General features: G+C 45.9%; 3 protein-coding genes across 9 annotated transcripts; all 3 read right to left on the minus strand.

Moving 5' to 3' along the window:
- Positions 1-2,741: 2,741 nt before the first annotated feature.
- SPAG6 (sperm associated antigen 6) lies at positions 2,742-37,993 on the minus strand. Of its 4 annotated transcripts, XM_085227277.1 has the most exons (11): positions 37,836-37,993; positions 37,638-37,733; positions 27,998-28,164; positions 24,603-24,786; positions 17,796-18,001; positions 16,712-16,885; positions 14,635-14,787; positions 11,844-12,035; positions 10,560-10,676; positions 7,820-7,960; positions 2,742-5,667 (listed from the first exon to the last, which is right to left on the minus strand). In XM_085227277.1, exons 1-11 carry the CDS (start codon positions 37,858-37,860, stop codon positions 5,602-5,604), a joined length of 1,521 nt encoding a protein of 506 aa, XP_085083403.1. In that variant the 5' UTR covers positions 37,861-37,993; the 3' UTR covers positions 2,742-5,601. The 4 variants fall into 4 exon arrangements, with proteins under 4 accessions (XP_085083403.1, XP_085083402.1, XP_085083401.1 ...); XM_085227274.1 differs by lacking the exons at positions 2,742-5,667; positions 7,820-7,960 and adding an exon at positions 8,116-8,744; XM_085227276.1 differs by lacking the exon at positions 11,844-12,035 and having other exon boundaries at positions 2,742-7,960.
- Positions 37,994-43,088: 5,095 nt separating this feature from the next.
- Positions 43,089-52,505, minus strand: BMI1 (BMI1 proto-oncogene, polycomb ring finger). Of its 3 annotated transcripts, none has more exons than XM_085227280.1 (10): positions 52,051-52,505; positions 47,792-47,925; positions 47,442-47,538; positions 46,745-46,800; positions 46,587-46,637; positions 46,215-46,323; positions 46,080-46,125; positions 45,473-45,571; positions 45,100-45,180; positions 43,089-45,027 (listed from the first exon to the last, which is right to left on the minus strand). In XM_085227280.1, the coding sequence occupies exons 2-10, from the start codon at positions 47,901-47,903 to the stop codon at positions 44,698-44,700; spliced, it is 981 nt and encodes a 326-aa protein (XP_085083406.1). In that variant the 5' UTR covers positions 47,904-47,925; positions 52,051-52,505; the 3' UTR covers positions 43,089-44,697. The 3 variants fall into 3 exon arrangements, with proteins under 3 accessions (XP_085083406.1, XP_085083407.1, XP_085083405.1); XM_085227281.1 differs by lacking the exon at positions 52,051-52,505 and adding an exon at positions 48,872-51,045; XM_085227279.1 differs by lacking the exon at positions 52,051-52,505 and adding an exon at positions 48,262-48,417.
- Positions 52,506-53,411: 906 nt separating this feature from the next.
- On the minus strand, positions 53,412-56,569 carry COMMD3 (COMM domain containing 3). 2 transcript variants are annotated; one of them, XM_085227282.1, is made up of 9 exons: positions 56,385-56,569; positions 55,534-55,645; positions 55,358-55,421; positions 55,213-55,247; positions 54,870-54,930; positions 54,736-54,792; positions 54,587-54,646; positions 53,776-53,854; positions 53,412-53,677 (listed from the first exon to the last, which is right to left on the minus strand). In XM_085227282.1, exons 1-9 carry the CDS (start codon positions 56,512-56,514, stop codon positions 53,523-53,525), a joined length of 753 nt encoding a protein of 250 aa, XP_085083408.1. In that variant the 5' UTR covers positions 56,515-56,569; the 3' UTR covers positions 53,412-53,522. The 2 variants fall into 2 exon arrangements, with proteins under 2 accessions (XP_085083408.1, XP_085083409.1); XM_085227283.1 differs by lacking the exon at positions 53,776-53,854 and having other exon boundaries at positions 56,385-56,567.
- Between the last annotated feature and the right edge of the window lie 13,781 nt (positions 56,570-70,350).

Below are 70,350 nucleotides of genomic sequence, written 5' to 3' on the forward strand. Positions count from 1 at the left end.
GATGTTCTTTCCAAATTTTATACATTGCTTGAGTCATAAAAAATAACAACCCAGCTTCCCTCAACTCTGTAAACTCCCTTCCCTCTTTGTTCATATTCACTCTAGTATATCCATCATTTTTGACCCTCTACCGATTTCCGTTGCTGGGGCTCATTTTCTGTGACTTGAGAACCTGAAATTATACTATATATCTTTGTAGCTCATTGAACTTACCAGCATTTATTTTAATTTAGTAAGGAAACATTTGGCTGGGTGTGACCAAATAAATACTGTGTCTAAAGCAACACAAATATACTTTGCACAAGGCTATAAACCTGTCTCGGAGCTCTAATGATATTGCAAGTCAATGAAGCTTCAGTGTTCTCATTAACATGATTCCATCAGACCTCTATGCTGCATATTATTAATTTTTAACAATAGATGGTAATATAATTATAGCACTGTGGGGCAACAAAAGCTGAATCCTGGTAATAGTCCAACGTTTTAGATTGATAATGGCTTTAACACTGACCTAATATTTAAAGGTGAACATGCACAGCGGACATCAGACCTAATTATAAACAAGACAACAGGGAAAAAACACATCACTAGGCTGTAGCTACGGAGACGAAACTTTCCACAGGGAGCAAAAGGCACAGATCTTGTCATGGGGTCAGGAGGAGTTTTATCACCTATTTTGTCACAAAAATAATCAAGAGCTTTGATTTAGAGAAAGATATTAGCACAATTTTTCCCTACCTTTAGTTGACTGTGATAAAAGGAGCAAAGTACCTATCCTTTAACTCAATTTGGGGGTAGGAATTAGCATTAGAAACGAGCATATCTTTATGGAGAAAAAGTAAGCCATCAAAATCTCTTTTGAAATCCATTAGGATGATGCCATTAGTACACTCACACTGTTCCTCTCTGCATCCTGCTGATGCATCACAGGGAACACAACCAGTTTCTACAACAGACAGCAGATGTGATGGTTCTCAGCACTGCACTGAGCACTCAGCTCACCTCGTGGCCGGACCTCTGAGCAGGAGGGAACGTGAACACCTTAGAAATGTTCAACTTCTGTAAGAGCAACTTCTTGTGAAAGCCAACACAGCACAGTTTTTTGCTTTAAAAGGCATTCTACTCACCAAAATATGCTTTGGAATTGCTTGTATTTTCTAAATCAGTCTTTTGTGCAGTATCTAGAAATACAGTACAGCAGTAATAACGTAATTAGTATTTTCACTAGCTAAATTATAGAGCTGACTGCAGAACATAGCATAGTAATATCAATATTAACAGTTCAGCATTATACAAAATGGCATCAATAGTTTTAGTACAGTCATGAGAGACATTGTAATTTCCTCCTCTAAGATTCCTTCAGTTTGTGTCAGGTGAGGAAACTCACAGAATCCACTGATTTTTAGTTCGACTCAAACTCTACAATTAGCATCTCAAAAGTATCTTAGGTAAATTTTTGAAGGTTCTTGAACAATATAATTAATATTGTGTTCAGAAAGGAATATGGCATTTAAGTCCTGCTGCACCAACCTCTTATGTGAACGCAGTATTTCCAGCACTTATGCAAATTAACACGGTTACACTCCACAGCTGAAGACGATGCACAGGGAGATGTAATACTTATCTAGGACCATAAAAGCAGTCTTCTGTCAGTTCAAGAAGTGGAAGTGCAAGCTTTGCAGTCTAGTGTTACTCTGTATTTCCTTTCTACCCTGGTCACATACTGAGATCTAAAATTCTAGCAACCAAAATACTGGACTCTGAGCAGCTAATAAGGAAGACACTGGGGCAAGCATATTTTCAGACTTCTCACAGTAAGTGACTGCAGCCAGCCACCTCCGCATGCCCAGAAATCAGGGAACTCCAGCTTACACCAGAAGATGTGGACAACCCCCCGGCATCCTCCATGCCTAAAGCTCCCTTTTGGCCAAGCTTGTTCACAACCCACAACACCAAATCAAGAATTCTGAGAATATTCACATACACCATCAGCTTCCTTAATTACAGTAACTTTATGCTTTACTTTGTAAAAGGAGATTCACTTGTTCTTTCACCAGTTCCGTTCAGCTCCTTCAGCATTTTGTTCATTTGTTTGTTAAGATGCAGCTCTACAGCAGATTGACCACTTCAGATGAGACAAAGCAATGGCTCAGTAAATCCCTCTGGAAATGCAGAACATATTACGTGCTTAACAGTTGAACTCCTTGAATTTCCCCTTTGCAGATCCTCTTGGTTTCCAGTCATTCAGATAAAGAATGGAGCTTTTGTAGGCCAGTTAATCCACCCACTGAATGAAATATAGTCAAGTTTTACACATCCACATGTTCTTTTGAGGCCCTAGTTTACATCTGTAGATGTAATAATAGATGTAGTAATGTAGACAAAAATCATAGCTTGGGCCCCCAGAGAAGACCTTTAAAGACTGAGGTTCAAAAGTCCCCATGCTGCAGTCAAAGCAACTGGCAAAATGATTTAAGGGCTGTCTCTGCTTACATTTACTTCTGCCAAAGCACTAGCTTAATTTTCTTTGTGTCTTAATAAGCTACCTCTGCCAGAGAGACTCTTACTTAAAATCTTTGTGTGTCTCTAAGCTCAGAAGGAGAAATTTAGGCACTGCTGAGTGGTATGCTGAGACAAACGCCCAGAGGTGGTGTCAGGCTCAGCTGCAAAATGACTCTGTTCTTCATTTTCTTTAACATCTCAGTCACAGACTAGCATGAAAACAGCATTTACACAACAAATTAAAATGCAAATCTACATTTTATTCTATGAAATTGAGACGAATGGTACACACTTGAAGCTTGCCAGAGTAGCAATTACACACATTAATATAGTTTTAGATGATGACTTAAGACAAACAAGAGGATAGAACAGAAACATTATACATCAGAGCCTGTGAAACACTCCAAGAAAAAAAAGCAACTCTTGCTCTAGTAAAGAAAACCTAAACCACAAATTAGTGATAATTCTGTACGAAAGGCCTCGATCTGCCTTATGCAGATGTGTACTGCCTGGGAAGCCTCCAGCCCCAGGGTGTACTACCATGCAGGGAAACAGCCTGCCAGCAAAGGAGAGCTGATGGCTTCTCCAAAGAGGGATCTTGGCTCAGCCAGGGCCTAATGGGATGTGGCATCATCAAGGAGGGAGACCTGCAACGAGAGGCCTTATAGCTCCTCTGGCCTAGGACAGAACTGCATAACTGGCATAAAGAGGGATTTATGCTAGGTCTGATTGAGACTGTGCACTGCAAAATCAGATTGCTTTGAAGGTTTGCCTTTTGCAATCATTTCCATTGTCAGGAATCAGAAAAAAATGTGAGAAGACTGTGGACAAAGGGTTTAGGCACTGAAATTTAACCCAGTGGAATCATTATGGTGTAACGTTTGTCAGGGAACTGAAGCCTCTATGCTCTTCCCACACAAAACACACCCATTAGCATCGTGTGCTGTGCACGCACACCCAAACATGCGATGCAGCTATGGGTACACATCTGAATGCCTACCCAACCTCCCAGCTGCACTGCATTCAGCTTTCTGCAGTATTTCTCCCCTGCTAGGGAAAACAAAGCCTTCAGATCCTTCAGGACTCTCTGGAAGTCCTTGCATGACATTTTCTTTCAAAGAATTTTTAAGATTTGATTTTTAAATATCCATAATGCATTTAAGAAAATTCATTGAGTATTACAACAATCTTCTTAATGTACCTAATGATTTTTTTCCCACCAGTATTGTAACATTATTAATGTCAAAATATAAATACCAAAAAGGAAAAGGTTAGTCAGTTCCAAAGCTGTTCATTCTAGTGCAGGCTAAAGCAAGAACCCAGCTGGTGTGGTTTATGTATCAGCAGTCGTGACACCAACAGTTTCCATCTCAGTTATGCTCCATACAGCCAGCTATTGAGCAGCCACTGCTTCTCCTCAAACTAGTCCGAGAGCACCAACTGCCTCGCACCACGAGCACAGCCCTCTGTAGAAGTAAACCTTAGCAGAAGATAGTCCACCAATGTTTTTGTGAACCAATGAAAAATATGCCGACAAGAACATAGTAATTTGGAATTTGGCAAGGAAAACTCACTCTAAATCATTTCCAACTGCATTAAGACTTAGCTCCTGTTTTACAAGTAACAGAAGATGCTATCCTTGTTTTATAAACCCATTCAGCTAATATGTTTAAGAAAGTAGACAAATTTCTTCTGCAGGGGTTTTTATGTATTGGATTCCCTTGCAGCTGCCAGAATTTCGACATCCCATCCCAGAAACACTGCATATTACTCTCTGGGAAAGAAAAAGAAAAGAAGAAAAGCAAACAAATAAGGAAAAAAAAAAAAAAAAAAAAAAAACCTGCTGCGTACTTAGAAGAGGAAAATGGCTAGAAGAACAAAAAATGATGAATCACAATTACCTATTACTTGCTGAATCCTGTAGGGTTTGTATGCTGTTCCATGTTTCTGTTGCTACAGTACACCAGCAGAGTAAGTAGAATGTAGAAAGTTTTTTTACTCTACGTAAGAAGGCAAAAGTATTTTCAGGATGTTGTATACAAAAAAGCTCATACCTCCAATAATTTCCATGCCGACATAATTTGCAAGTTCAAGACTAAGTTCCAAATGTGTTTCAACCCAATTCTGCAGCAACTTCATCTCTTGAAGAGAAATTACTGAGCAGTCTTAAGTCTCACCACTCAATTCAGTGGAACTCAACTATCCTCAGTTTTCCCCTGGATGTGCTCAAAACTTTGCTAACAGCGTTCCTGAAGCCAAACAATTTTCCTCTCTTCCTGAGAGGCCCAGGTACTGCCAACCCAAATGGGGCAGAACCTCACAGAGTCCTTTCTCTCCTTTTGTATCTGTGGGAAGTCTGAGTTCACTCTATCCTTTCCGATAGGAACAATGACACACACACACACTAAACAATGTATTGCTGCTTCCCTCCATAGCAAATCTTGCCTGTATTAGAAGAAATTTTGCAGATGTACTATTTAGCATGCCAGGATCACGACACTATTATAGCATGCAGAATACAGCCCTTTTATCATCATCAGATCTGATTATTTCTCTATTTAGCAGCTACTAATGTGTCTTGGGATGCAAAAATCACATCACTTTCCAAAAGGTAGTGGTGAGGAAAAAAAAACCTCAGCATAGAATGAATTCTATACTTAGAAAAGGCAGAGGGGACATCTTTTTCCTCCCCCTCATCAAGCTTGGGAAGCTCTAAACAATATGCAAAGACAAAAGGGGGAAAATTGATAAAGTGCTGAGAAGGATAAAATTTGAATGAGATAATAACAAGCCTTTCTTGTGGAAGGAAAAGGAAATGACTGATTCTAAAAAAGCTTCTGTGATAAATCAACACCCTTGCATGAAATTCCACTGATATATGCTGCAGCGTCTGATCATAAAGTTAGAGAAAAACAAATAGGAACAAAAACTTAGCAACATTTTTATAAAGAACAAAACACAGCTTGCTGGAAATACTGAGGTCTTGCTGTGGTTCAAACAGCAGAAGATTTCAAAACCTAACAAGAGTTTCAGCAGCTGTATTTGTATTACAGCCATAAAAGCGTAAACGTGAAATACAGCTCTAATAAAAATTGAAGTTTATAAAACTGGTTGGTAATTTTCCACCCGTTCCAGAAGCATCTCAGAATATCCAGGGAATAATACCTGAAAGAGAAACATATTGTTTGTGCATTAGACTACAAAGCATGTTCTGTGCTAAGTAATGAAACTATTCATATTTCTATCGATCAGGAAAAAGTCCTGGCATTAAATAGTTATTCTCTGACAGTGCTGTAAGAGCTTGCTTTTCAACTTACGGTATCATTTATACTTGGAAGTCAGGTTTTCAAAAAATGTTTGGCTTCTTTTAGGGCATATAGGCAAGTGACTAGTTTTTGGACAGGTTCAGCAGCCATAAGCATTGCCGTTTCTGGGAAGTGCGGATGCTAACTTTTGTTGAAATGATGGCCTTTAATAAAATGGCATGAGTTTACACAGAACCGTAGGCTAACAGAGAACAATAGTCTACTGCTGTTTGTGAAACATAACCGTACACACCAAAGCTAATGTGAAGTCTACATCACTTCAAGAGGCATTATGGAATAACAACAACAAAAAAAATCACAATGACTTTCTGTCTGTTACAGAGGTTCTCCAGTAAGTTCTCATGAAAGTAGAATGCTTTCATGAGTGCCATTACTGTCCTGCTGTCACTCAGTTTTCCACAATGGGCCAACTACATGCCTCCAGTATGCAAGCATCATCAAAGCTGCATTTAGTTTTTGTTTTCCAGGTTAAGAGTATGTGAAAATTATTACTGTGTTACTCTACAAACATAAATCACGGTACATTTCTTGTTTTGCAGACATGTTAAATTGCCACCTCTGAACCCTGGAAGCTTTAACTATAAGGACAAGGGAACGTTTCCATGCACTATGCCTAAAATGTACTCAAGTAAAAAAACTCCAACACATTCAAATTAAACAAAGATCCATTTATCTTGCTGACTTCCTAGATGATTCTGTACAATGAAACTTTTTAAAATTTTAAAAGAACTCAAATTAGTTCTCCAACTGTACAGGTAACTTGTCAATGTGCTATTATCATATATGGACTGCAAACAGCTTGAAATAATAGGGCTCCAAAACAACCCCAGAGCTGATGTCTATTGTAGCAGCTGTGGCTTGGGCAGCAGAAACCGCCATCCATTAGCAATAAGATGCACGCAAGAGATGCTGGAAAGGCCCTTTTCTTTGTTATGTCCCAGTCTACACGAGTAATTTTGTTTCATTTACACAAAAATAAAATAGTTGGACAAGGAAACATTGATTATATCCAGAGACATATAAACATCCTCTTTCCCTCTGAAGTATCAGTAGCTGTAGAATAATGTTCCTTTATGATTTCACTTTTACCCGTTTGATAGCTACTGGCTTTTCTTCGTGGATACAAACAGGGCTCCATTTTGCATGACTGTAGCTGCTATTAGCTAAAGATCTCCTTTGCTATAATTAAAATTGATGATGCAGATTTTCAGAGCCTGTAGAGGGAGTGCATGAGTACAACATCCTTTTGATGTGTTGATGGAGTGAAGGACTGGTGAATGGATATTTAGAATCTAGGAGGGCATTTACCTCCTTATTACAATTTAGGATAGTGACATTTTGACTGTAAGCTATTTAATAGTGTTTCTGTATTCATTAAGGGCAAAGTTCAACTTGGTGCAGACAGCTGGTGTATGGTCCTTTTATATTTCACTTAAGCCTCATGATGAGGCTGGGGGAGGAAGGGCAGCTGCGGACAGAGCAACTGTAGGAGAGCCTCTGGACCCTCTGTACATCAGAGAAAGTTTCAAAGGAGCATCTGAATATTCTAGTATTCAGCCAGGCTCTTAGGGAAGTTAAGGGTGTAAGCAAAAATTCACCGATATCTGAGAAACCAAACATAAGTTACTAAGATAAACTAAACTTGCCGTAGGTATTTGTATCTCTGAGTGACTGTGCTGAAGCCTCAGAGTTTGGCTGGGTAGTGCAGGACTAACTCTTCCCCATTTCCTGCAACAGCCTCATTATTTGGGCTTTGTTTACAGACAAAGAAACCTAATCCAAAACCAATCAGAAAATAGAAAGTGTTCAGAAGTATATCTCTAACATTTGTGCATACCACTGGGGCATTTAACCAAATGTTAGACTGTTCTATTGAAAACTAAAATCATGTGGGAGTTCAATTAATATTTTAAATCCTCATTTTGTGCTGCTTCTATTAAGAACATTTCACGTTATATATGTACTATTTTTTTTTATTTTCCCTACCTTACTATTTCCTCTGGATAGCAGTTGTTAATAGTGTTGATATACTCCTGAAGAAGTGACCCAGGTTCTGCTTTTATTTCTTGAACCTTTTTAAGCCCACCAGTTGTTACAAAGAGACGACGTGCTTTACTGTCATGTGGTAACACCTACACAGAGAAGTATATTAAAAATATGTACTCTATTAAAGCAACCTCTGTGCTACTAGCCTCAAATATTGCTAACTTGTTTTAATTCAGGGGACAGATAAAACGGAGCACATTAGAGATACAACATCTGTAACGACTTCTGTATCTTAACACGGTTATACAGCAAGTATCATAAACCAGCCCTTTATTGTTAAAGCATAATTTAACATGTACTTTAATACATAACAGATAAAAATAGCGAATTGAACATTTATCGTTACATAAATAATATTTCTTGAATTATCCCTACAGAGACAAGATGATTGTGGAGATTAAACAGATAATAAAAACAGAACACTAACATGGAATAATAACAGCATTTGTTCCACTTAAACCAAGTTATTCGGGTCTTTTATGTCAATTCCCACAGTTTAATTGTAGAGCAGAATTTTATATCATTATAATGATCTAGTATAGATTATTGCGTGAAGACAATACTGAGAATTGTTGCAAGTGAACAATGCAGCCTCGAAGCATTACATGCTACTATTAAATTCCTGGATATTAAAATCCTACAACACACTGTGTAGCCATGGAAGCCTTTTTACACACACATACACACACAAAGCAAAAATGTGAAGTTTCTGCAGCCAAAGGGGATGAGAAGCAGAAACGATCAGACAATACATTCTGCACTCCCTGAGTAATGCCAATATGCAGCTCTGTCCAGAGGACGAAAGAGAGGGAGGTGGGGGCTGGGCCAGGCGACGGAGAGCGACAGCATGTAGTCTGCTGGCCCACAGGCCTGCAGGAATAAAAATAAAAATTATTTTAAAAATAAATTTAAAAAAAAAGGATAATCCAAGATGTTAATGTCAGCAAAACTAGATAGGTTTAAAGCCAACTCTGAGAGCTACATACTATGGGGGCAAAAGCTTTTTGTAAGCCTTCACTAATGGGACAAATCAAGCCATAAATTTGATTGTGTGTCAGTGTAAAACACGAGCCTTGAAGGAGGAAGGGATTGCCTAAAAGACAAAGAAAATAAGGATGAGATTTCTGGCAGGCATGCAGGCAAACAGCCTTCACTCCTCTGGTCCCTCTAAGCTGCAAAAATCTGCAAAAGACTGGTAAGGAAAACACAAGGCTGCATAGACACTTCTCCCTACTTGTTCCATACAAATGTTGGGAACAACTGGGAACTCCGAAGTGACTGTTTCCACATTCCTCCTACAAGAACTGCCAAGGAAGAACTAGCAAGGAGACAGGATCTGGCCCTTTCCCTCTGCCTTCTGCCTCCACACTGTGGTTCCCAGGCTGGATAAGACAGCAGAAAAGTCTCTTGGAAGAAGCTCTAAAGATAGACTAACCTCAGAGACCCAGTCTTTCCATCTTCCAGTCCAAACTGAGACAGCACAGAATTGCAAAGACCATAGAAAGGGCGATACTAAAATGACACAGTCCAGCACCAAAAACAAATAGCATCCCATCCTGAAGCACAGCTTGGAATACTGTGCTATAAATAAGCAAACAGAGACAATGCATCTCAGGTTTAAAAATAGGAAATTCCTAAGTTGTGGTATAGGAGAGAAAAAAGCTTTTAGTGCAAAGGACTTAATTTTAAATGTATACTTTAGAAGAACAAATGCTAGACAAGTACAGTTTGTTTAATACAATGCAGAAGAAAAATTAAACAAAACATCAGCTGATATGAAGGGTACAAAACTGCTTCAACAGCAAACAACATTCAAATGTATAACTGGGTAACCAATTACTACGCACTCAACTCTTTAACAGTTCCAAGTCAGCACACAGAAGCAAAGGTACTGGATTCTGACTAAATCTCCAGCACACACTACAAACAATGGCACTTCCAGATCTTTGATAAAAGGAACTGATTGCTAATCAGAAGTGTTTTGCTTGGTCATTTTCAAAAAGAACACCTCACCAAGAGAATCTGGTACCCCCTGCTAATAGATTACATTGCACGGTATTGCACAAAAGAAAGGTCTACCGTTAAACAAGGCTTTCAATTGCTGGTGATCAAAACAGACACTGGAATTCTGATTATATTGCATTATATTGCAAATGTAATATTTTGATATTGCAATGAAATATTTTGATTGCATTTTGATCAAACTGCATTTCTCTTTGCACATTGTACTTAATAATGTAATTAACAGTAAGCAACTGCAATTTTTAATGGAGATGAGAATGGTGAGGTCTTCATACTCTAATGTAAAACACCCAACTTAAGCCACTCCTGGACAGACAGCTTGCAGTTCGTCTAAAACAGATGTAACTGGGACTTACATAATACTTTGGCTCAGTGAAAATATTTGCATGTGAGTTAGTATTTTGCTTCATTTCAAGAGGCAAAGAAGAAAAAAACCACCTTGCTTGCAATTAACTGTTTTCCCACTGTCTTAGGATGAACTATAGAAGGTTCCAGTTAAACCATATCCATCTTTAACAGGCAACAAAGCTCCAAACTGCTTCTACAGGGGAAGCTTGAGGGTCCTGAGACAACAAATAAGACCTTTATAGATGCTTCTTATTTAGAATGATAACTCTCTTGATAAATGGAAAGTGATTACTCATCAAGCAGAGCCTTTCTTACCTTGCTAAACTGCCCAACAATGTGTTTCATAATGTTGGGAGGGGCATCGTGCAGCAATGGTTCAAGTGCTGGAAGATAAGTGCATTTCTGAAGGATGTTCTTTAAGGCTCTTTTAGTCTATTGAAATGCAAAATAAAATTTCTACAGTGAGACATCAATGAAAACAAGAATTCATGAAACATATCTCTGAAGTCTAAGCAAAAAAAGCAAATGGATCAGAATTCTCAAAGTGCATCTTTTAAATAAAAAATATTATGTCCATCAAGTCACTTAATGAAGAATCAATTTTCTACTTAGATTTATTAAGCTTCAAAACCTATGGTGCCTCATATTATTATTAAGTTATCTACGGTCAAAGTAATGGCAATTTTACTTTGGCTACAATGGAAGCAAGAGTAGACCCTTTAAGTAAATTGAAGTACTTCAACGTAATAAGAAAGCTAAATCAAAATACAGTTTAAAAGATTGTATTTTACAACTGGCTTATTGGGAGAGCCTGCTGGTGTGGGGTAGCAAAATGCATTACCATCCAGGCAGAAAGGAACAGGAACAGTGAGACAGACTCAGTGCTGGCTACAAGAAGCAGTAATGACCTCACTGGGTCAGATTCTAGGTACAGCTAATTTTGTCTTGATATTTTTGTGAGCACTGAAAACAGCAATACAGAAGTTGTCATCGTATCTTACAGACCTGAGATTTGTTGTACTTTGGTGGACTGTAAAGAGGCACAGTACAACCTGGAAGAACATATCCTGTCATATTATACTATTCAGTCAGTTCATTTACTGTCACCCAAAACTACCCTTTATCAAAGTCCAGCTTTACTAGCTCCAATGGAATTAAGGCCCTAAACAGGAACAGTCACGTTTTCAAGAGAAGAGTACTTTGAGTACTCGTTACAGTTTTATTACAATAATAAAAATGTAAGCAAATCTACTATGAGCTCTATAACACTTCATACAAGAGCCCATACTTGAGAAAAAAAGGTAGACAATTAGTCACTTGTAGGAAATAACAGTATTTGTGAGTACACACAACTCTGATCTAAAGTAGGAAGAAAATGAAAGATTACACTGCTGTGGTTGTATCATATGATTGGGTATGCACCATACACATACCCATTAGGGCCAATCAGTCCTAATAAACGATACACAGCCTTCAGGCACAGGAAATCCATAACTTATTGAATATCAGTAAAAACACATACCATGTATGGTTTTTAAGCACTTAGATATGTCGGTTACATTGAATATCTCATACTGCATATACTTCGAATATACTTGCTTTCAGCTGAAGATCTTCTGAACTGCGTGTGTCCATATACAAAGAAAGCAGTGTGGCTAGCACATTTGTTACTGCTACAGCACGTGCATGCTCAGGAGTATGTCTGCCAATCTGTCCCAAGGCCCACGCAGCTGCTGCCTTAATATGATCTTCTTGTTCTTCTAACAAACAGGTACACAGTGGTGGTATTCCCTGTAGCAGTAACCAAAAGCACTGCCTTTAAACTGATACAGACTGTTAGAAAATGTTTCTCTATTAACACTCTTCCTATAATATAAGCTATAAGAGAATGATTGCCATTTGTTGTCACATCTTTACATCATCATGACTAGCAAGAATTTTGAATAAATCTTTACAAATTTAGTTAAACAATGAGAGAGACAGATTCAATATTGTGTCCATTTAAGCTAACAGACTTTAAGGGACAAAAAGGAATGCATCACACAATTCAGGCGATACTAAGACTAAAGTCTGCTTGAGTTGAGCAGTTCATGTTTGATGCATCCAATATCTTCCAAAAAAGGTTTCAGTGCTTGATGTGAAGAATACCTCACTCACTTCTAGCAGTTACTGAAGTTCTTGTGGAAAAGGGGTCACAATCTTTATCCTTTCTCCACAGATTATGGAGCTGTTCAGTAGCCAGTATTTTATGTCCAGGATGCTTCAACAGATATCACCACTTCACATTACTTTAGGTGGGGCAAGGCTACTAAATCTCTAACTAGAAGTACTTTTTCTTCCATCCTCTGGATCATCTATGGCCTCTTCTGCACTCCCTTTGTTTTTTTTCAAGATTCTTCTCAAATACAGACAATGGAAAAATATGCACTTGCAATACAGATAGAATCACAACTTTTGTTCCATCAGTGTTCCACCTTCTACTTCTTAATATTGCAAAGGACTCGAGTGTCTCTTTCCTCACAGTGTTGCAGCAGAAGACCACACTGAAGTGTTTGTCTGTATGACCCACAAAGTCACTTTTTGATATTCATTTTTTCTAGCACTTAGTACAGCCATATGGAGCTATAACATATTAGGTGTATAGCTTGCAAATGGTCCCAGTTTACCAAGCGTTACCTTTCGCATTATGCATCTCTCAAAAAAGCTTAGTTTCCCCTGAAGGAATATTCTTAAACGGGATTCAGGTTTATTCAGGCTTCTTCTGTGGATCATTTGTTGAAATATTTCATTTCAGATGTTTGCACAGATCCCTACAAAGCCTTACTGCACTCTCATTCAGTTACAGTAGCAATCATTACTTTTCAAAAATTTAACACATAGGTGCTTCCTCTTGAACATAAGCCTGGATTCATCATGATTAAGAATTTAAAAGCAGAAGCATACTAGGCATCCTTTACAGGGGTGAGACATGGGCACACCTACAGAAGGTGGATCTCCACAAAGAGCAAGCCAAAAGACCATTTCTTCTGTCTTCAAATGCAGAAGAGAATTTTTTGATCACACCCACCCTCTCTGTGCACATATGGATGTTAAGTTGTACAATTTTCATTTTTTAACTTGCATTTCTATCAGAAAACACTTCCGTTCCTCAGTTTTTATTGCTTAGTTGTCTCTATTCATATGGTAAATTTTAAACCATAGAATGATTTGGCTTGGAAGGAATATTAAAGATAATCTAGCTCCAGTTCCCTATCATGGGCAGGTACACTTGCTCAAAGCCCTACCCAACCGGGCCTTGAACACCTCCAGGGATGGAGCATCCACAGCTGTGCCAGCACCTCACCACTCTCTGAGAAAATAATTTCTTCCAAATATCAAATCTAGATCTACTCTCTTTTAATTTAAAATCATTTCCACTTGTTTTATCACTGCACTCCTTGATAAAGATTCCCTCTCCAGCTTTCCTGTAGAATCCCTTTAGGTACTAGAAGGCTGCAATGAGATCTGCCCGAGCAATTCCAGCTCCCTCAGCCCGCCTTCACTGGAGAGGTGCTCCTGCCCTCTCAGCATCCTCATTGTCTCCTCTGAAGCCACTGTAACAGGTCTGTATATTCCTCATGCTAAAGGCTCCACAGTTGAACACATTACTGTCACTGGGGTCTCATCAGAGTGGGAGAATCACCTTCCTCAACCTGCCTGCATGAAAATGGACCAACAGTGCCCAGTGAAATTACTTCCTCCTGTCATTAGCATCATTCACATTAGAATATTACGTCAGGCACTAATTTCACCTATTGCACATATTGCAAATATCCCTACTACATCATCCTTCTATCCCAATGCCCAGCAGAACTTATCTAAACCTGAAAACGTATAGTTTATCTCATTTGAAATATGACTTGCACAATCAAATCAAACTATGCTACATTTCAGAAACTGAAGTCTTTGCAACTCTGAAGATTTTGGTTGCAAGACTATTCTAACAGTTATGCTAGTGCAATAAAGAATCTGCCATTAAACATTCTTGTTTCAGAAGGAGTTTTGACGTAGCCACAAATATTCATTTGTGACGAAACAAACCATAGAAATTCTCTGACTTACTTTTGTCTTCATTCACTTGCAACACAGAAAAATAATGTAGTAGAATACAAATAGATGTTCAGAAATGAATCCAGGTCATTTTACAAAAGGTTCAGCTTCATAAGGACTAACTCCGATCAAGCTACCATATAATCTCAGACATTGCAGCAGCAATATTACAAGAAAGTGCATTAATCAACAGCAAGTATATAATACTGTCACAAAACACATGCTCTGCCTAGGTTAATTTGTATCTCTTTCTCAGAACACCACTGAAGAATTATAGGAAGAAGGCAAAGTGATAGCTAACCTTGGAGACAATAACTGCCATTGACAGGTTCTCTGAATGAGCTGCTACATAACCAAGCATCATGATGCCAGGCAGTCTGACAGTCCCTTTGCAGCTGCCAATACAATCAATCACAGCAGCAACTCCACCTGCATTTACTATAAACTGTGAAAGCTGTAAAGATAAACAGAACAGATTAGATACTGCGAAGTATCAACAACCATAAAGCACCACATTATAAAAGTCTTTATATGTATTCCTCCTGATTTAGAAAATAAAACCAGGATAAGACTGATGTATCATACTGATTGTTAAGCACTGAGTGAAGCATAAAGTCCTCAGGAACTAAACTGTTTTGCTACCCTGATTTTGATTCACTTTACTGCAAGGAAATCAGGATTCTGAATTTCTGATGTTGAAAATGTCATTCCATGCTATACAACTGCATTATTATACAAAACAACTTATACAGTTACACGAAAGAACCATGCAAATGACAGCCAAATACACAATTGACCTTGAAGACACAACTACTGAGCCAGACGCTCTTTCATACTGTTGCACATTTGTTCTCCAAGCCAGCAACATGTGTTCTGTGCAAGGAAAGAAGGAAAAGCCCATACCTCCTCTCACCTGTGTTCTATAGATAACCTCAGCAGCATTAAAGCCTTTGTGATCCTCCTCCCCCACACCGAGGCATGAATCCAAAGACAGCTGTCATGGTTGCCCAAAACCAACTTGGGCTTCATCAACTGTTAACACTGTATATCTAAAGGACACATCCAGGGAGCAATGGACTTTTCTCCAAAATGCCCAATTATATAGCCTTGCTTATAAATGATAATCATGTCCATAGTCTGTGATGTTTGCTGTGTACATTAAGCTATGTGACATGTTTCATTCCAAGTGGCATTGCTTCTCACATCACTTAAGGGACAGCAGTAGAGAATATACGGTATCAACAATGCATATAAATTAACAGAATTCCATATTATGATTATTTCTTTCTACGTTGTTGGGTCTGTACCACATCTCTGTAAAGATTCCAAAGTAAAAGTAACACCTGCTCAAGAGTTGCAATAGCATAAACAAAAGTTGAAGGCATGTGGATTTCCAGTCCAGCTGATTTCTAATAGGAAAAATCCACTCTTACCTTGGAGCCTTTTATAAGGAAATTGCTTTATTCGTGACACAGCTACATGAAATGTAAAGTTATTGCTTAGGAAAAAGCATTCACATGGCAGCTAACTACAGCCAGTGACGGCCAAGCTCTACATCTGGGCTCACGCATGTGCAGAGATGTACAGTACTACTGCACAGACACAAGCAGGCTGCAAATCTCATGTTTAAACAATTCTCGGCTGTTAAGCTAGTATTACGATGGTTGTGTTCAGCACTAGTGTATTTCACAAATACATTGCTTGCATTTCTTTCCATACTCATATTTAGAGCCTGTTAAATGACTCTGTGATTTGACAGATTAATGTAGTTCTAATTATTTATTTTTTGCATTTTGCATTTGCTTTGCTGATCCTCACAACCTTTCTGTACCTGTTATTGGCAAAAAGACTGCAAATGCTGAGAATCCGATAAAAAACTCAAGCTAATAGGAAAAAACTATCACCAGTTTAACAATAAATGAGGGAATTTTTGAGTTTCATTCTTATTGGAAAAATAAATGAAATGTGATACGAGCACTCCCTCAAAGATTTTTTCAGAAAGACACACACCGTCTGTTATTGTCGCAACACGCTCGTGTCATTTATAAGCTGCTATCACGACTTCAGTGAGGCTTTACTTGTGGTATTTTTAATATCTGACACTGACAGTACTGTCAGCCTAAAACTCCCTCTCTGCACTGATATCTCATGGAATGAAATAGCCAGGTGCATTTTATGCGATTCCCAATTTTCCTAAGCCAATTCATATTCAATACACATCTCATAATATCAGCAAGCATTTCCATATTTTTCCAATGAATATGCCAAACAGCCATTTGCCCTCCCTTTCAAAAAGCAAATGACAGAATAATCCTGTATTTTATTTAAAGTGTAAAATCTAATGATATGACCTTGTATTTGCATTTTCAAGGTTTTACCTCAGGCGAATGCTTTGCTATCTCTCTAATTAAAGTTGCACCATTTTTCTTGACATATTCATCCGAGTCCTTCAGGCATGTGAGCACAACTGGGAAAATTTCTGCTTCAACCACCAACTCTGCAAGATCCACTGAATGCTTTGCTATTTGGCTTAGCGCTGACAGCACCTGACACTAGTAAATAAAAATTGTTATAAAATCAATAGTAGACAAACAGCCTGCAACACGCACTCCTCCTGCACACAAAAATCTATTGCATCGAGGAAAACAAAGAGGATAGAGAAAACAATTACAGCTACTTTACAATTCACTGAATCAATTCATGCACGAATATAATGGCTCAGAACATTTGCTGGTTCCTGAACAAAAGTTTCTCCTTTGTTTCATGCCATTCAAACTTACTATGTCATAAAGAAGAAATATATATATATATATATATAAAATTTAAAACTGTAACTTAAAGTTTAGTGACACCTACAGAAAGTATCTTTATTCGTCCACATTTGGTGTGCCAAATCAGTTATTTAAATCGTTGTATCTGTTTGTTTGAAGTGGCATTTTTATATTGTCTTTTGTTACTGTTAAACAGGAAAATTACATTAAGAAAAAAATTTGACTTTTAGTACATTAAACTTGTGAGAAATTCTTCAACAAGAACAATTCATATCGGATAGCACATTCTAAAATACAATCATACATTTAATATTAACTTACAGTATAATCTTAAGCGTACAGAACCTTTTTTCTAACTGAATTGTGCAGATTTTCTCTATTAAAAATATTTGTTAGAGAAATTCAAAGGATGGGGTTTCGTACATCAGATTGCATTCCTCATATGATACTTTACAATTAAAATAAATAAAACGCTGTTCATTGAAAGATTGATTTAACTGCTCCTCACTGGGCGGCAGTTTTTATGCAGTAGCTCAATCTGCGAACGTGTTCGGAACTCTGTCACTGCGGAATTACGTTTTGCCAACGTTCAAAACAAGAGCTTTCTAAATAAATATACGCATCTGTGTCAGTGATTCAATATCAAGTAACAACTGGTAAAATGGAGATTAAAAATAATTTTTAAATGTACCTTCAGTTTAGCATCAGGGTTCAGGATCATCTGAGCTAAGTAAGCGATAGCTCCTGCATCCACTACTGTCTGTGCTAACTCTGGAGAATGCTTTGAAATATCACTAAGAGTTGAAGCAGCAATCCTTTTCAAAGCAATTTCTGGCTCCTGGATACAGAGCACTAAAAGAGGAACGGCTCCTGCATCCACCACAGCTTGTGACAGTTCTGTAGGTCCAAGGAAAGTAATTAAGTGAGTATGGGTGACTGACCCTTGTGCAAGCCATTTTTCACCCTGACAGATACAGCAAAGGAAAAAGGGGAGGGTGTAGTTCACTGTCTCGACATCTGCATTTCAAATCAGCCCTCCTGGTTTCATAAACCATGTGGACCAATCCAAAACTGAAAAGAATGCAGGTCAATAGATGGACCCCCATTTACATGCACACATTTGAGGTAGATTAGGCTGAAATGGTTTGTTATTCTGTTTTCTTTTTCTTTTTTTTAAAGTAAGCAGATGTCAGCTGTTTAAACCCTGGCTATTCTACACTGATCAATAGGAAAGCATTTTATGCATGGCTAACAACAACACAGAAAGCCAAAGTACCAAAATTTTACCAACCACCTAATTAGAGAGCATTTTACCCTCTTTAAATGATAAGCAGATATTAGCATAGATCAAATGCCAAAAACAGAAATACAAAAAACACACATAAAAGATTTATCTTACATAAAAGACTGAAAAAACAGAACCTATCAAAATGAGGTTTTGCAACCATACATGGGGAAATACAGAATGTATTCCTTAGTGACATCAAAATGTTATTGCACACAATTAGATTAATGAGAAATATCATCACTGGGATATTGTGTGTCTGAGATTAGTACAATATCCTTAACTAACTGCACCTTAGATAAAAAAAGAAAAAAAGAATCTGAGCACATGATTAGCTTACAGGGACAAAAATTACACCATTGGAAATTCATTAGCTCTTTCTATATATATGCAGCATTAAGCACAGTCCTAAAATAAGAATTACTGGATACCACAAGCAAAATGTATTCTGTAACAAAGCTGTGCTGTTTCCAAATAGTGTGGAAAAGCAGTAAAAATCACGATGAATTCAATAGTCTATTAGGTCTTAGCTCAGTTTTGCTACATCTTATTATGCATATCCATTATTATCTTTAACATTTATCTTGACTTGCAGTACCATGGCAACATATAGCTGTTGTATTTCAAGACTCTAACTTAGCTTTTGATTTATAGTCCATCCATAAAGACATTTTCATACTAAGAAAAATATAGCATACTTCATTAAATATACATAGACTAATACAGTTTTTCATGAAATCTGTAAGTCATGTCATCATTAGGTTGTTAGCATCCAAATAATATTCCTGACCAGATTTGTTTTCAATTAGTGAATTATAGTCACACACTCCAAGGCATGTGATAACTCAAATATTTACACTATACATTATTTCACAGGATACAATATTTTAAGCAAAGTATAAACATCACCTCAAAAATTGTAAGTAATGCAGCGAGTTTTTAAATAAACTAGTACAATATTAAACCTCCAAGTAACTTCTTGACTGAAAGCATACAGTGTGCACCCTGCAAATAAACATCATGTGATTGGAACAAAACCCTGCCTGATGGTCTGGCTGCAAGTTTACAGATTTGAGACAAAATGTACCTGCAGCATGTATGAAAACAGACTGGAGAACTAGCTAAACAATACAAGCGGTATAAACTATATTCAATTTTCGTGGAAAAAATACACCTGTCTTTTTTTTCAAATTGTATTTTGATACTTTATGCTGACAGAGAGAAATACATCAGGAACTACTGACCAAAGGTCTGGATTAATCCATCGGACCGTGCCCAGTTACAGACGGTGTCTCAGAAGCAACTTCAGAGCAACCATCTCAACTGCCTGCAGTCTGCTGACGAGATGCTAATATCACAGAAATTATGTCAAGAGCTACAGGACAGTTCTAGAAGAAGATGTTTCTTTGATACCTTATGAGCTGAGATCAAGGAAGGAAGGAAAGAGCAATACCTTAAGGTCACAGCAATGCCCACGTATGTAAAAGTAACCATAAAAGTATTTTTAAAAGAGCAAACTCAATCTGATTCAATTAAGATCAGCTCTTGCTGTTAGAAGCTTGATATCATTTAAATACTGATGGCTACTGTTGGTCATGGTTAATTAAGTGGTCGTTCTTCCAGTGGTGTTTGTAAAGTTCAAGGCTAATAGCTTACCACATGTAGGGCTGACCAGGTGTCAAGACAGTGGAATAGGAAAAAGACTGTCAGAAAACTGAGGAAGTTGAAGCGGGACAAAAGAAAATACGTATTCTCCCATCACTTTCCCCTGTCAACTCAGCCCAAAACTATGATACTAAGTACTAATGATGCTATGATAATTGCAGTTCTTTTTCTCAAAAAGATGATTAATCTCCCAAGTTAGTGGAAATTTTTTAATTCAAACTGTGCAATAAGGATTTTTAAAACTTTGCTATCCAGTTGCAGAATATAGATAGATATGGAGAAAAAATAAAGAATGCTGAGAAAGTTAAAGGAGAAAATACAGTTTTCAGGAAGAAATTTTTAAAAACAAATATTCAGACAAAGAAATTAAAAGAGATGGAACAGAATAAATTACAGAAAGACTTAACACTCTTCCAAGAATGCGTTATGTGGGTAAAGACCAAACGAGCAGAAGGAGAAAGACAACAGAAAAAAAAGAAAAAGAAGAAAAAAAACCTAATTTATGAATTTCATTTAAATCAACAGAAGTTTAGGAAAAAGGCAAGGTCAGAATTGTAGCCTGGGACACAGACCAAAGAACTCTCCCAGCTGCATGATGATTAAGCAGGACTTCTCCTTGCATGAGAGTAAGCAGTGAGTGTGATTCTACATGTAACGGGAGACAACAGAGCTTGGACTCAACACTCACTACAAGTAAGTTGCTTTTGTCCGGAAATATGGAGAGGATTTTAGCAAAGGGATATATTACAGACAGGAAGACAGACAGACACAGAGCTACGAGGAAGACTGATAAAGAAAGCCAGTGGAGTTTAAGATGTCACCATTTCAGCTAGAAGCAGTACTAGAGTTGTACTGATTTGTCTCAGTACAGAAGTGTTCACCAGGGACTGAGAAATTAATTCAAAGTAAGTTGAGGCCTAGTCATGAGTTTACGTGATCAGGAAGAGTTGGGAGTGAACAAAGAGGAGTCAATAAACTCCTGACTACACACTCTCTGAAATCAATGGAGAGTCTTATAGAATTGATCTAAAACAAAAAATCCATACTAACATTAACAAATTAGCAGTAAGTGGATGGATTAAAAAAAAAAAAAAAAAAGATGAGGCAAAAAAATGAATAGGAGGAAGTGAATGTGATGGTAGCCCCCAGGGAAGGAAAGCCACTATGGGAATACAGCATTTGCTCCCAGCAAGAAAGCAGCAGCAAAACCTTCTTTGCTTGGAAACAAATGTATGTTTCAGTCGAGAGCATGGTTCTCAAACAGACCCTGCTGTGGTGGCAGGTGTAGCCACAGGAAACAACAGGTTTTGACTAACACAACCACCAATACTGTATCTTTCTGAATAACACGTGATTATGTGATGACCACATAGAAAGACTCTAATCCCCACAAGTAGTCCAAAAGGCTGCACTTTGAGATCATTAATTTATGCAGACCACTTCAACCACAGTGGTGAATATTTCACTGGAAATAGTGGGAAAAGCTCAAATCAGTGGGATGGTGGTTGTTAATTACGAGGCAAATTTAGATCTTGGAATAAGGCAAAGTTCCTACGAGACTGAAGTCACTGAAGATGTGAGCAGTGTTGTAGCTGACTCTGCTCTAAGGAGGGATCTTGACTAGAACCCTCTTGAGGGCCCTTCCAACCTGAACTACCCTATGATCCTAAGGCACCACGGCATGATAGAAAATGAATTTAAATCCTCTCTCAGCAATATGCTTGAATATAAATAGTGTTGATTATTTTCATTTTACTATCAGTTCACCGTATGCTAAAGCAGGTACAAGCATTAGTAAATTACATCTTTCGTGCTCTTGTGAAGGCAAAGAAAATGGGAAGCTAAGTTATACGCATTTCTTTCTAATAAGAATTTTGCATTCAAATTAATTGTACAAGTAAAATTTTATAAAATACTTTTCATGGACTTGATAGCATTTTGATATTATTTGAAACTCTGCACTTCTTTTCAAACACAAATATACAGTAGCAGTAATGACTGGCAAAGTTCAAGCATACACTGATCCACAAACTTTGGAGTAAAATCAGTATCTGAACACAGCTCAAGGGGATCTTCCAGAATGAGCAGAACTGCACGAGCTCAGGCTACGCTTTGGAAATGGACCTAGCAGAATTTCTAGTGTCTTGGAATCTCTGTCTTGACCTAAAGTCTTGCAGGCATTCTGGAAATACCTGTTCACAGATGAACTGTATTTTAAGTGATTGCTGTATGAAGATAGAAAGGAACTTGCTAATCTGTTTGGTTGTTTGCTGTTGTTTTCTTGTTTTTTTTTTCAGAGAAGAAAAAAAGTCCCGATTTCTCAAAGTTAAAAGTCTTTTCAAGGGAACATGCACTGTAGTTCCTAGAGAGCAGCTTTATCATGTCATGGATGGAATTTCTGATAAAAACTGAGAAACTCTCCCACTGCAGAGCAGATACAACCTAATGCTAGGAGCCTGTGCTTGCATCCAGAGACTGAGTTTCAGATGTCATCTAAGACAGATCAGGGCGTTAATCTGTCTCCCATCTCCCAGGCATATGCCCCAATTGTGAAACTATTATTGCTGAGGCCAAGTAAACTTCCCCCACACCATCTTTTCGGGAGGTTAAAAAAAAAAAAAAAAAAAAAAAAGATCTTGCCTTAACGTTGTCCCTATTTAGAACAGAAACAATTTTTGAAACTGAAAAATTTCTTGTGGGTGGGGAAAACCATTTATCACCCCACTCTATGTTTAGAGTTTAAACTGCAATATGCGCCCACAGCCAGTGAGAGAAAATCATAACTGCCAAATTTAGTCAACGCAAAAGTATGAGTCCAATCCAGAGTTTCTTTAACAGTAAATACCAAATGTTGATAAGAAGAGATCCAACTTTGGATCCCACCTCCAACAAAACTGTTGCAAATGCTTGCAGCAGTACAAGAGACGTACTATGCACAGAGAGATCTTCCTTCAGTGTAACTGCTCTACTTTCAGTAGTCACTATTTTAGAGGCTTCCTGTGATTGTGTCAGAGAGGAAGGTAAATACCCAGTTGGCTGTAGTTGGGCAGCTCCACAGCAGGGGAATAACTGATTTTGGTTGTTGAGGTTTTTTTGTTTGTTCGTTTTTTGTTTTTTGTTTTTGTTTTGCTTTTTTTGTTTGTTTTGTTTTTAACTTATGATATTGAGTGATCTGTCCTTGTCCTCACAATTTCAACCCAATTCCTAAAAATGCTGTGCTTATTGCCGGCATAAACTAGTGAAATATCCATCCATCCATCCATCCACTGTCAGTGAATAAATCATTTATAACCACGAAATAAAAATTTGTATAAGAAGTTTGCTGTATTCAATACATCCACATCTTCATCTTTGCAGACAGTGCCATCACAGAGTGAACTGGATCATCCTAAAGATCAGCCAGCATCCACACAATGAATAGCATGAAGGGCAATTGAGGTGAGTCAATATTGATTTACTGATATAACAAAACTACAGACATGTTTATGTTAAGAGTAACACAGACACTCTTAGACTACAAACATTTATACAAAAGAACACTTTCAAATGACACTTAGCAAATATATTTCAGATGAAAGTAACATTTGGTTTCAGGGATTCTGATCCAATAGCCAAAAAATAAAAAGGTTCTTAGCAGAGAGGTGTACCAAGAATAAATTTGTTCCCTGCTAAAAGGCAGCCCATACGGAAGACACTGACAACTCTAGAGTTGGTCCCAGTAAGTGGGGAAAATACCCCATACTTTTTGCAGCCAAACACTTAACAGCAATTAAAAAAAGAATAGCTTCCAAACTGTTGTGATCCTGGAATAATTTTATCTTTAACCAATATGAACACAGGCTATTTACTCCATGCTTTCTATTCAGCAGTTTTGTCTCTCAGTTCTTCTCTTCCTAGCTCCAAACTTTTACTTGAACTATATAAATAGCTGGTAAAAGAATTATTGACCATGTGGATTGGCTTTTAAATAGGAACATGACACTGCCAGTGAGTTATATAACTGCCAGCAAGACAGCAGCGAGCTGCTCGACATCAGATTCCTCAAACCTATTCCTGAATCCCAGGGAAAGAGTGTGGTCTGCTGCCTAATGATATTATAGTCACTGCAATGAATTTAGCACATTTATACTGCAGGCTGTGCTGTCAGCTGAATGGAACTTGGTTCTGCCTAGACTTCTCCCTTTTACTATGTACATAAAAAAAGAACTTACAGTAAGCAAAAGAAATTTTGTTCCACGGTAACAGTTACATAATAGTACAGCTTCTGAAATTTCCTCACAAAGGAGAATAAAACAGAATGTCATTTCCCCGCCACTCATCCAATGCATCTCTTCTTAGAGCAACTCTCACACAGCAGGTCATTGTGGATGTCAGATACACCAGCTTCTCACATAAGGGACAGTGTTGCCAGGTTTTTACTCCAAGTTTAAAATTTTATTACAGAAAAAAAAAAGGTCTTTTGTTCTGATTTATAATAAATTATATTACTGTGATGTCCATAACTCTCACACCATATTAGGTTGAAAGATAACAAACTGAACCTGTTACCTGAATTGTGTTGGGCAATATAACCGAGTGCCCAAGCTGCACCTTCTTTCACTCCAGGGTCAAAATCTTCCAAGCAAATCACAAGTGCTTCCAGCGCTCCACACTCAACTATTGCCTGAGCTAGCTGTGGAGAATGTTTACCAACTGCTCTTAACACAAATGCAGCTGCTTTCTTGTAGAAACGCTATACAAATGAGAAAAAAAAAATGCTTTTTACTAACATTTAGTAGTTTATTGCATACTAGAGCACAGACATGCATAAATTAGACTTTTTAATAGCAACAGTATCTCATTCAGATCCAAATCAGGACCACCAGGCATCACACAGACAATGAACATACAGTTCCTCCTTCAGACAGCTCATGATCTAAAATCTGCAGCAAGTGCACAAACAAATGGAAAAAAAGTAGAGGGCTAAGAGGATATGAGGAAAAGATAATAGTCTAGATAAGTCTGTTTGTTTAAGTGAGTTGTGAGTGATAAGGGCTACAAAAACAATAGTTCTTCACATATTTAACCAGGTTACATAGGTTATGCAGAGCAAGCTCCTAAAACTAATTCTACCCATCTGCAACATCCACAAGACTTCACAGTTTCTAATGTGCATACCCTTGTAACATCAGTATGTGAAAACACTGTTTACAAACAGGAAACAGAGACACAGAGAATATGATGTAATAAAAGTTTTTAGGAACTGAATCACCAAATGCCTAAATACTGCCTATGGCTCAGCTGAGATCTTGAAAACCCAGACTGGCAGACACCCAGTGTGATAGTCCTCAGCTTTGACCAGGCAACTTGAAAATCTATTCCTGCATGTGTCCAGAAACAGCTCACTTCCAAACAGACTAAGCTTGGCACCTCTGTCACAAGTTCAAGAAAATCCAAGCACTTGTCTCTGGTTTTCTACATTTCTGCCTCAGTGCTGGTGCATCCTTGTAATGTACAATGCTGCACACGTCATGGGGTTCCACATAAACTGCAGTGGTGGTTGTGGCTTCTTTGAAAAGCATATTTTATAAATCGCTTTTCGTAGTCTTCTGCAATTTCAAAGCTATCCTTAGTATGTGGAAGCTGAAGGTTACATTTCTTCCTTGCTCTACGGTTTCAAAATTCAGAATCCAATTCAAGCACTCCTGCCACAACTGTGCTGGCAGAAAGACCACTCAACCCTCTTGTGAAGTCTCTGTGTGGCAACGAGGGCAAGATTCAGCAGGACATAACCAACCTACTGCCACTACCCTGTGCTCTTGGCAGCTGGCCTATTAGCACTGTGGACCAGCTTGGGAAAGCTCCCTCTCCATGCACCAGCTGGTTTTAATCTTATTCCAAGATGTTTCATTCTCCCCTGCTCTGTACAGGGAGCCTAGGCAGTTAGTTATGCTGGATTCCTACTGTCAAGGTACCCAGAACTTATACAAAGAAAACCCCTCATCCCTTTGGGATCAAGTCCATAGAGACTTTTGCGCCTCTTGCCAGGTGCCCAAACACCTTTGAAAAACTTCCCCGAAGCACTAAGGTGTGGCAGTAGAGGACTATCTGCAACAGCTCCATAGGTAAGTGAAGTGGACTCTGGCCAAGCAACAGTGTACACCATACTTCTCCTGCCTCAAACCACACTGGCTTCATGTGAGCCAACGGAGATCTGCTTCTGCCACCCCCTCAACCACATCCAGGCACTGCCAAGCACTTTGATTGCTAGCAATGGCCCAAACACCATTATTTCAGCATGTAAAGAGCAGTCATCCTCTAGTGCTACAGTGCACGCCCTGTCTCTGCTTAGTTTAGATATAACTGCCTACTGCCAAAAACCCAGACTTCTAAGTTAAGGCCTACAAGTAGATACAATGAATGTAATTTACAAGAAAGGCATCTTAGGGGAAGAAGGTGAGGGGAAACAGTACAGGCACAAGTGGACAAACCCCTAGCTAGTTTAAGTTACATTCAGTTTTGCTGAAATAAATGAAGCTAGAATAAGTCACATCAGTCTACATCTGTGCAAATACGGGTACATTATTTCTGTTGAGTAATTACACTTCTGGCAAAGAAAAACACTTATTTGTTTTTATTGTTATTCAAAACACATTTGTTTACAAACAAGTTAGTACATACTGTAAAACTCTATTTCGCTCAGTTTAATTGACAAAACACTGACCTGGGATGTGACCCTGTAACTATTCTCCATAAACCAGCAGAATTAGTATTTGTTGTGTGCTCCGAGAATCAGCTCCTTAAATATAGATGTTGATACTTTAGGAGTGAATGAAATAGAAATGTTTTGAGTGGTTTTTTTGGTTGTTGTTTGTTTGTTTTTGTTTGGTTTGGTGGGTTTTTTTGCCTATGGAAAGTAACAAACTGCATGCATTGCTAAACTCTGCATGAACTGGATAATGAGTTTCCTTTACTTGCCCTCAGTCACCAAGACAGAGTAGGATTTCCATGACCTCACACTAATCTTGCTCCTGCCCCAACTGATTCTGAATTACAGCCATCTCACAGATGTAGCAACAGCACTGGCAGTAACATGGAAGAGATAAATCAGGATAGTCGAGCTAATTTAGTGAGTGCTTTGAATTGTAGCAGGGGGGTGGCTTCCAAATTATTTATTAAAAAAAGAAAAAAGAAAAAAAAAGTTCTGTTTTCCTCCTTCTCTTAAAAACATAAATTAACCAAAATGGTCATAAATTTGTCTAAGACCTTTTCAGACTTTTTGTTGTTGTTTTGATTAACTGTATAGGGAATGGCCAGACATGTAAGAAAAAAAAGAAAGCAAAGAATACTTGCATTTGTCTTCTTCAGAATACTGAAAATGAAAATACACTTTTCCAAACTATATTGCCATTGAAATCATAATATCCCAGAAATCTAATTAGCCAAAATCACAACTCAAGTATGGCAGTGGTATCAATGGACTTAACTGTCAGCTGTCTCCTCCATTTGCCAGTCACTAGAAACTGTACTGAAAGTTTTGTTGTTTGTTTTGTTGTTTTTTTTTTGTTTTGTTTTGTTTTGTTTATTTAGGTTAGGAATCAAAAATTAGAATATATGAAAAAGCTGAAGGAAAAATGGCAAGAGGGGAGAAAGAGACACCATGAGATTTATTTGCAATGCAATTGCATAGTAACATTATTACAATATTTTAAAACCATAACAATGCCATGAGTGTATTTCTTATAATGCACTGGAGGGTAAGATGAATTTTAAAGTCAAAACTTGTTTAAGCTCACAGTTATACACACTGATCTCCCAGGAGTTCAAGCACGCACACTCTCTGACTTCCACACATTTCTTGCTATGCTAGGAATATCAGCAGATAGCCAATACAGAAAGATTTCCCTTTACCTGTGCAACAGTTTAAACAAAAATGATTACTTAAGAAAACAATGATGCCTTACATTCTGCTCAGACAATGAAAACACGAGCTGTGGAAGAATGCCTTCCTTCACCACTGCTTCTGCCAGGTCATCGTTAAAATAGGCAAGCCTCCCGAGAGCCAAAGCAGCAGTCTGTTGGATAGTTGGGACCACATCCAGCAAAAGAGGTCTCAGCAAAGATATTACACCTGTGTTACACAGGAAGAGAAAAGCCCACATGTAAGTGGAAGTTTTTCAAATCATTTATTCTAAATTTTACATCAACTTTACTCATAAGAATCCATTAAATTATTCTTCCAGGTAATGAGAGCTTGTAGGAAATGCAGGTGTTCCACTGAAATGAAGTTGGCATTTGGACAGAATTGCTGAAGCATAGCAGTTTTTCATAGGTAGAAAACAACTGTGAAATATTAAAAAAAAAAATCACACAGAAATATGGTATATACAAACATATATACACGTGTTAACGAAGCACGTACAGGAAACCTCATCAGGAGGTTCTGGTGATCTCCCACTGCTATGTCACTCCTCCAGCCTGCCAGAAGAACCCCCGCCTTGAATTATGCTAAATTGCATTCCATCTATTACAAGCTACCATTGATTCAAGGGCCAATAGCCATGACGTCTTACACTCCGGATACAAGAATTAAAGTTTGTTGGTGGTGCCATCTTTCTTTCTTTTTTAATCACATCATAAATGTTAATGTGTTTTACTGCAATCCAGAGTTCGTCAGTTAAACATGAAAGAATCCTGAGGATGAAATCCTCATGTATCCTGAGGATATTGCAGTATACACACGTTGTTGAAATTATAGGTGAGGTAATCAACCATGACATGAACCGTTAGCAGTTATAGCCCAAAAGAGTGCTTATAAAGATAAACGTTTGGCTAAAAATGGGAAACAGCAGGTGTAAACTTTCCATTCTGGCCATAGGAGGGAGGAGGTCACAGTGCAGGTCTTCATAAGTTGTGCATGGACACGTGCCTTGCAGCACTCACCTGTGATCTGGAAGGGACACGAGCCATGAGGTGAGACCATGTGCTGGTAACCGAGGGTTATTCCAGGGAGTGCCAATGGGGGAAAACTAAGAAACTAGGGACTGAATGATCGGATAACAAAACAGCAAGTGAAATCAAACACACACAGGAAAGCCAATCCCAATGTCCCACAGTGATGAACTTCGAGCACATCGCTACCGCTCAGGAGAAAGGTCCCACTGCTAGACAGGCAGCTCCATGGAGACACCAGCTCACTGCTCAGCCATGGGAAAATAATTATGCACTCAGAAGTATACAGGGATATGGAAATGAATAGATGCCAAATTGGAGACCATCACTACGTTGCTGTATAAATCTGTTCTGCATTTCAAACCTTTCCTAGATTAGAACTGGAAAAGGATCAGAAAAAGGCAACAAGGATGAGCAAGGCTGACCACTCTGTACATAGAGGCTATTTCTACAGTTAAACTAAGACTTTTCAGTACAGATATAAGAAAGATATATGCAGTTACATAAAGTATATGATTTGTAAGGTCTGAAAAGAGAAAATTATTTCTACTGCAGTTCTTTGAAAGCAGTGCCTCTCTAAGAGCCAGCTTATGGATTAATACTGCTGAGCTTTATAACTCAGCCAGAAAGCAATGCTCCATGGAGCTGCAAAAGTGCTACACCAGAACTCCAAATGACTCAGAGCTGCAGTTAAAAAACTCCATATCAGCTGCCTCACTTCTTTGCTCTTTCCACTACATTTGTTTGCATCAGATAAAGATTTAGCTGGCTGACCAGCGAAGAAAGCAGGACTTCTCAAGGGCTCATAAGCTTCTAAGTACCAAAGACCTTCTGGTGCAACAGTCCCATTGCAGAGGGTTCACTGCCTAATGGCAGGTGACACCTGGATGTTGAGGAGACACAATGAAACAAGGACAGGCCGAGGGCATTAGAGCAAGGATTAGGCCAAAGGGATGGAAATTATAGTAAATCCTACTTATGACATACTTCTTATAGAAGGGCACCCTGAAAAGAACAAAAGGAAAAAATTCTCAAGTAGCAGGGTGATTCTCACCAAGAGCATTTATGTTAAAACCATATTACTCCCAGTGAGAAGAAAATAACTTAATAGTCAATAGGAGGCTTTAAAAAAGAAGGATGAAGAGTGAGAGTGAAAAACTAACCACTGAGGCCATGCTGACACCGCTGAGTTTGCTCTAGCAAGGTCAGCGCTGCAAGCAAGCTATGTGTGGTGGTTTCAGCCTCCCAGGATGTTCACAAGTCAAAACACCACAGGTCTTGCAGCAACACACAATAAAAGGGAAAGTGAAATGAAAACATCATGTCTGAACAGCACTAGAGAAGTACCAAAAATGGCCGCGGTCATAGCATGCATGTGTTGAACATGCACATAGAGACTATGGGAAGAGGACTGTGGTATAGATGGGGCCTGCTCACACTCTTTTCAAAGCCATGGGGCTGAAAAAGACCTCATTTGCAGCAGCAGACAGAAGCTGGTCCTCTGGTATTGTAGGGCCAGTGTGAACTCACTGAGCGCTTTGCAGGAATCTCTATTTAAGAATCTGGCCATTGTTCTGGTACCCTCTCGCAGAACCTTCCGAACAGCAGGTATGGCCTCAATAGTAAGTTACACTTCATATCAGGATGGACTAAGGACTTTAAAGGACAAATTATAAGTGAAATCAAAACCAGAAAGACACGCAAGTTGGTGCCAATGCCATATATCATCTACAGAGAGCTAATCTTCTAGTAGGTCATCTGCATCCCCTACAGGAAAGCATCTCCTTGTCCTTCTCCCTAATGCAGGCACACCCAGCCCACAGCACAGCTGGCAGCACAGCCCAGACCGATCTGCCCTCCCATTTCAATACACTGGTTAAGCACAGTCCTGTAAACAAAGAAAAATATGCAGCCACGCTTTCTGTTCTGATAGAGGGATATGAGAATAGGTTTCAAGACTGCCCAAAAAAAAAGTTTGTTTTAATATTTGCAACTTTGAATTTACAGATGGAATGTATGGAGTTACAATCAGAGATTCAGCTCAAAAATCTGACCGTGTCTCTTTACTTTTATAAGACCTCTCTTAACAGAGAAAAACATTCCTCTCTTCACAATCATGCCTTATTGATCAGAAATATCTGACAAACAGCTTGAGACCTCACTGGGATTTACAGCCACTGCCATCAAACCAGGGAGCGATGCATTAGTTTCACAAAAGCAAGGTCACATATACCACTACTTCTTGGTTTTTTGCTTTTGTTGTTGTTGTTTAAAAAAAAAAAATTAAAGATTAAAATAAGTTATGTTACTTACATACATGAACTATATTTAATATTTTATGAAGGCTCCTCTGAAAGTAATGCCTCCTATTTTATTATGTTGGCCCACAACACCAGAGGTGGATGGTGGTGGTATGGCAGCAGTGTTGGAACTTTCCCACCAGTATTCCATTACACACTGCTTCTGTGTGACAGATGGCAGCAGAGGGGCAGTCTGACAGAATGGTGTCTGACATGGAAGTGCATAGGAAGAAAAAGGGTGGAACTGAATTCCCCCATGTGGAAAAAAATTGCACCCACTGACATTCATCAATGCTACTGAATGTTTATACAGACCTAAGAGTGGATGTGAGCAATGAGGTGGTAGGTGGTGCATTTTAGTGGCAGTGGGTTATCTCCACTGGTGCAGATTGTTAGGAGTACAGCATGCAGGCTCTCGTTCGTGGCTAGTGAAAATGCATAGCTAATGGTGGTGACTATATTGAAAGATAGTGTTTTGTAGCTGAGAATTTGCTCTACCGAACTCTGTTATTGTGCTCTTGATATCAGATGTGGTTTCCATGGAAATAAATAGGAGGCATTACCTTTGGAGCAACCTTTGTGTGTACAGCCCAAGACAATTCCTGTTCAGTCGATGCAGAACAGGCAAGCCAACAGGTTGGACACTCATTTCCTAATGAGTTGCATGATCAAACACTGCCTGAAATCCTTACAGCTGCTCCAGCTCTTTACACTGTTCCTGCTTTACCAAAATACTGCCAGGCAGAAAAGTTGCAAAGACATTACATTTGAACCCTTAAGGTAGAATATAAAAACTAGATTCACTTTTTTTTAAGTAAGCTTTACTGATAAAAAAGAGATTGTTAGAGTAGTTGGGAATAAGGGCAACATCACAACATGCAATGTTCTGTCCCTAGAAAAGCCAAGGTGGCACATTCGAGGCAGTCTCAAACTTCAGTGACATTGAAACAGAACAGAATCAGTTTATAGCAGGAGAACCCATGAGCTAGAGCCAGACCTCACAACATGTTTTTAGCCTGCACAACATACCTAGTCACTGCAAAAGGTAAAACCATACGCTAGACAGCTTAAATGGCCATACACCTTGAGTTGTCCTAAGTATGAGATTTGCATTTTCAAGACTAGCTGATACAGATTTCACTTTTCAGGATCAAGGCTTTTTAGCATGTTTTAAAATGCTGCCAAGCAGCATGTCTCACCATGCCCACAGCCAGACATTTCTCTGTAGAATAAAGCACATAAACCTTGCTGATGACATCTGAGTGTCAGCACAAACGTCCTACTGCAGATTATTTTAGGTGCTGCAACTGAAAGTGAGGATAGAGACAAAAAGTGGGATGGGAGTCACTGTTTGGAGAAAACACTAAAGAAGAGTTGATAGAAGAGTGAATGGATTAAAAAGATCTAGGAAGGAATAGAAACTGTACTGGTTCTCAAGGAGAATGCATTTTCCCAGAGTGATGTCTGAATATGAGAAAAGGCAGTGACCAAATAATTATCATGACAGGAGCTTTCGTGTAACAAGAAAAAGAAAAATCAATTCTTACCGCTGTACAAGCCTTACATTGACATCAAATTGAGAATTGAGGGATGCATATAAACCTAGATTATGACTGTGCATTGACTTTAATTAAAAGCTTTACCTCCAATTTCCACGTTTTCTAAAACTAGTTTCTTCTCCTGCATCAAATTGCTTTTCATCAGCTCTGAATCATATACCACAACACGACCAGCTGCTTGAGAAGTTTTCATTAGATTCATTATTTTCATTTGCTTCATTTTCCTATTTACATCTTCAGTAAACCAAATATTTCTATACGTAGCACTTAGAAGAACAGTTAACTTTGCAAACGTGAGAACTGCTGCTTAGCGATGGTCTCCACTGAAACACCTACAGGGAAGCAGAGATGAGCACTGACAACAGCACTGGAAAGGACCGCTGTGCTCACCAGATAGAGCTGCCTGCCCCAGGGCCTGCACAGCTGCTTTCACCCGAGGTACTCCTGCCTCTGCTGAGCTCCTCCTTCATCTCCTTCCTGAATGTCCTGTCCAGAGCAAAGCCTACCCCTTTTGTTGAAACAAGTCCATGCCAGGATTCCTATCAGCTTTCTGAGTTGAATTCAAATATCTCTAAGATTGTCATACAGCAGGAAAATTGGTGAGAACTTCCAGCAATATCTTCCTGCCTGTACCACTGACCCACACGAATAGGGCCATAGAGCAGGCACAGTAGCGTTTCAGTGCCTAAAATTTTAGGAGAACTCTTTGGTCACCTTCTGAAGGAGCCTTTTGTGACAGAAGTAGGGAATTCATTAAGTCTAATTCAAAGGCAGCAGCAACACAGAGTTAACTAGAAAATAAGGTGTTCAGACTGTTAGACTGGATTTGTGTTGGAAGAGTTCCCACCAGCAACTCAGAAACAAGGTTGCAGAGAATTACTGCCAAATATTCTCTCTTGCACCATATAACCTTGCCCGACCTCGGGCAAGGACTGATTCCCTTTTCCATCCTCGGTTTCCCACTCAGAATTGTTTCAAAGAATGTCACACTTAGGAGCTGAATCACCCTTAATGCGCTCCTCAAGTGGAGCTGTTGTGCCCAGGCCTGATGCACTTCCTTTCAGCAAGCAAGAGCTGGCTGCTGCCTATCTGGAAAGGAGGTAGGAAAAAAAGAAAAAGGCACACTTGGGGCAGCAGCAGATTCCAATTTTTTTCGTTCCAAGTTTCCAGACAAACAGTTGCTACTCCGGAGATAACAGACTTCACTAGGGTTGCTTTCTTGTTTTTGTTTGTTTGGTTTTGGGGTTTCGTTTTGTTTCATTTTTGGCTTTTTTTTGGGGGGGGGGGGGGGAGGGGAAGGGAGAGGGGGGGAAGGGGGAAGAGTAGGGGAAGGATGATACATGAAAGTCAATCAGAATCTCCTCATACTCTCTTTCCCTAAGCCCCTGAAAGCCCTCATGAAACTTGGATAATCACAGGTCAGAGAAAAGCAAAAAGACTCCACATAGTTGGATAAGGGAAATAAATCAGAACAGCCTTCTCTTACCAGTAAGGATGCCTGTAACAACCCAAAGCTTTGGGAACGCAGCTTTTAAAACCCATAACAGTGGAATAGCTCTGGGGCTGGGAGAGAAAACCTCCCACAGCACCACCCGTCAGCTGCAAAAGAACAAGGCCATGGAGGAAGAGGAACCCTGCCACAGCCCAAGGGTTTGCCACGGTGCCCTCTTTTACATTGACATTTTGGAAATTGGTTCCCACAGCCCTGAAGGCTGGTCAGCAAGTAGGCATGGCTGAGGAACAGAAAATTGGAAGAGATCTGCCCAAGGCATTAAAAATACAACCCTGGCAGAAATGAGAGGGAAAGCTGGGTGTGCAGGATGCCAGCACCCAACGTCCCAGGCTCCTTGGCCACATGGGTACAGGTTTCTTTTTCCACACCTCAGACTTAGCCTTCTCTATGACCCCCATAGCCCCCAGAAAGGCAAAGAGCTGACCTCGTAAGTATCTTTAAGTCAAAAACTGAATTGCTGAACTAAAACTGTTTCTTAATTACAATAGTATTCTCAAGTAACTTCAAAAAGCAAGGCATCGAAAGCAAAGATCCCATCATCATAAGCTCCAATGCAAAAATAAATAAATACTTAATTCAGACCATGGGAGAACACAAAAATGAACATACATAAATAATACAAGTCTTAATCTGATGCATTTATTAATGGTGAAATGTAAACATTTCCACTAAAGTGATATTAATGGAACACTTCACAGTGTTGCACCTCCCAAGGCAGATGAAGAAAACAGAATTAGGCCCTCAGGGACCACCAGCCTTCAAAACATACTGGAACCAGTTCAGGTGTTCTCCTGACATTTCTAAAAGACCAAAAGCTGCCTGAATCTCAGCACAAGAAAGAGGGCTCAAGTTCATCTGCCACTACAGTTGAGAATGGTCAGCTTCTTGCAGAGGAGACAGAGCTCAACGTGGCATTCCAGTACCACACTTGATGAGTTGCAGCTGTCAGAGGAATAGGTTTATTCCTAAAGAATTTCTTTAAATCTGTTCCTGCCAGAGTAGCTTCTCCCAACAGGATCCCTCCAGAAATGAGATCTGATAAAAGAATTGCCTGTTACTGTTCCAAACTTACATTTACCAAACAGAAAATGTTTAGGAGGTTTAGAAAATATTTTTTTCCCAGCAACTGATCAATGAAACATTCAAAGGACAAATCTTACAGTTAATATTCATAGCAGTATTTAACCACAAGAAACAAACTGAACAAAATCAAAACAGTAAAAATTGAGAGTTGCTGAAAACAAAAAGGAGCAAGCCCTCCAAAAGGAACTGCTCTGATGGTTCCTTGCACAGTGAGGTCAAGAACAGCACTAACATGTTTCCATCTTGTGCAGCGCTAGCTTGATACCCAGAGATAGCTCCACAAAGATGAAACAGTCTCAAACTTGTATTTCTTTTTCATGAGATACTGAGTATTTATCAAAGGGACTGTTAAAAATTGAACCAAGTGTTTATTCCTTGAGCACTGATCTTTTACAGCATGAGTTTTGACTGTTCCAGAAATGTAAGCCAACAATACAAACGTAGAGTACAGTAAATTTTAAGGGCTCAATTTTGTTCCAGTTCAAGTCACCGTGAGCTGCTTTCTGCTTCTGCTGGGAAAAACCTCAGCCCTGACAACTCCTGAGATCCAACAGGAGAATCCCTCCAAGTGCCCCAGGCTCCCACAGCCAATGGAAAATGACAGCAGGCAAAAACTTCCTGCATCCTCTTGAAACAGTGAGCTTCCCAAAGAAAAATGAACTTCCTTTACCAGAATATTATATTAGCCCCCCAACTCGTTTATATATGGATTTCAACAGAGATACTTGTGCAGACAGACACCTCTCTTTATCAAGTTGCTGCCATGGAGCGATCTGCAGCACCTCACTGCTTCTGTTGGTTCTTTCTGACAGCACACAACCACTTGTCACTTAGAGCAAGGTTTTGAAGCCTGTTTCTAGCATATTCAGAAAAGATCAGGATAACAGTTATCACTTTAATTGTAACTTCAATTTTAAGTTTTAAAAGCATAGGTTGGGGGGGAGAGAGTAAAATGTTTGTGGGCCTCAGTCGCTCAAATAAGTAGTAATGGGAAAGACTGTTTTTGCAGACATTTCCTTCTCTTCTAGCAACTAAAAATCGATTCCCATCCTATGGGAAAGCAGCTTTCCATCCTCCTTGGCTCACAAAAGCACATTTGCACACCATGACCCCAGAGCGGATCTTCGTGCAGCCGGCTCTCAGACCAGGGCACGGCACAGTCTGAGGCCTCTCAGTGATCATTTCCTCCTCACAACAAGGCAGTGCTAAGGAAAGCTGCCCACCGGACTACAAGTGACTATTTTAAGTTCACACAACACAGTGGAAGTAAAATTAGCTTGGCACTTCAACTGCTTTCTTAAAATAGAAATTTTCTGCATTTTTTAAAACACTGTAGGAGCTGCATCTGAATAGGAGCTCCGCAAGCAGACAGAAACCAGAACTATAAACGGGCACAGAGAGGCTTCTTGCGAGTAAGTCCTAAACCACCTGCATGGCTGAGCTGTCCCTTCGGTAGATGTGGGTAATTTGTGTAAAGCAGTGGCACAAAAATACGAAAAAGATTTAAAAAGTAAAAAGAAAAATAGATGAAGCAAATGAAAAAGCAAAGAAGCAGAGCGGTGAGGCGGTGCGGCAGGCCCACACAAATGGTTCCTTAACCAAGACACCCTCAGCAAAACCATTTTCACAGAAAGCTGGATTCCCGGTAGCCAGAAGCTGGAAGCATTCGCGGCATCGGTTTCCTTCGTGTGTTTGTTCTGCCCGCGCCTCGGACGAGGCTGACAGCCGTACGGGATGCGGGACGCAAGCCCTACAAACCGAGCCGGGACAAACCGAAGCGCTGCCGATCTCCCAACCCGCTCGATAAACCAAGCACAGCACTTCCCGATCCGTCGGTCACCTCACTCATCGCCGACCGTTTCTTTTGCCCGTTCGCTCAAGAAGCCGCGGGCGGCCCCGGCCGCTCACCGCACAGCCGCCCCTCGGGCTCGGGCGGCACGGCGCCCAGCAGAGCCGCACGCACCGCTCGCACCGGGACGGCCGCGCAGCACCGCCGTGCCGGCATCCCTGACACGGGGCCGCGGCCGAGCAGAAGAAGCGGATCGAGCTGAGAAAGTTTCCTCAGAGCAAAAAGGCGCGGCGAGACCGCGGCCGGACGGCGGAGCCCTAAATAAAACGCGTAGCACGGCCGCGGCCCGGGAAAAGCACCCAGAGCCGCTCCCGGGACCCGGGGCCGCCCCCACCGCTCGTGCCATACCTGCGTCCCGCAGCGTCCCGATGTTCTGCGGCCTCGCCGACAGCTCCGCCACCGCCTGCACGAAGTGAGTCCGGGCGCTCCGGTACTGCTCGAACACTGCGGGCGGCAGCGCGGGGGCGGCAGGTGAGCGGCTGAGCGTCCGCCCGTCCGGCCCCGGCCCCGGCCCCGGCCCCGGCCCCGGCCCCGGCCCCGGCCTACCTTGCAGGACCCGCCGCTGGCTCATGGCGGAGACCGCGCGCCCGCGCTGTGTACCCGTCGCCCCGGCAACCGGGCGGGCGGAAGCGGCGCGGGGGGCGGGGCCTAACCGCTGCGTGTGACGTCGTCGCCCCGCCCGCCCCGCCCCCGCCCCGTCCCGGCGCGGTGCGCAGAGCTGCGGGCGGAGCGCGGAGTCTCTCGGGGCCGGGCCGGGGTCAGCCGCCGCCCTCGCTGCTGAGGGTGCCGTCACCCCTGGCGGGGAAAAAGAAGGGAAAAGGGGGCGGCCGCAGCATCCCGTGCTTCTCGCGGGGTCCTTCCAGTTTTCTATCTTTCTTTTATTCCTTTTCTTTTCTTTTCCTCTTTCTCTCCGCCAGTTCTCGCCGCCCGGCTCAGCTGCGGATAGCGCCGCGCGGAGCGGCTCCCGCCGACACCGGCCCGAGCTCCCGAGGGCGGCCGCCGGGACACCGCGGGCCTCGTGCCGCTCCGCGGGGCTCGGAGTGGGCCGACCCCGAGGGGCCTCCCCGAGCGGTGGGCTGGGAGGAAAAGTTGTGCCGCGCGGCTCGAAATCGGGGGGGAAAATTCATTGGAAAAGTTCGGAGAAGTGGAAGAAAGTCGCCGAAGTTTTAACCCCCCGATCCCCGGGCGCTCTCAGTGGTGAGCGCACGGGATCCGTTCCGGAGCCGCCGAGGGCCCCGCGCTGCCCGCCGCCCTTAACGCCAACGTCGCTCCCCGGGAGCAAACAAACGGAGCGGGCGCGGGGAGATGAGGCGGGTGGGACGGAATCGCCGAGGCCGTTTGTCACAAAAATATTTGGAGAAATTATCGCCATGTGGACTCGGGAAGGGAACAGCTGCTAAACACATTGCCGTGCGCTTATTTCTGTTCTTAAGTAAGTCGAATTTAAAAATAAATAAATAAACAAACGGTGATGAATGGCTCGCGGGGTTATTTTCCAAAAGCAGCTGCGCCGATCGCCGATCGATTCATTTCTGTTTCGCCGTGAACCCGACGCTCGGAGCAGCGCAGCCCCGCACCTCGTGGGGCCGTTGCGTGGCCGCAGCAGCGCACGGAGCGGACGGCATCGCCGGGGGGTAAGCGCCCCGCGAACGCGGCTGCGGAAACGTCGCCGGAGTTCTCGCAAAAGTACCGAGAACGGAAAATCACTGATGGCTGTGACGTCGCCGTGAGCGGGCACGTCGGCTTCAGAAATAAACAGGGACCGGGAGAACGGCCACCAAATGTCCCGATCGGTACCGCGTGCTCGCTTTCTGGCGGCTGCGCCTTACCCTCGCCTTTGATTCCTTGGGAAAAGCGGCCGGAGGGCGTCGGGACACAGCTTTTTTCCCCGGCCAGGTGGGCGGTAAAGGTATTCGTGGAGCTCTGAAGGGCCGGGGCGCGGGGCGGTGGCACGGTCGGGGGTGTTCCGCGGCCGTCGCCTCTCAGCTGGCGTCCCTCGACAGCCCTTACCCGGCGGTACAGCGATGGGGCCGCTTCTATTACGGCTCCGGCAGAAAGAAGGCGACGTGTCCCGCCGCACCGCACGGCGGCTGTGGGATGTCCCCGCGGGATGTCCCCACGGGGTGTTCCCATGGAGTGTCCCCGTCGGGGAGATCGTTCCACCTCTGAGCGCAGATAGGTTTGCAAAAAAGAGATTTTAACGCATGCCGGTGGGAAGACGACGCGCACAGCCCGGGGTTTTCCCCTGCGGTTCGGGGTTCGGGTGCTTGGTTTGCTGAATGGGGGGTCACGAGTGGTCAGACTGTTGGGGAATGAGACGCTCCATCGCTGAGCGAAGGGTGTGCAACCCGGGATAGGTCTTACACTGCAAGAGAAATATTTGAACCGTTGCAAGAAATGGTTTAATTTTCCAGCCCAGGTCGAACCAACCCGGCTCCAGGCGGGATTCCATCGAGGCTGTCCCGCAGCCCACTCCACTACTGCGGTTCCGTACGGCTCCCAGCGGCTCTCGGTGTCCCGCGGTGCCTCCCCGCGCTGCCGGCAGCGGGTTCCATTTATGGGACCTTCCTATGGAACGAAGTAGTTCTATGGGGCGAGGACATCGAAGTCGGGGCACTGGGAAGAGGACTTCTCTTTTTTCCCCACCGAAGAGGACATTAGCATTTGTCGCCGCGGTTCCACTGTCGCACGGCTCCTGCCGGTGGGGAGCGGCGCGTCACCACCGCGGTGGGCAAAGGCAGAACAAAAACGATGAGAGAGAAATAGATGGGAAATGGGCAGAGTGTTTCGGGTTGCCTGCAGGATGGAGCCAGGAAATGCCAGCTGCTGGGGCTCAACCCTTATGCCACCTGCGGATGGTTGCACCTCTGGTTTCCTGCGGAACCGACGGCTCCTGTGCAGTACCATCAAAATAATAACAATAATAACACAATATAAATATTTTTAGACTGTCCAAAACCGAAAGCCAGAGCCTCGTTTGTTCGGGCAGCGGAAAGGAACGATCTCTCCCTTCGTGTCCACCGCTGGGGCTATGGGTGCGGACGGCGCGCTGCCTGCACCTCCCTACGGGGTCCCACGATCGCTTCGCCCACCCCAGCCCCGGGCTGCGGCCGCGGGCAGCTCGCAAACGAAAGGGGAAAACGCAAAATCCGCGCGATGCCCGACGCCCGCCCTGTCCGCCAGCCCCACCGTTGTCCTCTCGGCTGGAAGGTGGGGACCCTCCGGCGACGTGCCGGTGTGCGGGAGAAGGTGGAACGAGAGGCACCGGCTGCAGAACGAGCTGCAAATCGCTGTCGTGTGGTTGCCACTAGCAACAAACCAGCTGCACAGCCTGAGAGCCCCGAGCACCTAGCGCGGAGGTGGCGAGGGAAAGGCCGGCGCGGAGCCGTCGGGCTCTGCGGACGCCTCGGGAGGGGAAACGGGATGCCCCGCTGCCGGGTGCGCGGTGCTGCGCGGGACCTGCGCGGGTCCCGTTCGAATCCGGTGGAGTGCGGGGGAAGTTCCGCAGGCGCGAGGTGGGAGAGCTGCGCAGGCGCAAAATGGCCTCTGCCCGGGCGGAGGCCGCGCTCCGCTCCTCTCCGCGGCGGCGGAGATGCGGCCACCCCAGTACGGCCGGTTGCGGCCCCGCAGGCGCGAAGAGGAGCGGTGCGCGGCCGCCTCCCGCCCCGTCTGCGCGGTCCCAAGGGCGGCCTCCTTCTCTTTGCTGCCCCGAGGCTGTGCCCGCTCCGTGCCGCCCCGCCGCTCCGGTTCGCCCTTCATTCTTCTTGTTATTGTTGTTTATTATCTCCGCGGTTGTAAAACAAACGCGGCCCGTGAGAGATCGTGAAAAAGAAAGTTTGTAGTAAAATGAAGGAAATCCGTTTCAAGTACCCAGAGTAGAAGCGAGGACGTTAAAAATTAACAGCGGAAACAGGAAACACTTGGCTGGGTAAACATTGTCTCCGAATTTCACCCTCTGAACATCGGGAGGGCGCGAGGTGCCGCCGCCGCACCGGGCTGAGAGCGGTGCGGTTCATGGATGGAATCTGCGGGAGTTCCGCGGGCCTCGCCGGCGGCCGGAGGGAACGGGCAGAGCTCCGAGTCCGCGGGCGGAGCGAGACGGGGGCGAAGGACGCGCGGGGTGAGGGGTAAGGGGTGCGTCCCCGAGCCTGGCCGGTCGCGCCTCGACCTGGAGCATCCGCAGCGAAACGAGCGGGGCACGACCGGGCTGCCCGGGGCGTCCGGCACGTCCTCGACGGCCGCGGGGAAAAAGGAAAAGCAACGGGATTCCGCCCGGCAGGACGCCTGTCGTCCCCGCCTGAGCGTTTCAGAGCTTTCTCCATCACCAAAAAGCCGGGAAGGGCCTCTCGGAAGGAGCGGGCCCCCCGCATCTTCCCGCGCTCGCCACAGACACGGTCCGAGCCGGGCGGGACGCGGCGCTCCGACCGCAGTGCGCACCCCGGGGGAAACCCGGCTCCTCACAGCCTTCCTCTGCCTTTCCGGCAGCCTCCTGCCCGCTGCCCCGGAGCTCCTCCTGCCAGTGCCCCGCTCCGAGCCCGGCAGCACCGCCATCCCCTGAGCCCGGTTGGGAGACGTGAGCAGCCAGAATGGGCGGAAAGCCGAATACAGAAAGCACAGCCCGCACCGCACCCGTCCCTGCTTTTATCCGGCCGGGTTGCTGAACGCGCTCCTACAATCCCGCGAACTTCGGCTTTTCTTCCCCGATCCCAACAAACGCAACGTCAGGGGATGAGCAGCCTCCTGTCACGCACGGTTGGTTAGGAGCTCTTTTCCAGCAGCGGGAACCCGCAAGCGCTGCCGCAGACCCCCGCCCTCTGTCTTCGCGCAGAGGAACGCCGCGCAGCGCCCTGCTGAGCTCCGCGCCCCGCTCCCGGACCGAGCCCTGCGCGGGAGCCCGAGCGGCGGCGGCTGCGGGAGTGCGGCGGGAGGGGCTGCAGCGGTCGCTCCGCTTCTGGCGGAGGAGCAGAGATAAGGCGGAGTGCTGAACGGCCCTCGGAGGGAGGCATCTATCCCGTGTCACCGCCTCGCTCTGCACGGAGGCTTTACGACGAGAAGTTTGATTTAAACTCCGACAGCCGCGATTTTCCTCCCGGTGCAAACAGAGCACCGCTCGGCGACGGTGCGTAATGCGCAGCGCTTTGCTTTGGGCTCGGGGCCGGGCTTGATGCGTATCGCTTCCGACAGGACGGAGCGGGTAACCGACAGCCGAGGGAACCGCGCCGAGGCACGGCCGCGCGGAGCACCGTGCACAGAACCGCGGCTCCGCAGCTTCTTGCCGCGCTCCCCCAGCCCGGCCCTGCCCCGCTCTCCGCCCTCGCAGCAATGCTGCTCGACGCGCGGCTCCCGGCGGGGCCCGGCACACCGCGGCCGTGCGCTGCGAGCGCCGCAACCGGCGCGGCACTGCCGGAGCCTTGCGGGGCTGCCACGGCACTGAACCTTGCGGGGTTGCCGTGGCACTGCCGCACCGCTCCGCTCGTCGCCCGGCTTTCGTCCGCCTCGACAGACTGCAACGAGAGCAGTACGTCTCTCCTTCGACGCCGCGTTACCGACAAAGTTCATTTGCTCTTTTTTCAATGAATTATCCCTTTTATTTGTTTATTTCTTTGATCAACTATAAATGAAAGTTATTCGTGTATATAAAACTGAAGTTTTTTACCGTTGAAATCGAACTGTACATGTTTACTACAGGAAAAAATATCAACTCTTGTTTAACAAGACATTATACATCAATAAGCAAGAACCTTGTGGAGGGTTTGCAATCACCTGGTCTATAAAAACAAGCGGGACAAATAACAGCAATTTATATGCAAAAGTAATGATTTAATGACTATAAGCAAGACAAAGCAATAGAATTGTGCTTCTTTTGCAGACTGGAGACAATGAAATGTTTAACTACAATTTTCCCGTACAAACATGAAACAATATCCATATAGAATAAACACCCTCACAAATGTATAACTGGTGGGTGATGAACACACACGAAGTTCGACCAAAGCAAAGCACAAACTGAAAAGTGTTCTGGGCCGTTCTGTTTGGTGTTGGAAAAGTTCCTTCTGCTGAACAAACCAAACCCTCAGGAGCCCCCAGGAAACGCCCCTGCTGGCGGCCCTCCCCGAGGAGGCATTCTCCGCAATTTATCGAAGGATTCAAGTACCTGTTAAGCTCTAATGAAGTTAGTACTGTACCATATACATATATATTAAAAGAAATTTAGATAAAATGCCTTCACCCAGCAAACTGCTGGCTCCTTAAAATTTATACCAAATAGTTTATGGCTTCTATAATGATTCCGTGTGCTTTTAAAAACACAGTCCCCACCGCACCAAGTAATAAAAAGGCAATCAAAGCACGTCAATTACTTTCATCTCCCTTAACTTTTTTGTTGTTTTTTTTTTTTTTTTTGCTTTTTTTTTTTTTTGCTTTTTTTTTTTTTTTCCTTCACTTCATCACTTCAACAACATTTGGTAAAGTAAAATAGACCACTTGGGGGAACAACAACAACAAAAAAAAAAGGACAAAGGCAGTCAAATGCTTTCGGGATTGGCAATCGCCTCCAGGTTATCAGAGTGGCTGTGCTTCCTCAGCGCTGCAGCTCTATGGCAGTGCGAGCAGAGCTCAACCAGGCGGCATCTGCAAGGGTCGAACCGGTTCTGAAATTTAACAACCATATCATGAGTGCATGAAACACAATATTTTCTTTATAGTATTTATAAATATATCATACAATACTGTTTCCTGTTATGTCATATACCAATATGGCATTGTACAATAAGCATAATGCCATCTGATTCTTACAAAAGCGAATCATTTAAACAAGTCAGTAAATAAAACGGTAATACCCGCTTTTAGGCATACAGATTGTAAAACTGAAGTTTACTTTTCGTTTGATCGGTTCTGTGCAGCAACAGAGAATTAAGGATGCAACATAAGAATCAAAATGGCTAATACGCAAAAATTGTTATTCACAGTGACATGGCTACATATATGCATTATTCTATGCATATCCTTTCTGTTTCGTCGAATTTCAAGATGAAAAAGCACTTGCTTTCTACAGGTTCACAAAACGGCATAATAACAATAACAATCGAAGAGAACGCGGTGGAGGAGTTAGTCTGGGTTAACCAGCTACGTCCCAGGGCTTCTACCAGCTCGGTCGGGCTGAGGGCCCCGCAGCACTCAGCACACCCAGGTGTCACTTCTGTTTGCTTCCCGGTCCTTTGGAAACCATTTACATTTCAATCTCGCGTCGCAATTAACGTCCACAGCGAATGTCACCTAGTTCGCCTTTTATAGCCAAGTTCAGTGTCACTACAAAAGAAAGCAGTTTGGACGAGAGTCACGTGTATTAGCATCTATAAAGCTGTAATGGCATGAGAGATCTATAGAGAGGAGGGTCGGGGCCGGGCCGTCAGCCGGACGAAGTGGCCGAGGAGCCGTTTATGGAGGATTTCCGTGCTCTGTTGGTGAAGGAGGACTGGTGGTTGCTGCCGGGGCTGCTGCTGGTGCCGTTCATGGTGCTGGAGATGTGTGGGAACTGCGGGTGGGGGGACTGGACCGGCGTGCTGGGACTGGGCAGGCAGGAGGAGGTGGAGGGCAGCCCCCCGGCCGGGCTGCTGGCCTTGTCGCTGCCGGAGTCGCTCTCCAGCTCGCCGCTGTTGCTGAGGCCTTCCCGCTGGTGGCCGATTTTCATCCGCTTGCAGGTGGGCCGCACACGGTACTTGAGGGGCAGCGGGCCGTTCTGCAAGGCAAGAGACCCGTCAGAACCCCAGGTACCGCCCTGCCACGCCGCTGCAGGCCACCGAGCCATTACCCGTCTCCAGGTGTAGATGTAGGCAATGTCCATCAGCGTGTAGTAGTCCTTCAGGGGCTCCTCCTCGTACATCACGTCGATCTGCCGGGAGATGCAGCCCAGTGTCAGCATGCAGCTCTGTGTTGAAGGCAGCCTCAGAGTGCTCCAAAGCACCAGGCCCAGCACAGAGGGAACTGGGAATTTTCACATATACTAAAAAGATTAATTAATCCCCTCACACCTCGATATCTGCAGCATGGCCAAACCTTTCATGAGGTATTTTCAATAACACCCTCGCTCCCACCAGCATGCTGCCAACTCCGCACATACATGGCCAGAAACCCAAAGCATGTAGGATGCCAGCAGTGTTAGCAGGGATGGAGCAGCGAAGTACCTGGAAAGTGTTGGGGATGTCCATCTTGCTCCGCAGGAACTTTCGTAGATGCATCACTGTCATTGCTGCTGGGCAGCGCAAGTATCTCTTGTCATTCACCTATCGGCACAACAAGTGGCAGGGTCACCAAAGCTGCACTCTTAACATCATAGGTGACATTTAAAAAATGCACATTGTTAAATTAAGAACTGCAATACAGCAATTTCTGCCCTTCTAAGGGACAACGGAACAATGTGGTAAATCACAGCTCCAGAAAAAAATAATTAAAAAACCACTGATTTTACAAAAGAAGACTTACATCTCACACTACGCCTCTTTCAATAATGCATATGCATTACAGGCTGACTAAAATAAATAAATAAATAAATAATTTTTTACAAAATCACACACAAAAAATCAGATTCAACTTTAAGAGTGATGCTGCCAGCATTTGCTACTTGCTGTTTCTAGGAGCTGGCAGCACGTGGGGCTGCAGGAAGCCCACAGCGCTGGGAGGTATGCTCCTTTTGTTCTGGTCACAAATCAGCTATTTTTCCCAGCTACAAGCCCACGAGGAACTGCTCATGGCTGTGCCACATTTCCTTTGGGGTAAAGGAAAGTTATTTACCTCCTCCTTTGATTTTTCTTTCTCTTTATTTCCTTTTCGTTCCAGTCTGCAAGGAGAAATGAAACAATTACAACAAATAACAAAGAGCTGCTATCAGGTCAGGTGAGCATAAAATACTGCCACTCAGGAACTTGCCTGTTCTGGTCAAAGAACTCAATGGATAAGCTTATTATCTCGTCGTCTGTTATAATTCTTTTGTCTTCGTCAGCCACTTCTCCCCTGTCTTCATTAGAGCCATTGGCAGCTGCGCAGAAATTTCCACAATAATTTACATTTTGAAATTCAAATCAGGAAGAAGGGCAATTCTCGGTGAGGAGGAAAAAAAAAATCCCTACGGTGAGATTACGATTAAATCTACCGAACCACCAAAGCAGCAAACTTTTATCATGCTGAATTTACTTCTTAAAATTCCACCCCGACAACACAACACTTGTGAGTTAAAAAGGAAAGAGCAGAGCACCGGGGGCAACGCGCCATCGATTAGGGTCGGGAGAGAGAAGCTTTTACCATCAGCCGACGGATGAGCAGCATAGAAATCCCTTCTTCTTTTCATTTCATCTGGGGAAAAACACACGTGGGGCATCAGAACCTCCCTGCAGCTCCCAGCAGGGACGTGGGAGAGCAGTTCTGGGCTCGGGGTATTTCTTCTGCTTTTTGGTACTTACTTTTGAAAAGGCCCGGCACGAGCTTGTACACAATATCCTGGAGAGTTTTATCTGACCTGGAAAGAAGCATTGAGCACAACGCTGAGCGCACGAAGCAGCGTTTCGATGCGAGCGGCAGCTCCTGCCGTGTAACCTCTGCCAACAGCAGGCGGGACTGCCGGCCTCGCGGGAGGCCGCCCATAAAACGCAGCTTACAGGAGCTTAAAATCAAACTAACGCCGCTCTGAGCACCGCTGTAAAACCAAAGCCGGGTCTACCGCGGCACTGCCGCCGAAAAATCTTTCTGCCTAAACCTACAATTCCTCCCCAGAAAACGAGGAGCGGCAGAAAGGAACGGCGCGGAGAAAACGCTTCTGGCAGGAGAAGCGTGCCGAAAGGGTTCGGCTTTCGGCTGACGGAGTTCCGGTAAGTTTGGGGGGCCGCGGTTTGGCCGTGGGAAACGGCAAGCGGCGACGGGAGCTGCGGGCACTGCGAGGCGCGGGAACGGCACCGTGCCCGCCGCAGCCTCCCTCCGCAAAGCCCGACGCGACTCCGCTCGCACCCGGCGGAACCTTCGGCTTCCATCAATGACAAAACTCCAAAGAGAGCGCCCGGCCGCGAGGCAGCCCGTAAATTCACGGCTCCTTTCAGATTGAAATCGCGACGCGGAGATAAGATCACCCAACGGCGCGGCCCCGCGCGGCGCGCCCGCCCCTACCTGATGTTGAGCAGCGGCCGGGTTTTGTGCACTTGGACGTCGCAGATCGGGCAGTACTTGCTCGTCTCCAAGTACCGCACGATGCACGTCTTGCAGACTGCAAGGCAAACACGGGAGCCTTTAGCGATGGTCGGAGGTGACACCGAACATGCATAGACAGAGAGAGGTGCGATCTCCTAAACTATGCGGCCGGGAATCGGCCATTGTCAGCAGCGCGCCGCTTAAGCTAAACAAATAGTCAAATCGGCCGCGATTAACATGAAAAGGCGACGCTTAGAGCACATATATTGCGCCTTTAACAAAGACCGTAGGGCCGTCGCCAGGACGTGCCGCGGTGCCGCGGTACTCACAGGAGTGCAGGCACTCGATGATGGTCGTCGCGTCGATGAAGTACCCGCCGCACAGCACGCACATGAGGTGCGGGTTCAGCTCGGTGATTTTGATCCTGGTCGTCCGGTGCATTTTGGCGCGGGGCGAGGCGGCTCTGCAACACACACGGCCGGGGCGGGCCGCTCAGCGGGGCCGCGTCCCAGGTGCGGGGCCCGGCGGAGGGCGGCGGCGGCGCGGGGCCGGGCCGGGCCGTGCGGGGCGCAGCGCGGGGGGCGCGGGGCCGGCCGGGCGCAGCGCGTGGAGGCGCGGCCAATCTCCGCCGCGCGCCGGGCTCGGGGCCGGGGCTGCCGGCGCGGCGCGGAGCTCGGCGGGGCCGGCCGGGCACCGGCGAGCAGCACAAAGGGGAACCAGCGCCTCCCGGTGCGGCTGCCCTGGCATTTCCGGAGAGCGAGGAGGGGAGGCGGGGGGAGGGCGGGGGGGGGACACGCACCTCGCGGCGGGGCCGGGCACCGGGCGGCGGGGCCGGGCCGCGAGGGGGTCCGGGCGGCCGCGGCTGCCGCTCGGTGCCGATCCGGATCCGCTCCGCTCTCCGAGGGGGTTGCTATAGCAACTTACACTTACACTTGGCATCCTGCCACCGCTGGGAACACGCGAGAGCCGGGCGGGGGGGCGGCCGGGGGGCGGGCCGGGCCGAGCCGAGCCGGGCCGAGGGGTGGGACGCGGGGCCCGGGGGCTGGCGGAGGGGGTGGAGGAGAAGAGCGGCCCGCGGGGGTCTGGGAGCCCGGCGGCGAGGGGAGGGGACGGGAGGGAGGGGAGGGGAAGGGCGGGCAGGGGGAGGGAGGCGGGAGGGGGGCGGGAGCCGCCGGGGAAGGGGGGGGGGGTTCGGCCTCGAGGGGCGCGGGGCGCGGTGCGGGGCCGAGCCGGGCCGAGGCGAGCGCGGGAGGCTCCTCCCGAGCCTCGGCCATTTCGGATCCTCGCGGGGGCCTCTCTCTCTCCACGTCGACTCGGGGCGAGGAGCTACGCTGAGCCGCCACTCGCCCCCGCCGCTCCCCGCCCGTTCCCGCGCCGGGCACCGCGCCCGCGGCCCCTCCGCTCCCTGCCTGCCTCCGCCGCTCTTCTCCTCTCCCCGCCGCAGCGTTCTGTCTTTTTCTCCCCCCTCTTTTGAGGCTCATCTGAACGCCTCCCGCGGCCGAAGCGGAGCGGGACGAAGTTCCGCGGGAGCGGGTCAGAGGCTCGAAGCACCGGGAGAGGGGATGGGGCAGAACACACGTCCCGGTCCTTACAACCCTCCTTCTTTTAGGTCACGAAGAGGCGCACCGGGGGGGGGGGAAATACAAAGTCCAAACCGACCTTAAACGGTACCTCCGTAACAAGACGCAAGGGACCATGTGACCAGACCATTCCTAAAGCTAAATCAACACCTTGTCAACACGACGCGGCGACGGGAGCGAAAAACAAATGTCATCTTCACAGCCTGAAACCCATAAAGCCTATCGGGTGCAGCGGCACCGACGTTCCATGCACAATCACTATTGAAAACGAGAGGGAACGCGAACCGGGGGGGGAAACGCTCCGCGGGAAAACGCCCCACCGGCCCCGGCAGCAGCGCGGCAGATCGCCTTCTGCCCGCCGGACCCGAGCAATGCCGCCCGGCACCGGGTCCCTCCAGCCCCCGGCGCCGACCCCAATCGCAGTTCGCGCCCGACGCCGTTCCCCGGGCCCCGCGCGGAGCCGCCGCCCCTCGGGGCGCTGCTCCCGGCACCGCGCAGCGCGAGGAGGGCACGCGCGGTGCTCCCGTGGGCTCCGCGGTTCGGCCACGCTGCCCCGGACCGGGCACGGCGCTGCCCGAGAACAGCGCACAGCGCCAACGAGCGACCTCGGCACGGAAACTTCTGCTGCTGCTGCTGCTGCTGCTCCAGGAGGAGCTCCAAACGAGCTCCCCAATACCAAGCCGAAGCGAGCAGGGACAGAGGAAAGCGAAGCGTCCAAAGCACCCTGGCTCCTTAGAGCTGCCCCTACATCGGGCAGCAAAACGGGAGCCCGCCCCGCTGTGTTCCACGTGAATGGCTCTTCCAGGGTCCCTGACCCTCCGCTCCGCACTCCCAAAGCGGCACCCAGAGCTGCTGTGCCGGAGACATACAGCGCACTGCCCGCCCGGTTCTGGCTCTGCCCACTCAGTGCTCACCATTCCCAACCGCCCGGAGTAACCTCAGCAGGAAGCTGAGCAAGGATTTCTCCCCATCCCTGGTGCTCTGGGACCAACCTTTCAATACACGGACGCATTTATTTCACTTCTTCATAAATAGAGGAGGATTGAATTAACCCTGAAATGTGTTTTGCCGACCCTCCCCCCAACGCGAGGGATTCACTGCCCACAGACCGTCCGTGTCAGCACTGTGTCACCCTGCGATCCCTGTCCGACATGACAACCACCGGCATCGGTCCCTGCCCCGCGCACCGGCCCCACGCACACGCGCAAACGCAGCCTCAGACTCAGCCCTGGATTTGGGCAGCAGCGAAACCCCCTTCGGATTTTTCCAGCCCGTGCTGGTAACACTTGAAGAGGTCACCCGGCAGCTCCGGGCCGGGACAACACGTGTGTGTTTAACCCCGACACATAGAGTGGCCCGACCCAAACACAGGGAGATAACACCCACCGGCAGCACACACTGCCCGCAACCGATTATTGAGAGGCCTTATACGGGTGATGTCAAAATGAAGAAAACCAGAAGGGTACTCCCCTGCTCAGGATCAGCGACATTATCACAAATCCATAAACGCAACCGACTCCCGAACTCAGCCCGACGGAGCCCACGGACAGCCCTGGCCGGGCCGCCCCGCTCTACCCCCGCGGTGCTTCGGGGAGGGTCGGGACGGGGTTTCCCGCGGGGGCTCCGAGTCCTCGCCCTGCAGCCAGGGGGAACAGTTGGGACAGAGAGGAAAAGGACCCGTCCTTTAAGCAGCCGCCGTGGCCCCGCGTTAACACCGCAGCGTGTCCCCTGGAACCGCCCCGAGGTGCTCGCTGCGCGCCGGGGACGGCCGGGGCAGCGCTCGGCACGGCGCGGGGCTGCATCCCCCAATCCCGGGGACGGCCCCCCGGGGCTGGTCGCAACGCTCGGGGCTCGCAGCGGTGCTCCCAGCATTTCCCGGCCGGGAACGGGCACACAGCCGGCCGGGTCCCCGAGCCTCGTGGGGAGCGGAGCAGCGAGCAAAGTTTCTAAAAGCTGAAAAGAGCCTCTCCGACTTCCACAGAAACGCGCTTTCCCCCCCCCCCCTTTATTTTTACCTGATTTTTCGCAAATACTGACAACGCCCCACGGCCCCTGCCCGCGTGTATTTTCCGCCAGGCCACGCACCCGCACACACCTCCACAGCCGTCCGCCCGCGGCCGTCGGGGATCCCACGCGCGGCGCCGCACACGGCGGGGCTGCACGCGTGGTCCCCTCCGGGGCCCGAGAGAAGGAAACCTCGATCGAGCGCGGCCCCGTCCGCGGCTCCGTCCCTCCGCTCCGGGGCTCCGCACCCCGCACATCGCCCCGAAGCCCACACTCAAAACCGCGAGCTCAACCCAAAACTATGAAAAAAAAAGAAAAAAAGAAAAAAAAAAGTTCGGTCCCGGCGCTGCCCCCCCCGCCGCCCCTCGCAGCGGGGTTACCCCAAACTTCGCCGTTTTCTGCACGGCCGGGAGAGAGGCGCCGGGAGCAGCCGGGGACCGCCATCTTACCGCCGCCCGCTCTGCCCCGCCGCTCGCCCAACTTAAGTTAATAACACTCGGTGCGGGGCGGCCCGCAGCCTAACAGCCCCCGCGCGGGGACCGCCGCCCCCCAACGGCTCCGTCCCTATAAAACGGCCGCGCTCGGGGGCCCCTTCGCCCCCCCCGGCCGCGTTGATCGCCGAGAGCCCCGCGCTCGCTCGACCCGGGCGGCTCCGCGCTTCGCGATCGTCCCCGTTCCGTCAAAATCTGCCTTTAAACAAAGGGCGCCGGGGCCGGGCCGGCAGCGGGGGCCGCAAATACAAATATTCTCCTCGGGGGCCGTGCGCGCCCGAAGCCGCTCGGGGGCTCGGGGGGGAAGAAAGGAACTAAAATCGGGCGCCGTGGGCGCGTAACGAAAGCGGCCGCCCGGGCCGCCGCCGCCGCCGCCGCCGTGTGTGTGTGTGCGCGCGTGCGGCGGGCGCGGGGCTGTCAGCGCCGCTCCGTACCGCGCCGAGCGGGGACGCCCCGCGCCCGCCGCCCCCCGGCGCCCCCCGCCCGCCCGGGGCCACCCCGCCGCATACGTACCCGGAAAAGGGAGCCAGCGGGCGACGATCGGGGCGGCCGAAAAAGACAATGAAAGTTAAAAGTCGTTCAGCAGAAAATGAATGTGAGCCAAGCGGCCATCTTGAAATGAACTGCAGACGCTGTCAATCGCGAGGAGCGCACCAACGCCGCCGCCGCGGCGCTCCGCTCATGCCGCCCGCGGGACCGCCGTGTCCGCGCCGCTCCGCCGACCCTCGGCGCTCCCTCGGCGCCGCGCGGGGCCGCGCCGGGATCAGCCGGCCGGGGGCCGCCCGCTCCGGCCCATTGTCTCGCCCGCTCCCCCCCGCTCCGCCGCCCGCTCGCCGTTTTTTTTTTTTTTTTTATTATGATTATTTCATAGTTGGTGGCGGGGGGACGGGGGAGGGAGGGCGGAGGAGGGAAAAACGCGAGGCTGAAGGCACACACTGGAAACTGACACCGTCCCCAAAATGGCTCGGAGTTCGCCCGCCCCGCCAGCGTCACGTGGGGCTCCTCATTCCTTAAGGGTGGCCTGGGAATTAGCGGCGGTGCGGCCGGGGCCGGCCGCCTCCCCGTGACCCAATCCCGCACCCGGCCGCCTCCCCCCCGCCCCCCGCCCCCCTTCTCCTCCCCCGCTTCCCCCCGCCCCCCCCGCCGCCCCCTCCCCTCCCCCCGGCCCTGCACGCGCCCGCCCGCGCGCCGCCGATGCCTCCTTTTCGCCGCCGCCTCCCCGCCCCGGCCCGACCCCCGCCCGGCCCCGGCCCCGGCCCCGCTCCCCGCCCGCTCCCGCTCCAGCTCCGCGCCCGCCGCCCCCTCTGCCTCCTCCCCCCGTCCCTTCCTCACGGTCCTCCCGCCCCCTCCCTGCGGCCACGCGCGTCCCCCCTCCCTCGGGGCCCCCCACGCCGCACTTGTTGCGTGGCCCTCCCGCGCCCACGCGTGGGGCAGAGCCGCGCGGGGCCCCTCGGGGGCGGGGGAAGGCGGCAGAGCCCCGCAGCGCGGAGCGGGGCTGCTCTGGGGCCGGCCCGCTGCCTTCCGTCGGGGCCCCCTCCGCGCCTCCCCGCGGAGGCGGCCCGACCAGACCCGTCCCGCGGCGCCCGCGCTCCCCCCGGCGGCAGGTGCGGGTGGGGGGCACCACCGGGCGGGAGGGAGAGGGAGAGCCGCCGTCGGGCTCCGGGATCGGCCCAAGAGGAACGCGGAGCGCGGGGCGGCCGTCGACGTGCGGTGCCCCGAGAGGAGGCAGGGCTCAGCCGCGGCCCGCGCCGACACCGCGCCCTCGGGTGTGGGGAGCTGAGCCCAGGCGGCACGGGAAGGGAAAATCGTCTTTAATGGAACGCGAAGGAAAATGCACGGCATGAAAGAGGAGGGATGCTCTGGAGACACAACGGTTGAGGCAATATTTAACTGAAGTGTTAATTTTCAAGAAAATATAACAGGAGCAAGGAATACCGACTGCATATTCTATCCCAACAGTTTGCTTAATTCATATCTAGAAATCACTATAAAATGGTTTGGATCAAGAGATGTGCAGAGATGTGCACAGAAGGGCATTTGCCATTGGGAATGTTCTCACGCAGTGCCCGTCTGCCCTCGGTCACAGCTGTGTTGCTCTCTCCAGGCTCTTGGCAGCATCCTTCAGCTTCCCGACCAAATCCTGGGAGAGGGAACACCTCACAATGAATTTCAGAAAGGTCAGCACGTGGTGCCACAGTGCCCTCTGTGCATAGCAGGATGGGATATCCCAGAGCTCACCTTCATCCATTGGGCAACAGAAGCAAATAATTACATTTCTTACACTTTTTCTGCTGTAAAATAGGGTGGTACACTGGAACTGAAGGACAATGCCTTGTAAATATATGACCTACTAACATACATTGCTGTCCTTAGCACATCAGTGCAGCTGCAATGGCTTCTGCACACCGCTGCTCTGAGCACCATAAGCACTTCTTCCACCCTAAAAATATCCTGAGTACCATTCTGCACAGGGACTACCCCACGTGCCAGCCCTGCCTGGGGCAGCCATCAACCCAAACATAGGCACTGGCAAAGATGTCTCCCAGAGCCTCCAGTTCACTCTCTTTTGCATAGGCGCATAACTACACCAAAGAGCAGAGCTCAGTGTTTGCTTCATCACACTGCTGGTGTGTCACCTACACACTGACAATGGCTTCAGTTTATTCCCTACTTGGAAACATGACATGTCATGGAGCTGCTTCCTTCAGCAGCTTCCCTGAACCACAGGGACGAGGGTTTTGGGGAAGTGATGCATTCCCTCCCAAACACGTGTGTGACAGCACACCCACTATCTATGCGTGTACAGAAAGCAGCACATGCCACTGAAATCAGTCACTTTACTACTTCAATGAAGACCATGACCAGAAGTGTTGCACAGCAAATTCTCCCCTTCCTTCCTGCCTGTTGTTTTTGGTTTGGTTGGTTGGTTATTTTTTTTTGTTTTTTTTTTTAATAATTATTTGTACCATTTAATTCTGACTGAAAAAGTGTTAGAGACATTGCCATCCAGAGCAGGAGCCAGGCAGAGAAACGGGGAGGGGGGAGGTACCTGCAGCTGCTCCATGGTGCAGCTGAAGCTGAGGTTTGGCTGTAATCCCGCATCACTGTTCTGTAGGAAACAAAACCGAAGCAGGCTGCTTTACTGCAAAATGGCATAAATGGCAATTCTTCCTTGGGAGGGGTGTGAGGAGAGCATACCTCGGTGCTGAGGGTCAGCAGGTAGGTGGGCTGGTAGGCTCGGTGCAGCTCATGGGTCTGCAGCAGAACAGTGCTCAGCATAGCAGGGCCAGGGCAGCGGGGGGGTCCCACAACCCTGTACCCCCCGCCCTTACCTGGATGCGGTACGCCAGGCGCCAGGACACATCCGTCACGTGTGGGGGGGCCCGGCCTATGCTGGGAGAGAGACAGCAGCGGGCGGTGTGGGAAGGGCTGAGCCCACACTGCCTGCCTGCAGAACACAATGCTGCTACAATGGGTCACAGCAACTTAAACGCAATACGGAAAGGAGGGGGACAAGTTTCGACAGCTGTTTTCTAAAGTTTGTTAGAAATGCAACAAAAAATGGTAATTAAAAAAAAAAATAAAGCATTACTGTTGACGTGGATGAGGGGAAGTGCGCCTGGTGCTCCCCAGGCAGTGCTGGAGCAGCCCCTCCTCGGCCCTGTGCCCACCTACCTCCCCAGCAGCTCCTCCAGTGCCTCCCGGTTTTTCTGGAGAAAAGGGAAAAAAAAGAAAGGTGAGGGCAAAATACATTTGCAAAATTTGAACCAATTGCTCCAGAAGAAAGAAAATGCCGACACGTTACAGCAGGGCGCCAGACCTGGTACTCAGTGCAGAACTGCTCGATCCGCTCCCTGTCCAGCTTGCACTCCTCCAGGCACGCGCTGCGGGAGGACACACGGCCATGGGCAGCCCCCAACGCACACACAGAGCCCCGCCAGCCCCGGCGCCGTGCGGCGGCGGCGTCGCCGGGGCCGTGGCGGCCGGTATCAGTACCTGAGGGCCGCTCGGTCGGCTCTCTGCTTGCCCGCCTCCAGGATGCAGGCGGCGGCGGCGGCGTGGCACTGCTTCAGCACCGCGGGGTCAACGTCGCTCAGCTCAGGGTCGGCTGCGGGAGACGCGGGGCTGCCGACACCGCCGCTCGCCCGCGGGACGGCGCTTCTGCCCCGCGCTGCACGCTCCATCCCGCTACCCGAAGCCGCGTCCCGCCCGGCTCCGCTCCTCTGAACGGGGTCGCGGGCGGCAGCGGCTCCCCCCAGCCACGACCCCGATCCGGGGAGAAACGCGGAGGGGTGCCGGCACGGACGCGGAGAAAGCTTCAGCGGGCGGAGGAGCGGGGCGGCCGCGGGAGGGGTCTGGCCGGTGGCGCGGTACGCGCGTGCCCGCGTGCACGCAGAGCACCTATGTGCGCGCACAACTCCGTGTGCGCACCTACGTGCATGCACGAGCACCTACGTGTACGCGTACCCCTACTTGCATGCCCAGATCCATGTGCAAGCACACCTTCATGTGTGTGCACATACACCTGTACGCGTGCACGTTCCTCTGTGTGCACGCACAAACACCTCTAAGCGTGCACACCCCGATGTGGACGCACACACGCATGCACGTGGCTCTGTATACACGCACACCCCATGTGCATGCAGACAGCCCCATGTGCACATACACCCACACGCATGCACGGACGCCCACATGCACGGACATCCCCACGCGCGCATAGACGCCGGTACGCACGGACACCCCGACGGCACACGCACCCACAGGCACACAGGCGCCCCTAACCCCGGCAGGCGGAACTCAGGCGGCCCGCGGCCCCACGCAGAGCCCCACCGCCCGCTCCCGCTCACCCACGCCGCTGTGGGGCTGCAGCACGCCTCGGAAGGCGGCGCGGAGCAGTGCGGCGTAGGCGCGGCGGGACAGGCGCCGGGGGTCGCCCAGCAGCCGGCAGCCGCCCTGCGCGTACGCCGACAGCTCCATTGCGGCGCCGTGACCTTCGACACGCGCCCACGTGACCGCCGCCGCTGAGGCGGAGCCGTCGCGGCTGCGCCACCGGCGGGAGGAGGCGCCGCCGGGCGGAGAGCGGAGTCCGAGCGCCGAGCGCCCAGCGCCGAGCCTTCTCCTGGCGGCGCCTCCTCCCGCCCAGGGCGGCGGCGGGCGCGCGGTCGGGCGGCGTGTTGCGGAGATCGGACGCGGCGAAGGGAGACGCCGGCCGGCTGCGGGCAAACGTGGCCAAATACGTGCAGCGTAAATACGGTGTTCCCTTTGTGGTGTTAAAGCGCTCCCGTTCTGCACCTCAGCTGCCCCGCTCGGTGCGTGCGTGTTTGTTACAGCTCGGCGCCGAGGCGGGGGGCAGTCCCGTTTCGGACGCGGGGTTCTCTGTCGGTGGATGAAAACGTGAATTTCCGAGCTCGGCTCTCAGCCGCGCTCGGGCGGAGGAGAAAAGGAAATCCCAGCGCCCGCAGGATCGGGCCCGTGGTTCCGAGGCGCGCCCCACGTGTGTCCGTCCACCTTAGGCCTCGCGGCACCGCCGGGCGAACGGCTCCGTTCTGTGCGCGCTGCGCTGCCGCCGCGCTGTTCCGACGCTTCGGCGTACCGATGAATGCCTCTGCGTCCGTGGACTGAGCGCCGAGCCCGGCGGACGGCATTCCGGGGATTTGCATTTTGCCAGGAATCGGGAAGGCGTGACGGCGGCAAGGTGGGCTCGGGAGCGGCCGTCCTCCGTCCCGTGGCACCGCTGTCACATAGAGACACAACACGTAAGAAAAGACATAAAATGGAGGAGAAGAAAAACCATAAAATGGAGGAGAGGACAAAGCTCAGAGCCGTGGATTTACGAAGGTGCAGAGACCACGGCTGTGAAACAGGATCGTAATAAAAAAAAGTCGGAAATGTGCACGCGTGGCATGGCTGCATGCCACGGAAATTTCCTCCCTCATCATCGACAGCGTGTGGAAATCTATAAATTAAAATCTAGCTTCAAAGACGAATTATTCTGTTAAGGATTCCTCACAGCACGGCACAGTCCGCATCGGTCCTTTCAATAATTTTCGTCGGCAGATCTGTGCTTTCACTTCCCTGCCCCACCTCCCAGCAAGATCTCTTCTCCCCTTTCCCCCCCTCCAAAAGGAACACGATGCATTCACACAGTCAGGCTGAGCAGATTTCACCACTCATGCACAGTGTTTGCACCTTCTAAACTCTGTTCATTATAATTTCTAAGAGGAAGGGAATGTATATCAAATAAAGAAACTCCAAAGGAAATTCATTAATACTTGAATATTAATTAATCAGTGAAACAAACCACCCTGGTCCATGCAGACTGCTGTTTCCCCAGCTTGTTCTTCATTGCTCAGAAGAAAATAAAGCAGCTGTCCAAAGTGAAGGGAAATTATTTTGTGTGTCAGGAAATTTTAATTCTTAAAATTTTAGAGTTGCCATAAGTGTTTCTGAAAACTCCCAGAGCTGCACTTTTTTTCCTGTATATTGGTTTTTGCAGAGTTAGAAGATGGTAATGTAAGATGGTGTTTCTAGCACTTATTTTGTACAAAATCGTTACTGACTTTAAGGAGTTTCAGCTCCAGAGCAATGGGCTGTCCCCAGAACCTTTGGTTTAGGTCAGCAGTGAGCCTACTTTATTATAACGTATGGATTCTACAAAGAAAAAAGAAAATGTTTGAGTCAGAGAAACACATTAAGTAATTATTTACTACAGGTTGTATTTCTTGCAGGATTGATTTCTGAAGGAAAAACTCGAAAGTCACATTTCAGTCCCTGATAGTATCATAGCATCAAAGCAAAGGACCGACCGTACAGACCTGAAAGGCCCAGGAGAATTCCTTACATGTCTCTGGTACCAACGTGCAAGGCAGCAAAGAAGCTCCTGCTCTGAGCCAAGCCCTAGCGAGGTCCATTTCTTTGGTGCAGCCCTCCTGCCCAGGGAAAGTGCAGTGCTTAGCATAGCCTTCCAGGAAGATGTTATGCTTCCAGGTTTGTCTTGCATGTCTGAATTGCAGGCAGTGCCTTGTTTGGCTGCAGACAGGGACTGCTCAATAAAACATTCGGTGTTTGCTCCCAAATAGTTCTCATTTAAGTGAGGAGTTCAGGAAATTAACTTTTTAATTAAATATGTGAAGGAGCTTAATTTATTTAGGTAAGGCAAAACCCATAGAAGCTGAATATGGTTTTGATCAGGGATTTAGTATCTCTGATTTTAAGTTCAATCTGAAAAACATTTTTGCTGCTAGGTGACATTTTTTGAATTTAAGTGACATTAATTTAGGGAAAATAAATCAAGAAGGCTTTCTCCATTTATCTTTTGATCTCCTTCTCTCTGACTTGGTGCTGTCTTCTCTTTGTCCAAACTTCAAATCTCCTATAAAAAAGAGAATATCTCTCTATAACAAAATGTATCTTTTCAAAAGAACTGGCAGCTTTCACATTTAAAGTATAGGCTCACTTAAATTCTACACTTTTAAGCTGTTAATGTTTCATTCCTTCTTTAAGTGCTCAGGAGCAGAGACAAGCAGAGAAGAGCTGCTTGTTTCTCACATGGTAGCTCCCCTGATTTCTAACAGTATGGGGAAATCTCGCCTGTTAGAAAAGTCCCTTTATTTATAGAATGCGTATCAGATCGAACTCTCAAAAATATATTTGAATTTATATTTTATATATCAAATAGAAATGAATCACAAGGAGAATTTCTACGTTATCTAAGATCGCATCAAAAGTAAGTAATAAAATGGTGCAATGGTTGGGATGTGTAAGCAAGCATCACCGCCATGTGCTGGGCAACACGTCCTCGGGGAGAGCAGCTTTGTCCTTTTGTGCATTTTAACACATCCCAGCGTCCTACTAATTAAGGGAAATTACTGCATTTACTGAATTGTCAGTCGTTCTCTTTCTCTCACAGAGAAACAGAGCTCCACAGTTATAACACATTTGCTCCTTCTCAAGACAGAGCTCCCTGGCCAAATTCAAAGGTTTACAGTCGAGGCCTACAAGAAAGGCGCTCACCTTTGGTGCCGAATGCAGAACCAAAAAGATCCCGGCTGCTTCTGCCAACCACAGCGCGGTTCCCTGTCTGCTCCCGTGTCACAGACACGTGTAGTTTGTCATACTCACAAAAATGCTGGGAACGCTGCTGAATGTTGATACGGGTAGCCTGTCTTTGTAAGCAACATTTCTTGGCGGTGGATTTCATCCTGACGCTTTTGCTGCCTTTCAAAGGCTCTGACATAATTTACAGACACTTCAAAGTTGTGCTCCTGCTCCTGCTGCTCAGGCACACTCGGGTACGGGCGTCACGCGCTGCACTCAAACCTTTTACATTTCACCTTAATTTTTTGGAATTTATTGAGAAATGTGTAGTCTGCCTGGTCCTTCAAACAGGAAACCAAATCCGTTTGGAATTTGTCAGTGTTTCAAGTCAGGCTTTTTTGCGTGTTGATGCAGTCAGCGGTGGGATCGCAGCCTTGCTGTTGGAAGCCTGTGAGGAGGATATTATGCTCTATTGTCAGGAAGCATTCACAGTCTGTCACATTAGTGCTGGAGATGTGTATAGAAGAGTAATTATTATAAGCTGACATCCAGCAAAGGGAGTAAAAACAGATAAACCTCAAAGGAAAATTAGGCTGGATGGTTCAGGTTCTGTTTGTCTCCAGATGCTTAATGTCAGGGCACGGAAACATAATTTAGCGCAGCACCTAGTTGGGAAAATAATTTTGTGCTTCTGTAACAAATAGAAATGTGTTTTTTCTTGTAGCTCTGCATTTTGTTAGCTTCTCACCAAGGCAGGTCAATACAGAAATACAATCAGTGAGCTATCAGAAACCCAGTATTTAAAGAGCTGCGTGCTGTAACACCTTTAATTCTGTTCATATGGTTCAGCAGTATCAAGCCGTAAAAGTATTTAAATGTAGGAACGTGAAGGGCTGTTGTCATAGAAAGAAGGAGATGGAGCAGATAGCACGGTGACAGCGAGCACTGCATGGCATTCTTTCTCTGGAATTAATCCTGCTGTTTCATGGAAATGTTTGATTCTGATCGTAGCGCAAGGCTTGTGTGCCAAAATGATAGATGCCTCGAAAGAAGCTTTGCTAAATAAAATCCTGCAGAGCTTGGCATTCACAGTTCCCTTTTGGCAATAGCAAGGAATGGCTAAGTAATATTTAGGAAATTGAGTTACTTAAGATGGAGTTATTGCATCCAAAGGCATTAGGGCTAGATCTGCAGCTAGTGTAAATCAGCATATCTCCCTCCATGTTCCGTGTATTGCTTTGCGTCAGCAGAGAATCTGGCCCATGTCCATTATCTAGAGGGAATATCAACTACTACAAAGCATACTTATCTAACCAAAAGCAAACGTAGTCTGCGTAGCTCATTGATGTTTCTTGTAACACTTGTGTTAACCTTTATAATGTGATAAAAATCTGGCACAGCTATGTATGGTTACAAATCATTTGGGTTTGATATCAACAATTATAAATTAGCATGTATCACTTTTAATACTGCTTCAAATTACATTGATAAAAGCTTAGCTTGATATTGATGAAAAGACAAATAATTGGGGATCTCCCTGTTGCTCTAGTTAATGTTACTGAGGGCAGAATTGGGCCTCTCTGAAACAGATCTGTCTGTCAAAGCAGTATGAAGTTGTTTTTTGTTGTTGTTGTTTTTAATACAGTGTATTTTTTGCGTTCTCTTTTGGTGAACGTAGTCCCTATCTAGCAATGAACACATTTTACAGAGCCACAGGGTTTAGCTGCCTAGAATTTACATTCAAACTAGTAAAATCAACCCAGTATGATCTGTATGTTCAGCTCAATGCACATGCCTGCAGAGCCTAAGATTCAAGTTTTAGTGTAAAAGCCTGCCCTGCGAAAATCAGAGCAACACGGCCAACTCTGCCTCCTGCTTCATTTGCTTGGCTCAGCTGATGAAAGGAGGCAGTTTACTAATTATTTGCATTCTGAGCAGTAAACGCCGGGGTCAAGCTGCACCTCAATTAGCAGCAATGATGCTGCACCTCGGATCCGTCCAGCAGCCGTCACTGCCCCGTCACTGATTGCAGCACTGAACGAGTGGCATCGTACACGTGCTGAACAGCCTGCACTGCTTACATGGCACCAGGCTTATTTCAGACTTTAAGGACAGTTTTGAAAGGACATACACTTGTAGTTTCTGCCCATTTTTAAATGGCAAACGACTTCACAGTCAGTATGGGAAAATAAAGAGGAGTGCTTTGATGATCTTAAATGTACTGTATTGTTAACACTGCTGAAAACTACTAGTGTCCATGTACTGTCTGTTTCATGCAAGATTTATTTGTTGTGAGAGAAAGCCCTGATGGTTGGTTAGTGAATTAGGTCAATAAGCAGTAGGATAGTGATAGGGGAGATTCTATTGCTCTTGGGGATTTAGGCTTCCTAGCACGACATTTAAATCAATAGGAATCATCAGCTACCCTAATCTGCCCATACCAAACAGTGCGGGGCTCAAGGTGGTGGAAAATATCAGAGGGGACTCTGAGAAACAGCAGGTTTTTCCCTGGGATAATTAATGAAATGTGCCACGTGGATGCTTAAAAACGTTTTAAATCTACCTTCATTGTATGTACGATTTTATTAAAAACACAGTGCATTCCTAAAAGTGGCACTGATTATGATCACATATTATTCATTCATTCCTGGAATTATTCAACCATTTTTGCAAATGCATCAGTAATCTGTCATTGCGTGCACCAGGAAGAGGCACCAGGCAAGACATTCTCATCACAGTTCAAACAAAAGTGTTGAGATCCTGGCTCGGAACTGCTAGCAATACAATGTTCATACAGCCAAAATGATGACAGAAAGACAAAGTTAAATTTACAAAGCCCCGTACGGCCAGTGTGAAGAAATGTGAGAAGTCTGTATTTTGAAGGTAAAAATTTCTCCTCAAAAACAATTTGCATTTTTACAATATGAACCTAGAATTAAATAAGTGCATTAATGAGGCGCAAAGACACATTGTTCTCATCTCTCAGTCTTTCAATGATTATGCTGAATCTTGCAGTGAATGCCCACTGCCATAGCAGCACTCAGAGAGCTGAGGAACAGTGTTCTTCCAGATAAACAAAAAAAAACCTTTGCCTTCTTAGTACCAGACAAATAACTTCACTTCTGCCAAATTGCTTTTGCCAAGTTGCTATGATAAATCATAAATAATTGTTATATTTGATAACGGTTTTAAGCAACTTGTTACAAACATCGTGGGTACCTCCATGTCTCCTCTTGCCTTGTGCTTATTATAAAGCATAAGCAAATCCGTTTTTGGCTCAAAAGGCTGGATGTATTAAAGGATCTTCTTAAAAATAGACCTTCTCTTGGGCCACCGTTTGCAGCAAATGTTAGATGCTCCCCTTGGCTGCACCAGAAGCTGGGTAGCCACAGAGAGCTGCAGGAGCTGCAGCCAGCATTCACTGCAGCATCGCTGTGCTGCCGGCCGAGCAGCCTGCCTGCAGCACCTGCACGTGAGGTGTATTTCGCTGTACAGGTGTTGTTGCCGTCTCACCACTTCTACAAAGTTCCACAGAGGCCAATTCAGAATTACGACAGTAAAGAGTGAGCAACAAATTTCAAAATTCAATCCATCATTTCTTGGCTGCAGAAGCCCGTGCCCATCTGTTCACATGGCAGACGGCCCACTTGCAAGCTAGCTGGACCTTTCCCCTAAGAAATTAGTGGCAGACAAGAGCAGCTTACCAAATCTGTACAGCAATGCAAATACTTTTTATTTCTGCAGGAAGTGTGGTCAGATATACAGTAGAACCGGGCAGCATCTGCCTCCTTTCGCTTCCTTGTATTGCTTGATATATATATATATTGTTAGCTGACTGGAGGAGAAAAGAAAATGAGGAACTTACTGGCACTGCTTGCTGCCAAAAAGACAGGTTGTATTGGAACAGGTGCTTTGAAAGTCTGTGAAAGCCAGCTGAAAGGTGTCAAAATGTGCATATCGTGAAGCAGCAGTTCATGGATATTTTGTGTGAATTTAGTCTTGTAGAAAGAGAGTTCAGAGGGACACTCTGCAGAAAAAATCTGCCTTAGGAACAGACGACCAGATTAACAGGCATACCCTCGCCTGCTCGCTCACAACGTGCGTGATGCTCACATGCGGGATGAAAGACAAAGGGAAAAAAGGTTTCCTGTTGTTACTCTTCTATCCTTCATTATTTTAGAACTGTCAGATGAGGAAAGGAAGATATGATAAGCTGTTCTTCAAATAGGTTAAGCTGATCACCCAGCCTAAAAATAAAAGTGGATCGATTGAAACTCCATAAGCTGTGTTTTGGTGAGAGATTAACTGCAAAGAGCAGGCAGGTAAAAGAACGAAGAGTACCAGATCCTTTTTATAGTACCAGTCAGACTAATGCCTGTGAGCCACACTTGTCCCTTGACCTTGTTAAATGTGGCCCACGTGTTGGAGGGAGAACAGGCAACTTTTCTGACACATTCCCTTCCCACATGTTTTTCCTGCAGTGAGCTACTGTAGATAGTTCTAAAACACATGGGAGTACAAGTGGCTTCCCCATGTGTATTTTAAACCTAACAGAGCCACAACAGTCAAAACCGCGTGGGGGGAGAAAGGATCATCAAGAAAGGAAAAGAGAGAGAAAGCTTTTCTACTATTTGTGCTTCTGTCCTTCATGCGCTGAGGGAATGCACGGGAGAGCAACAGTAAGGAAAAAGAAAGGACAAGGAAGAGCAAGAGTAGAAAGGAAGAGAAAGAAAGGAAGCAGACAGAAGCAAGGGGAAAGGAACAAAGCAGTATGGCATTCGGGGGAAAAAGAAACCGAAGCAAAACAAAACAGTGGAGAAAAGGCAAGGAAGAAAGGAGAAGGCATTGCGAGGGAAGGACAGGAAGTGACAGGGAAAAATCATAGAGAAAATCACTCCACTGTCTGTAAGGGTAAAATCAAACGTGCCTGACTGTGCTTTTCATTTCAGCTTGTGAGCCTGTGTGCTTAGCTTTAACAGTGTAGGAAGAGGCATGTTTTGCACATTCCTCGGTGTCATCCCTCCTTTCGTTTTGTCTCCTGATGCTGCATCTTTGTTCAGCTTCTGCTTTCTGTCTCCTTCTGTCTCCTGCTTCCCCCTCCCCTTTTTCTCTTCTCTTTCTCTCACAGGCAGTGAATGAGATGTAGCATATCATTGTATTATCAGGGCCATTTTTTCCCCTCAAAGTTGCCTTAAAACCGGAATGCCAGTGAGTGAGCGAGCCTTTCTTTTCCGAGGAGAATTAGCTGAGACAGCCTGAAGTCATCAACATAAACCTAAGTGAGCATTTATGTGAGATGTGACTTTTACTCCATGCTACTCATGGGAGATGGTCACAGCCTTGATTTCAAGGAGCTTTTCAAGAAATCAGTGCTGAGAAACTTTACCCTGGAGCTGGTGAGCTCCCAGCAGAACAATAAAGGACCCCCATCTCGCTCTGCCTCTCCAGCAGCCACCCGTGTGCCTCCACAGCTGCTCCTGCAGTGCTGCCTCCGCACACCAGGCACTGCCAGCAGCCTATGGGACAGAGCTGTGGGTGGGACTGCACGGCACATGGAGCACTGCCAGCGACAGGTATTGCAGTGCTGAAAGTGATACACAGTGTGTAATTTGGGTTGGAACAAAAATTGAATTGCTTTGAATCCCATGGTTGTTCTGTTATAATTTGATAGGCTTTTGTTCATCTCCGATTCTTTTTCCTTGATTTGGGGCTTAATAAATAGTGCTGAGTTACGGCTTTACATTTAGATTTATGATTTTCATGTTTAGAAGCAAAAGTTGACTGTGAAGCACACTTGTGCTTTTACCCCCTGCTTTCTGCTCGTTCTAAGCCTTATCCTCTATTTTTTTCTTGGTTTTGACCCATTTTAGTTGTATGCCAGGGTCTCAAGGTTTCCAAACTAAAGCCAGGATCTCAGGAGGATGAACAGCTTTCAGGAAACGGTCAACAGCTCTCAGAGTGCAATTCTAAAGGTCATTTGTTATCACATCTGTTCCTGTCAAGGCGTCCTCTCTTAGCAAATCCTATCTCAGAGGGGAAACCCTGGGAGGTTCAGTGGTGGGATTTTTCTCTCTCATGCTGTATGATGAGACTAAAAGCAATGCATTCATCTGTGGAGCTCTCCCAGTGTCAGGGAAAAGTGTAACGACCCTTTTTCTTCTGCCTGTTTTGCTGGGACCTTAATTTTCCAGCCACTGTCTTGATTCAAAAATCCCTCAAAAATAGTTAATAGTAGGATGGGTCTGGTTTCCCCTGTGTCTCTTGGGGCAGAGTAAAACCAAAGACCATCATTTGGCAGAAAATCCGAGCTTTCATCAATGTGGCTATGATGAACAGAAGTCAGAGGAGAAAGAAAGAGTGCTGGGGTTGAACAAGCCATTCATTTTGCTAGAGATGGAGCTTCCCAGCACTGTCAGTTGTTCATGCCACGGAAGTTATGGGGCTGATTAGGCTGGGCTAGTCACGGTGGGGAGGCTTGGAGGTAGAGTCCCTCTTTGTGCTTCCTGCCATCTGCTCACATCACTAGAATCACAGTGATAGATTCCACAAGAGAAAATGCCACGAGGAGTTTGCTTATAGAAACAAATTTAAATATGCATTTTATGGCAGTAATCTAATTTAACTACATAGTTGTTGTAATATAAATTATCATTGCACTATAGTCTTCTGGAAGAAACCAGACCAAACCAAATCAAACACAACAAGCAGAATTTAGAATACCCTATACTGGACCCAAAAGAGTGTTACCTAGTGTAGTTTTTAAGTAGTTTGTGAGCGCAGTAAAATCCCTAATTAATTTAAAGTGAGTTGTCATATCAGGTAGATAATATGTCTTTTAAAATGTAAGTACCAGAATGCTTGTTTGTCTAATCTATTATTTACAAGACAATCTATTAGAGTGATATTATAGACCAAAATACCTTCTCTTACAAGCTGGTAAAGCCCCGTTGGATCTGTGTAGCTGTGTCAGTTACATCAGTGAAGGGCTTAGCTTTGCATTTCTATGTATTTAATGGATAGACTATTTTAATTAACCAAGTTCTAATATGCCTCTGTCATGACTTGGAAAATAAACTATTTCTGTAATTTAAATAAAGTGAAGATAGAGTAGCTGAAAACATAAAGCACTTTAAAGCATAAATAAATTCAGACAAATTCTTAACACATGTTAAGATTTCTGTTCATTGTTAATGTCTATATTGCTCTACAGAGACAAAAGAAGTTAGGTAAAGGCTGTATTTTGCAGAAAGTCCTTGTAAAGGGGAGGTATTCCAGAACTGCTCTGTGTTGTGTTTTACGTGGCAGGCAGAGGATAAAAAAATGGTGAATTCTGCATCTGTCACACTTCTGAGTCTGTCACTCAAAGAAAATTCCCCCTTCCCTTTTTAGGAAAGTTGCTGAAGAATGATGGGATCTGGCTGATAACAGTGACCCATATTTAGGCAACATGAAGATTGTGACAACATTAGCTACAGTAAGGGAATGCAGATGTAAAATCAAAACATCTGTTACGGTAACTTCAACTTACCCTATCATTCCTGGATGTTGCAGTGTCATAACTCACATTCCTACATCGTCTTGCTGTAAGAAGACACATCTAGCCTTGAAATACTGCACTAGCTTTAAATTAATTTGCTTTCAACTTTGTATCGTAAAATTATTATTACTGAAGCATGGCGGTTCATTTTTAGATACTAATAGTACAAGTAAGTGATTCTACTTGACAGATTGCAAAATGTGTTGTATTTTATCCTTGATTATGAGAATAATTTGATTTGCCTTAGCATAGCTATTAAATAGCCACCGAGAGATTGACTGCAGTGGTATGAAGGATTTCACCATTAATAGTTTTATGGGAGAGATTCGGAATATAAACAGATTTCATGGCTCTTCTCAACTGGAATTTCTGAATACCCTTCCTTCTCTACGGCTCTTCCATATTGCCACAGGAACTTCTGTCAAAATGGAGCTTTCCTTGATTTTCCAGTGCTTTGTATCACAACATGTTGCTGTATCACCAGCATTACACCAATGAGGGCTTTGGTCGTGGCTGCGTAAATCGCAGGGGAGCACCGCCCAGAATAATGTGCCGTACTGACTGAGGAGTGCAGTAAGCATAGAGCCTGGTCCTGCCACGTGAGGAATTTCAGAATGGAATCTGCAGATTTCATTCCATTAATTTCAGAGAGGATCAGTCCCATTGCATGTACTAGGAACTGCCAGGATTAATTATGATTTCTTCTTTCTAGCAGTCACTCTTTTAATGATGAGCAAGACACAGTTCTGATAACTTATAGCTGCTGCATAGCTTGAGTTTAGGTGTGTGTGCAGTATCTGTGCTTGGGCTGCCAGATCACACTGCATGTCCTCTGTTCTCTCTGACTGCTAGAATAACTTATTATGATACTGGACTTCCAAAGAATATATTAACTTCCTGACTCTCTGTAGTAATACCATACAGCTGGTTCAAATAAACATTCCAAGCCAGTGCATTTTTCATCTTGAAAAAAAAAAAAAAAAAAAGGCAATCCCAAAGAACTTTTGTATTTATTCAGTGCTTACTGTCATTGCCTTTGACACAGAGCACAAAATTAATAGTTTAAAAAATGGGAGTTGCTCTTGCTGCCTTTGCATTGATTCTCGCTTCTTGTTCTTCATTTATTTTGTTGATCATTGCAATCAGGAAGAGAGGGAAAACTGTTCATGGAATTAATTTTCTTGAGTTATTGCACTATTCTGTCTCACTAAAACTTTAATGCTCTTTTTTATACTCTGAAGAAAATGTGTCCTTTAATCTAAGGCAGAATCCATACAAAGAATTGGAGTTTCTCGAGGCTTAGCCTTACTAATATAAAAACGCATGCACACTGATACCAAAAGATGATCAGATAGCTGTCACATGTATTACATTTCTGCATATGATTAAAAATACACTACTTTGTTTGTCTGGTTTTTCTGTGTCAGCTCATTTATTAATATCTCACTTACAAGGAGGGCTGCTGACACATTAAGAGTGACACCCTTATGCAAAATCATTGTGTAAATTGTGAATGTTTTGGCTGTGTACAAGGGGGAATGCTTTTAAACTGAGACAGGAGAGGTTTAGGTTGGATATTAGGAGGAAGTTTTTCACACAGAGGCTGGTGACACACTGGAATAGGTTGCCTGAGGAGGTTGTGGATGCCCCATCTCTGGAGGCATTCAAGGCCAGGCTGGACGTGGCTCTGGGCAGCCTGGTCTGCTGGTTGGCAAACCTGTATATAGGAGGGGAGTTGAAACTAAATAGTCATGGTGATCCTTTTCAACCCAGGCCATTCTATGATCCTATGATTCTATGATTATATTTGACCACACTTACTGCTGCTATATTACTGTAAGCATGCTGAGTTTTGGCTTAAGAGAGCATACACATAATTGAACAAAGATTTTGCTCCAAACATTGCTCACCATTCATATACTAATTCCCATCAGAGAAAATTAGATATCACACCATAAAGCATAAAGATCTTCTATTTAACAATGCAATTTATTAAGTAATTTCTTAATGAAAATTGTGAAATACTCCAGGTTGGATTTTATGTCTATGCCGTATTTGTGGTAACCTTAGTGAACAGACTCACAGAAAATGTTGAAGTTGCACGTGTTCACACTTTTCTGAGAGAACCCTCTGAACCAGTCACGAAGAAAAATGGTATTTGAAGTAAGTTGTGGAGCACTAGGAGTTTGTCAGATACAACCATACAACTCCTTACAAATGGGAGTTCTCTAAAGCTGGACTCTAGTTGTGATCTCTTCTCTGATTGTGAATGATATAAATGTCCCTGATTTCAATGGGAGCAGGAGCAGATGACAGTTTTCCATGATTATATCATGCATGAAGAAGGCAGATGTGTATGTAGGAGTTATAATAAAGCATTTGGATGTTTTATATGTTTGTTACAGCCAGTGAATAGTGGACTGTATGAAAATAAAGAAGTTTTTGATTTAGACAGATTATTCTGGTGTCCTGTTATAAGATTATTTCTCATTGCTAATCATCAGTGAGGAGTATGGGATCATTCTGATGTAAAACACTTTCTGAACAATACCCAGCAGTGAAAAATACTGATATATCACTGGAATTACAAGTTAGATAAAAGATTGCTTTTAAATTCTGACTTTGCATTAAGGAAAACTGTTTTGTATGTTTCTGGTTCAAACAGCCACAGAAATGTGCTTTTATCAGAGATCTGTTCCTTACAGTTTTCAGGTAAGGTAAATCCATCTGCAGTTTTATGGTTGGAAGTGGGGGAGCATTGTAAAATTGCAGTATTAGGCAAAGTACAGAGGAACATTCTGAACCCCCAAATGCTGTATTGAGGTCACACACGGTTTAAATTAGGAGTCTCTGTTCCCACTCATAAATGTCTCAAACTTTCACTTCTGATCTGAAACTTTTGGTGCTTGAATATTGTAACAGTAGCCACTGGAATTAGTAGATACTGACCCTTGTGACACAGGACAGGGTTTATATAACTGTATCCCTGACCAGGTTCCTGCAGCAAAGAAATTAAAGCTGGAACTCCTGCCTGCTAGAACTTTTCTGCAAACATGACTGTTTTTTAATTAGTCCATCAGCATAAAATGCACATATAAAAATAACATTAGGTTTAAATGCTTTTCTCCCCACTCGCATGGTATCTGTCACACTGTATTAATCAGCAGCAGGAAAGCAAAGCATAACTCTGTCTCACTGCCTTCACATGGCTGGTTGTTACCTATGAATGCCTGAACATC

This window comes from Meleagris gallopavo, chromosome 6 (genome assembly GCF_905368555.1).
Source record: "Meleagris gallopavo chromosome 6, MGAL_WU_HG_1.1, whole genome shotgun sequence".
Lineage (NCBI taxonomy): Eukaryota > Metazoa > Chordata > Aves > Galliformes > Phasianidae > Meleagris > Meleagris gallopavo.

What these genes read in the sequence shown, in the direction of transcription:
- SPAG6 (XM_085227277.1), bottom strand. Translation starts at nt 37,860, where the DNA reads ATGAGCCAGCGGCGGGTCCTGCAAG. An exon ending in CCAGCGGCGGGTCCTGCAAG is followed by an intron (nt 37,734 to 37,835) that starts GTAGGCCGGGGC and finishes TGCCGCCCGCAG; the next exon opens with TGTTCGAGCAGTACCGGAGC. An exon ending in TTTCATTGTCTGAGCAGAAT is followed by an intron (nt 24,787 to 27,997) that starts GTAAGGCATCAT and finishes TCATTTGTATAG; the next exon opens with CGTTTCTACAAGAAAGCAGC.
- BMI1 (XM_085227279.1), bottom strand. Translation starts at nt 48,401, where the DNA reads ATGCCAAGTGTAAGTGTAAGTTGCTATAGCAACCCCCTCGGAGAGCGG. An exon ending in CGGCCGCTGCTCAACATCAG is followed by an intron (nt 46,801 to 47,441) that starts GTAGGGGCGGGC and finishes GCTTCTTTCCAG; the next exon opens with GTCAGATAAAACTCTCCAGG. An exon ending in AAGAAAAATCAAAGGAGGAG is followed by an intron (nt 45,572 to 46,079) that starts GTAAATAACTTT and finishes TTGTGCCGATAG; the next exon opens with GTGAATGACAAGAGATACTT.
- COMMD3 (XM_085227282.1), bottom strand. Translation starts at nt 56,514, where the DNA reads ATGGAGCTGTCGGCGTACGCGCAGGGCGGCTGCCGGCTGCTGGGCGAC. An exon ending in GCAGCCCCACAGCGGCGTGG is followed by an intron (nt 55,646 to 56,384) that starts GTGAGCGGGAGC and finishes CGTCTCCCGCAG; the next exon opens with CCGACCCTGAGCTGAGCGAC. An exon ending in CTGGAGGAGCTGCTGGGGAG is followed by an intron (nt 54,931 to 55,212) that starts GTAGGTGGGCAC and finishes TCTCTCTCCCAG; the next exon opens with CATAGGCCGGGCCCCCCCAC.